This window comes from Papilio xuthus, unplaced genomic scaffold (genome assembly GCF_000836235.2).
Source record: "Papilio xuthus unplaced genomic scaffold, Pxut_1.1 DF827542.1, whole genome shotgun sequence".
Lineage (NCBI taxonomy): Eukaryota > Metazoa > Arthropoda > Insecta > Lepidoptera > Papilionidae > Papilio > Papilio xuthus.
Genome location: NW_013531107.1, coordinates 3,979,069 through 4,051,157, shown reverse-complemented (window position 1 = coordinate 4,051,157; position 72,089 = coordinate 3,979,069). Strand labels below are relative to the sequence as shown.

The 72,089-nt window shown below is 32.4% G+C and overlaps 1 protein-coding gene across 2 annotated transcripts; it reads right to left on the bottom strand.

Moving 5' to 3' along the window:
• Nucleotides 1–48,058: 48,058 nt before the first annotated feature.
• On the bottom strand, nt 48,059–66,306 carry LOC106118882 (uncharacterized). Of its 2 annotated transcripts, none has more exons than XM_013313647.1 (9): nt 66,252–66,306; nt 62,579–62,796; nt 54,731–54,951; nt 53,531–53,669; nt 52,939–53,088; nt 51,484–51,627; nt 50,390–50,482; nt 49,270–49,431; nt 48,059–48,734 (listed from the first exon to the last, which is right to left on the bottom strand). In XM_013313647.1, the coding sequence occupies exons 2-9, from the start codon at nt 62,649–62,651 to the stop codon at nt 48,217–48,219; spliced, it is 1,500 nt and encodes a 499-aa protein (XP_013169101.1). In that variant the 5' UTR covers nt 62,652–62,796; nt 66,252–66,306; the 3' UTR covers nt 48,059–48,216. The 2 variants fall into 2 exon arrangements, with proteins under 2 accessions (XP_013169101.1, XP_013169100.1); XM_013313646.1 differs by having other exon boundaries at nt 66,122–66,303.
• Nucleotides 66,307–72,089: the final 5,783 nt, after the last annotated feature.

The following is a 72,089-nucleotide window of genomic DNA, read 5'->3' as shown; positions in this document are numbered from 1 at the left end:
TGGTTGTTTGTTAGAAGGTATCTACGGAACGGCTTAACGGATCTTGACGAAATTTTGGCATAGATGTAGAACATCATCGGAAAGAACACAAAAAGCGATTTTTTAATTTTTTTTTAATTCCGCACGGGCCCAGAAGCGGGTGACAGCTACCTATAACTCTGAAAGCGATAAATGTTTCAGTATGAAACACAAAGTATATTTAGTGCACTAAACATAATTTGTTGTGCTTAATGATTTTTCTTTTTAAATCCCGTAATTCTCGTAAATAAGTGTTTATTACTTCAATTAATTATCTTAAAACAATTGATAAGTATAATATTAAAATCAGAATAGATTCAAAGAGAGCAGATTCAAACAACGGAACGTTAATTTATTAGCAAAAAAAAATTCACACAAAAATTCTCTATCCCTTTTAGTCTCTTTGATTAAAACAGAGACAACAATATGTGTCAATAACAATGTCACGGCAGTCGAATTTCATGCTTATTTGACCTATTTATTTAGTCAAGCGACAAATAGAGATTAATCTGTGGCGTATTTTGATCCTGATTGCGACATACAGATACAGCAATCCCTATTCGTTGCGACAAGCTTATCAAATATCCAACGTGACAGGACATTTATACAGGACATAAACAAAGAAGCGATATCGTTAGTTAGAATAGAGTAAATTAAGTTTTGTTTATTGTAATTATTACAATCTTTCAAGAAAACAATAAAGACAATACATATAAGTAGCGCGAGAGTTTTTTTTTTTTTAAATTGGTAAAAATGTTTTTGCAAATATGGTCCAGACACATTAACACTCAATCGGCTAAACAAGACACATGCATTTGTTTTATAACTCGAAACTTTCGTTGTTTTATTAACATATAGATAAAGTTTCTTATATACAGTATGTTATGCAGTTGCAATCGGTATCGGTATCACGATACCGTTCTGTAAAAACAATTGCTCCCTCTATCCTTATCTGATCCGTTGGATCAGGATGGGATTTGGAGTAAGCGCTACGACTTAGGGTCCTTCAAGAAGCGAGCTTAACACTATCTCAAAGGCCGGCAACGCATCTGCGGTTCCTCTGGTATTGGCGTCGTTGAACACCTCGGTGTTCCCGCTGCTCGTTTGCCCCTTTCTGTTATAAAAAAAAATGGAGTAAGGATAGATGACGGCCTGGAATAGGGCATGATTACTAATTAAGTTTTTTGTAACGCTACGCGAATGGAGATGACTCCGTATTGACATTACATCTCTCATCAGAGAGACATCTTTTTTATATAAAAATGTGGCAAACGAGCGAGCGGCCACCTGAAATCGCTGAAATAGCGAAGTGACCGTTGCCCATAGACATACACAATTGCATATGCGTTGCCTACTTTAAATCGACGGAGGAGAGAATGCACAGAAAGAAAATATCTTCCCTTTCCATGTATCCTTTCATCCGGAAAGTCCACTTCCACTTCCCATCCTTTCTTTAAGAGAAAAAGGGTGGGAAGGGAAAGAGGACTAAATTAGGCCTCCAGGACGCACACTCATCAGACGAAACGCGGAATTGCTTCCACTTGACGCCTGTCTTCTGTGTGGTCGTGGTATTTCACCGGGCGAGCCGGGCCGATTCGTGCGAAGATGTTAAAGCGGGCTCTACCACTGTTAAACATCTACCAAAGACGAGTGAAATAAAAAATACTTGTTATTAAAACTAATGTTTGTATATACGGATAATGAAACGGAGCGACTGATAAGCTTAATAAGATATCAGTAGTAAGAAGTGACCATCCCTTGGGTAACCTAACCAGGTCAAGACGTACGATAATTATTAGATTAATAGGTATTGTTAAAGATCTGACCCTCGCTGTTATTTTTTAAAATTCATGATAGCAAATTTAAATGCGTCTTTTTATTTATTATAAATATAAATAATGATTTTACTATTGTTACATAAATAAATAGGTACTCGGATTTTCATCCGCAGTAAAACACTGCTCGTGACGTCTGTGACGTTGCACAAAAAGAGTAGCGCATATTTTTTGTTAGATTACCGCGCGGCATTTGTGATGTGTGAATTTTTATATACAGTGGCATAGAACTAGTTCACTTGGTTTAAATAAACAGTTTTTCATATTAATTAAAAAGGCAAAATAATAAATAAATTATCTTCGCATTAAGACTGTATTTTGAGCCGACTGAATAAATTTCAGGACATCCTGTATGTAACTTTTTTAAAGATCTGTCAAAATAACACGAAAAAGGTAAAAATATGTGAATTTAGCATGTAGTAACGTAGTTAAACTAAATAATACATTTTACAATGTACAAATTCAATATGTTTTTTTTAATGAAAATCTTGACAAAGTGATAATGTGAGGGGCAAGAAGGAACAAAGACAGGACAGTACTCCTTTATTCGCTCCTGTCATGTGCGGCGCCATGTCTACGTCCGAAGTGAAAGGTTTGTAATATGATATGTTTATATCAGTAGTTAATAAGATATAATGGTCAAGATAATATCACATAATTAACGTCCTTATATATCTAAAATGAATAATAAATATGTCCTATAAAAACTTATTGGATTGTTTGTGAACCTTTCTTAATGTAGTCCGTAAAGATTTATAGAGCCGAAACCGGACAGACCTCACTTAGGTTTCTTAAGGAATTCGTATGCACTATAAGCGAATGGTCTATATTTCTTACATATACTGCAATTTTATTAAGATAAAGATAAGTACCGGCGGCTCAGTGGTTAAAGCACTTGACTTGCAGGTTCTGGGTCCGAATAAAGCCATGTACCAATGTGTTTTTCGATTTACATATGGACATTAATCCGACGTTTTTATATCTCCGAAGAAATTCACTAATATGTGTGAAGTCAATCAATCCGAACTAGGCCAGTCTAGTTGACTATGGCCTAGTCACTAACTTAGTGTAGGCTCCAAGCTCCTCAGTGGGGACCTGAGCTGTTGGTAATGATTATAGATATAGATAATATTACTTATTTATGTATTTGCAACGTTACTTAACTCTATAAAATGCAAGTATAATAGAGAATTGTGCAATAGTTCGTAATACTTGGATTAAAACAAAGAACAAACTTTCGGCTTTGTATTGGAAATCAAACACAAAATGGCTAACAGGAAATTGAATCAGAACTCCTTTAAAGTTGGCACGACTCCGAGTATATTCCATTCAAGTAATCTTACTAATATTATAAATGCGAATGTATGGATGTTTGTTTAAACGTATCTCCCTTTATGGATCTCGCATAAATTTGGCATAAATGTAGAACATAGGTTGGAAGAACATATAGGTTTTTTATACCGTGTGGATGAAGTCACGGGCGACAGTTAGTCAAAAATAATTGAAAACGTTGTTCTTCATAATAAAACTTCATCTTCAATTGAAACTAAAGGACTTAACCGTACAAAGCACAGATTTAATCAATTAATTAAACGCGTGATTCCGAATTAATTAATTCTTCGTATTAATTAAGTCGTTATTAATTATCACTGATTATCCTGTTAATTAAAATAGTTAACCTAAAGTATAATAGATTTAGAGAAATATCATAGAGAAAAACAAGCATACAATGAGATTTGCAGGGACTTTTCAGAATATAGTCATCTCTATTTTTTCAATGGGAAAGAAAGAAATAGATATGTTTTTGTACAGATATTGAAAAACTCACAGTTAATGTCTGGTTAATTTAATACACGATTTCCAATATGGTATACATACTAGAAAACCTCTCGAGTATATACTAAGCCAGCTCTATCCTTTTTCACCTTTTTTTTGACAAAAAATAATACGATTATTGTAAACAGAGTCGATGAACTGGATTAATTTATCAAAGCTTATGTCCTCGATAGAACGGAATACTTGTAACTCAATAAATTGTCAAACGTGACACCCTTTGAATAGCTTGAACAATACTAAGGAAATTTAACACCATTTTCCGATTACAAGTGTGTGCATTTCAATTCCTATTATTATTTTACACTACAATCAAACAATATCTGAACAGTTGATAGAGGCGCTACTATCGCGTTACTGTCGGAATATAAGTAAAACCTACTTAGATGTAGAAAATAACAAAAATTATATGGCAGCTACAGTACAAACAGGATCTTGTGTCATTTTTTGACGTTCTTAGAGGGGCATTAGTGAGCTGTAATAATTTAGTTTGACTTATGTTCACCGGTTCAGAGCCTTGTCGGTCTAGATTTCCGTGACTGCATATATCTTGTTGTAATATGTAAATTATATTTAAAAAGGATTCTCTATAATAGAGAAATTTTTGTTTTATTTTTTTTTTAGACACGTCACTTTTCTTTACTTCCAAAAAAATATGTTCAAAATCTGTTCAGCAACACATGAGTTTTAAAATACACATTACTTTGGTTTTTGATTTAGAAAAAAAAGATAAATAATAAATATTTTATCATGATTGTTTCCATGAAAATTATTTAAACTTTCTTAGCTGAATAACTTTGTTACAAAGTTAATAAAACACGAACCACGTACACTTAATCTGTTTTAACTTAGTTTCGTCTTAGCGACAATTTTTCTATATCCGTGATACGTGATCGGGATTTTATCATAATAATAATTTTCTCTTATTTTTACATAATAAGTAAATATACTTAACGCATACTTTTAAACATATTCATAGACAGAAGATTACAAATCAAATTGTATGTTAAAAAATATAACACACGTACAGTATCGTTTGATAGGCCGTATGGTGACATGCTTTTGACATTTAAAACCACTTAAGATATTTGAAGGAATATCCGCTCTATAAATCGTAATCCACACGTAACTTGATAATCTCAGAACGTGCCTTAACATGTTGAGGTAAATAAGTTCAGTTTTAAATTATTTTCAGAGTTAATACAATAAAACTTTGTCTCATGAGATTTTGTTTTAACGACTTCTAACAATTAAAAAAATATAATAAAACAAAAGTCATTTACGTTATCTCAACAATGTTTAATACTACGCAGATAAACTGTATTAGAGGTTAACTTTTGTTAAACAACTAATCTAAGTTCTCGATTCGATGAACTGAAAGGAATCTCATTCGTTGGGAACCCTTTTGTATGGCGCTCGCAAAATTCATTAATTCATTTGTCGTACTACGAGCCTAGAGATACAAAAACGTTATAGAAAGCTTGTTGATAAAGTCCAATATTAAGTCAATGTTTTTGTTCAATGACATGGAAGTCTTCTAGAGTAAGGAAATAGCAGTTACTAAAGCTCAAGCACATTTGCAGTGGAAGGTGTGTAATTTAAATTGTACCTAAACTGCTAACCCATCATCTTTAGACTACATCTTCTTCATCATCATCATCATCATCAGCTCACTATACGTCCCCACCGAGGGGCTCGGAGCCTACCCTAAGTTAAGGGTGATTAGGCCATAGTCAACCACGCTGGCCAAGTGAGGGTTGGTTGACTTCACACATATCTTTGAATTTCTTCTCAGATATGTGCAGATTGCATCACGATGTCTTACTTCACCGTAAGAACGTCGAATAAATGTACATATGTAAATCGGGAATCGAAAAACACATTGATACATGGCGGGATTCGAACCCAGGACCTGCAGATTGCAAGTCAAGTGCTTGACCACTGAGCCACCGACGCCTCTACTTCATACCTCGCCTCTACTTCGCCTCTACATCTTCTTACTTATATTATAAATGTGAATGTTTAGATATATGGATGGCTGTTTCTTTGAAGGTATCCCCAGAACGGCTGCATACGTGTTCCTGTTTGGCATAGATGCAGAACTAAGTCTGGAAAAACACATAGACACCTAAGATTTCTTTTAATCCTGCGCGGACATACTCGCGGTTTACAGTTAGTTACTTATAATAGATTGGGATAGTATAGCGATATAATTCACCTAGTCATGATTAAATATACTACATACTTAGAACAAAAGAGGAAACTTTCTACATTAAGTAAATCGAATAGATTTTAGGAAGGCGTTCCTCTTTTAGTAAGTGTTACGTCTCACATATTTTCTTATCTTCAACATTTTGTAGCTCTGATAATTGGTACTAGAGATGACTTTTACGAAAACTATATTGATTATATCAATAAAAGTTACACTTTTTCCCAATTAAATTATACCAAATGACATTAAATGTAGCAGTTTGTTTCTTAGGAAACGTAGAGTTATGGTGCCCATCAAATTTGAGGCTTATTGATAGTTCATTACGACCTTTATTCGCGGTAAAAATAATGCTTATAATTAGTTTAATTTTCTACTCTTAACAAATAACTTTGTAAGGTTTATTAATGGCATAATTTTGACTATACAAATAATATAAAAGCGCGTTTACATTGCGTATTTTCCGTATCACAATGGGTATTCACCTGAGTCGAGGCACTGAATAAAACGTTGGCGCTAAATGAAAGCCATCCCTTACAGTTCATTGAGCAGAACGCTTAGAATGCGGACGGAATAGGTTAATGGAGGGTCAGCCCAATTGCGGTCACTTGCTACAAATGCCTTTCATTTGTAATATAAACGACATGAGTACACACGTACTGTCGTAATAGTCTCGCAAAATATACACGTAACAAGTCTAAATTAATTAAACCTATAGAAAGGAAAACGTAAACTGTTCGTTAATGACGTTGGTCGTAAAGAGAAGAGTTACAACGTTATTATTACATACGGTAATATTTAACTGAAACTATCTTACAATTGCGAGCATATTAAAATAATAATTTACTAAATAATGCACATCATCAGCTCACTATAACTCCCCACTGAGGGGCTCGGACCTTACCCTCAATTAGGGATAACCAGGCTACGTTGCAGTGCAGGTTCACTTCACAGATATCTTTGAATTTCTTCGCAGATATGTGGAGGTTGCATCACGATGTTTTCCTTAATGACGTCGGATAAATGTTCATATGTAAATCGAAAAAAACTTATTGGTAGTGGGATTCGAACGCGGGACATGCAAGTTACAAGTCAATTGCTTAACCCCTGAGCCACTGGCGCTTTTCAAAGACTAAGCAGTGTATTTTATAATTTTTTTTAATGTATATTTTTATTTAACTCCTTAAATGTAAGTATATTAACATGAACCTAACCGTTATAATAATAAATATTTCGTCGTTACTTTGTGAATTTTCACAATTAATTAAGCGTTCTAACCAAATGTGTTGCCGTGAAACTTACTAAAAGATTTTAGAGTCTATTAAATTAAGCACTCATTTTACTGAGAGAGTATTCTAATTAAAATTTTATGACATTTTGTAACTTTATAATTATATACTTCTCCTGTTAGCAAATTAAATGGTTAATTTGTATGTTAAAGTTATTTAAATAATTAAAACTCACATAGTAAATGATTAAAATACTGATATGAAGAATGCACTTCGTTGTTTAGAATAAGACTATCCAAGTACGTAATAAGGTAATTTTTTTATATTATAAGGTGGTATGGTGGCGATTATCTGAATTCGCCGAAATAGCGAAACGACCACTATCCGTAGACATCCATAGGCACTTGCAGGTGAGCGTTATTACATAGGTTGGAAGTCTTATTTTTGCTGATGTTGTTAGTAACCCAATTCAATGAAGTTAAAGCTGGTTAAAATTTATTTTGCTAATATTATTTTATAGTTTTTAGCATAGCGTAGTTATAAAAATAAGTAATAAAACTTTTCGTTTATAAAAGAAAAGTAATTTAAATCCCAGGTTATGTGTATTTTTTTAAGTTCTTTATATGTATCATCATCAACCTGCCCTTATCCCTATCGAGGGTCGGCACAGCTTGTACTACTCCTCCATACATCTCTATCAGCCGTCATATCCGAGTCTAGCCCCTTCTTACGCATATCCTCTTTCACACAGTAATTCCATACTTTTTTTGGTCTTCCTCTACCCTTGTAGCCATCCACATTCAATCTCATTACTTTTTTGCTTATATCATAAGTTCTTTATATGTATATATGTGTATATTTTATATTGAGTTCGAGTAACGTAGTATAAACTTAGAAACTCAACTCCGAAATGCCGGGTTTACGATCTGTTACTCTTGGTATTTTATTCAATGTAAAATGCTCAGGAATGTCGAACCCTTGCTGACTGATATCGTTGGAACATCTTTTTTCTTCAAAGTTTGGGGTAACAAAGGGACGGACAGATAGGTTGATGTAGATTTCTATGCCTATAGATTCTGTCGGATTCTCAGAAAACATTATGTATGAAGTTGATTTATAGTTTACATTCTTTTAAAAGATTCTTTGGGAAATCTCGGATCAAACTTTTTAGATGCAAACAAAAAAAGCTTGTATATTTATAAACTGACTGCCATTATAAATTGGTCTGTATTTCTTTTACACTTCCTCAGCCGTTTCTAAGTAAGCGTACATTTGTTACTTTATAGTAAAACTACATTTTGATTTACCCCTGCCAAAGTACGTGTAAGATATATTGCTATTTATTTTTGGCAGGAAATGTGATATTATTTTTTTGTCAAGTTATGTCAATGGGAACAGAATTTAGACATGTTTGATATCTGGTAACATTTATGCAGTTTCTCTGTGACCTCTCAGGCGAGATGGATTCGGGATACAAACGGGTATTGAGTAACAGACTAAGCCAATGTTGTTAAGTACTCTTGAATCAAATATCAACAATGCCGTTTTCAAAGGATAATTGATAAATTTTTCATTTATAAAAAGTGACATTTTATTTGTAAGATAGTTTACAAGTATGTTAATATAGATATAGTATAAACTTTACAATGATTGGACATTTAAAATAAACGAGTACAATATCATTTCAGACGGAGCTGGAGATTCTCATTAGACCATCTAATACACTTGAATAGTTTCTCTTAAGTTATTTTATCTCGTCAAATGATGTAGTTCAAGGAACGTTTAATAATTTTGTTGGAAGAATACTAGTTTTAAATATTAGTTTTCAAACAAGTAAGGATTTTATTTATTCCATTACTCAATTCTCAATGAACGTTTGAAGTATTTTTAAGAATGAATAATTAAATAACCACATAGGATCACTGACCTTATACTAGACCAGGGTCCTGCCTTCTAGTTATAGTTACTAATCAATCAATCACAATGGCTGGCAATCCACAACCGTGCGGTTTGCGCGAAACTTCCTGCCTCGCACAGCAGCGTTGTAGAATGGTCTGTCCTCGGCGGTATTTCGAAACCGCTACGACTTAGGGTCCTTCAAGAAGCGAGCTTATCACTATCTCAAAGGCCGGCAACGCATCTGCGGTTCCCCTGGTATTGCTGATGTCCATGGGCGTCGTTGAACACCTCGGTGTTCCCGCTGATCGTTTGCCCCCTTTTGTTATAAAAATATATTACATTTTAATGATACCTTGATCTAATTTCTGAAAGATCTGGCCTTTGAAGCAAATATTTACAGATAATTTGTATACGTTTCAAATATTTCTCCTTTGTTGTATAATAATTTGTACCATCGAGACCTTTGACCTTTTGTCAATTATGGCCTTAAGCGAAATAAAGGAATACGATTCCAATACAAACAGAGCGTTTTCAAAAGTTTATCTTCGTATTATATTTTACTTTGGTCGTGGATTACGTTCAATAGCTTTCGCTTGTATTGTATTTTGATGTCAACAACACAAAAATTTACTAAGCTTTAAATTTAATTCAATAAAAACAATATTTTTAAAGGGAACAAATTAATATGTAACGACACATTAGCAAATAATATTTTACACAACTCTTTTGTCAGTGGAAACCGACACTTAAAAACTGTTATTTTTCGTAATTACCAGATAAAGAGATATACCGTAACCTTTTGCAGATACAGATCATATTTAAGAAATAAAAAACAATGAAAATCAATATTGATTTGTAAAAAATATAAATGTGTGCGTGCGCACACACACTAAGACAATTCCTTGTTTCCCCAATTCTATTCATAAAAGCCACCCTGAAATTCCCTATTTTTCTTTATAAGAGATGGGGCAAATGCGCTGCGAATGCACCGAGATAATCAGCAACACCCATCGACATCTGCAACACCAGAAAAGCTGCAGGCGCTCTATGCACAATATATTATGGATAGTTAATAGCTACGGCAAATTTGAATTACTTGTTAATTTGTTTCTTATGTATATCGAATGTGTAGTTAACATTTTTGTTAATATTTTAAAGTATTATATTATGATAATAAAAATATTTTGAAGTTGTTTCATTCTCGTAACGTTTCGTTGCATATTATTCGGGCAAGAAGCCAATAAACGGTTCAAATCATGCCGTGGCCATCACGTCGACAATGTAAATAGAAATTTCTTATCGTAAACGTTTTCTACAGTTCAATTGACCATAGCAATAAGGAGGAAGAATTATTTTATAGTTAAAATAAACGCTAATAAATTATATCATTCGGAGCACTATCATCTTGTCACAAAGGTTAGTAACCCTTACCAGTACAAATATTGGCATTATTAAATAATTGTAAATAAATTAACACACAACACGCTGTGTAGCCCAGAGTTGTAGACAGAGTGGATTATGGGTGTATGATGTATTGCAGCCGTAAATAAAATAAAAATCATTTAAACTCAAAATATAACAGAAATTATTACACTTTTTCATAATACAATATAGGTCCACCTCGGGAACGCACACCTTAAATCTTAAAATGAATTACTTACCGCATAAGTGTTCCCGAGGCAATTTTGACTAGGCTCTTACCATCTGTTGCGGTCAAACATGGCTTAAGGTGGATTTTTCAAACACAACTACGTAACAAATTAAGTTAATTAAGAAATTAACGCGGAATAAAAAAAACAGAATAAATAGACATATTTATTATTTGAGACTATGTCCTATACCCGTGCCTTTCAATAAGATATGACGTTGTAGATTTATCGAGTATATATAGGAATCAAATAAATCCCATGGAAACCGTTTACCTTTGACTATTCGCTCTGTGAAGTGAAATAAAAAAAAACAGTATTCAATAACGGCAACACTTGCGAGGATTTCATACTTCAAACGTCACCTGTCAAAGACAACCACAGACTACGTTTGACAGTTCACCAATAATTTATACATCTAATAAGAAATAGTAAGGTAATACTTTTCAAACACAATTTGCTGATTTAATTGCTTATATTTTTATACATTATATGATAATTTTTTACTTAGTTGCATTAAAAAGTAGCAAATTTGTTATGAATTTGTTAACTGGCAATACCGATATACTGGCACAAAACAGCTGGTTGTCCATAAAAATAAATAATAGCAATGTTTGATTACAGACTAGCTGTAAAATATTGTCGCTTTAAAAGGCGTTAAATGTGGTTTTATGGTAATGGAGGCCTAATGGTGCAAGTAATTTTCATTGCCGTTATGACCAGCGTAGCGCGTTTAAAATATTGTTCATAGATGTTTTATAACATGGCTGAAAAATTGGTTTTCATATTTGCACTTCAAATTAAAAAAAAAATAGAAAAATGTTCAATCAATAAAAAGTTAAAAAAACTTGTATTGATTAACAATTATAAGAAACGTCAATAAAATATGAAAATTATATTTATAAAATAAAAGAGTAATTTTTCATTTTGTTAAAATATAACAAGCGTAAAACGCCGTAGAAAGCTAAAATACATTTTATTATCGCCATGTTTCAAAGGAAATTCTAACAAAAGGACTTGTTTAGTGAAGCTGATAGAATTAAGTCCTTGAGTTTATAAATCAACTTAATTGCTATCAAAGAAAACTTTTAGATTATCAAATTAATCCCAATTTATTCTTTAATATTGTTATATTTTATTGAGGCAGTTTAAATTTATATTGTTCTGATGAGAGAAAAGATACTTCGAAGTATAAAGAAGAGTTATCATCATCATCAGCTCACTATACGTCCCCACCGAGGTTAGGTGTGACTAGGTCATAGTCAACCACGCTGGCCAAGTGCGGGTTGGTTGACTTCACACATATCTTTGAATTTCTTCTCAGATATGTGCAGGTTGCATCACGATGTATTCCTACACTGTAAGTACGTCGGATAAATGTACATATGTAAATCGGAAATCGAAAAACACATTGGTACATGGCGGGATTCGAACCCAGGACCTGCAGATTGCAAGTCAAGTGCTTCACCCTTGAGACACCGACGTTCTCATACTCTTTTTTAAGAACGAATTTATGCTAATTTTTCAGTACAATACCAGTATTGTTGTTTTATCATATGCAATGAAACTGAAACAGATGGAGAGCTAAATCAAGAGTACACGAATGAGGTCAGGTCATGACCGTTTGACGAAGACGACAAACTTTTAAAGAACCTGTTTTTTTAATGAATGTGTAGGTCTTTAATGAGAAACTAACAAAGATTTTTTGAATTGCGCCATCTTAATTATTATAAGTACAATAAACAATACAACCGTGATGCAACCTGCACATATCTGTGAAGAAATTCAAAGATATGTGTGAAGTCAACCAACCCGCACTTGGCCAGCGTGGTTGACTATGGCCTAATCACCCTTAACTTAGAGTAGGCTCCGATCCTCTCGGTGGGGACGTATATTAAGCTGATGATGAAACATAATACGTTGCTGGCTATAACGGTCTATAAGATCAATAAATTGACTAATAGAGGAAAATTCGACTTCTCTCTAAATTGATCAAAGATCTAGTCAAGTTTAAATGTCTTTTGATGACATAGATTGTTGTATCTAAGTTGCGATTTATGAAGAAAGCCTACAACCAGTATACATCTTTAGCCTACAGAACAAATAGGTACCAACTTTATACCAACTTCTTTAAGTTGGTATAAAGCTCATATAAAGTTGCTATTAGTAGGTCAAGGAGAATTGTGGAGATAGTGTTATTTAAAAGGAAAAAGGAAATGTTAAAAAATAGTTGAGTATGTAGAAACATATCCAAGTAGAAAGGATAAGGCAATACAAATTTTATCGGCGCTTCGGATCATTTTCGGGTGAGCTTTACGCGACTGCTATTTCCGGGAAAAAGTTTATCTTACTAACAATACAATTTTGTTTCCTTTGACCCCGGACATACATGTTTTTATACTATTGATGAGATCGCCAACCTTTTTTTTTTCCAGAGAGGAATGCTTTATGCATACTCCGCGCTCCGGGAGGGACGCGGTAGTTATATGGGATTCTTCTCCATATCGGAGGCATACCCACTAAACCTCTCTGTTCCTCCAGCGCATCAGGACGGGGCCACGGGCACGCTTTCGCTCTCCTACGCGGCCCGATGAGATCGCCAACCTACACAGACCAGTGAGACAAGACCAGAGAGGAAAATAATAGATTTTTTTATAAATACAATGGTTGTTCCAAAAATAAAGTAACTAACTGTCTGCGATAGTAGAATTAGAATACTTGTTTAATTATCCTTAACGTCTTTGAGTTAAGAATTTCAAAATAAATCAAGATGTTGGAATTTTCATTCCATGCCACGATTATAAAAGACTTCAATAACATCGTAATTAACTGAGTAAAATTTTCCTTTAATTAAAATCTTTTGCATCGCTTTTCTGAATATTTAATCAATACTCAGGCTATGCAAAATGTGCTCACACCAACTTGTTGTTGTGCTAATTCTGCCAAAGTACTTTAGGAAACAAACTTAAGTTTGAATTATTACTATGCGATATTAAATGGAAGGTGTAGCTTATATTTTCTAGGATTCGCTTCATCTACAACCAAAATAATTGGACGTTCAGAAAACAACAGTTTTTTAAACGAATCAATTTAATTTGCGCTTTTTCTTTGAATCAAATCAAAAGATTATATAAATATATAAAATTCTCGTGTCACGATGTTAGTTACTCCTTCGAATCGGCTTGACTGATTTTTATGAAATTTTACATATTCAGTAGGTCTGAGAATCGGCTACTATCTATTTTTAAATCCCGTACGGATATAGTCACGCGCGACAGCTAGTGTAATAATAAAAATTAAACCTCATCTTTATTGAGATTTCGCTTGAATACATGACAATATAATATTTGTAGAAATTTGATTATTATTTTTAAACGAATTTGTTTCACTAAATAGATATACTTCTTGGGGCAATTTTACCAAGTTTTAAACAAGAAAGTTTATTTCAAATCCTATGTTCCCACTTCTCATTTATATAATTTAGTAAACATTCATATAATATAATTTAGATATAAAATCGCAATTATTAAAATAAATCTTCACAGCATTGGGGTAATAACTTTACATTGCATGACTAAGAATAAGCAAATAGTTTTTTTCATTGAAAGTTTGAGTGAGGAAGGATTTTTGTGACACTTTTCTTTAGCAGAGATAAAAAGTGCGGTCGGAGTACGCATTCGCTCCGACAACAACAAATTGCTATCATTTCTTATGCAAACTTTATCTATGATCAACAAAAAAATATACAAATTGTAAAAGAAAACGTATACAATGAAGTCTCCGCATTCACAGAGGCCACCGGGAATGTGCCGCGGATACCGAAATCCTAATGTTTTAGCGCGAATACGGAGATTTGCCTGAGAATTAATCACGAATAAGGAAAGACTTGAAAGTTATTGGCTTGTTAGCTCTGATTTGATTACAAAAATGATGTTTATATTCAACTAGCTGGCGCCCGCGACTCCGTACGCGCGGGATTAAAAATAGATGTTGGCTGATTCTCAAACCTACACAATATGCTCACAAAATTTCATGAGAATCGGTCAAGCCGTTTCGGAGGAGTATGGGAACGATTTTTGTATATTTTGTCATCACAAGGTTTTTCAATGATAATATTCCATCACAATACTTGCTTTGTATTTCCTATTAATTGATTTGTTGCTCGTAATTGCTGGAAACATATCCATTAATATAAATTCGCGCAACTTCTTGCCTCGCACAGCCTCGTTGTGGAACGGTCTGTCCTCGGCGGTATTTCCAAACCAATACGACTTAGGGTCCTTCAAGAAGCGAGCTTATCACAATCTCAAAGGCCGGCAACGCATCTGCGGTTCCTCTGGTATTGCTGATGTCCATGGGCGTCGTTGAACACCTCGGTGTTCCCGCTGCTCGTTTGCCCCATTCTGTTATAAAAAAAATTACCATAAATCAATAAAATTTACATTTGAATGTAAATTAATATTATTAAATTAAATTGATTTATTACAACGTGTTTTGGATTCATAATGTCAAATGAATACAACGAAATAATTCAATTAAAATTTTAAATTAAATATATCACATCATAATACTTCATTAAGTATGGAAATAAACGTAATAATAATTCAACATTAACTCTCTTCACAAATAAAAATATACAATATTCCAAATATATATCTGCGGTTCCTCTGGTATTGCTGATGTCCATGGGCGTCGTTGAACACCTCGGTGTTCCCGCTGCTCGTTTGACCCTTCTGTTAAAAAAAAATCAAAAAATTTGCGTAAAAGAACTTTGTACCAAATTTTAATAAACTTCTAATATTATCTTTCAATTTGGAATTCACTTTCCATTTATAGAACAGAGTCAAGTTAAAATAAAATACGAAAGTAGTAGAAAAGTTACAAATAGATTTATTTTCGCTGAGAGGGATATGCTTTTGAAACTCGGGAGTAACGTAATATGTCAAAGCTCTTAAGCAGCTTTGCTACGGAGTTCTGAAATGTTCACACTATAACTTTAACTGTTTGTATTGACTGGCAAATAGATACTCTAATACTTTAATACATAAACAGGATTGTATTCACATTTTTTTTACATTATAAAGAAATAAACGAGCAAGTGGTCATCTAAATTCGCTGAAATGGCAACGCGACCGCTGCGTATAGACGTCTATAATTGCAGAAGCGTTGCCTATCTTTAATCGACCCAGGAGGGGATGTACAGAAAGAGATTATTTCCTTTTCTTATGCGTCACCTCTTCATTTCCATATTAGAAGAGTGACATGAGTAAGAGGACCAAAATTAAGCCTACGGAACGCATTTTTAATTCGTATATCTTTTTACTATTTTTTTTACATAAATTTAAATAAATTATTAACTTTTTGAAGTAAAATACATCACTCATGTAAAAATCGGATAAAATAATGAATGAGAGCAAACTCTATATTTTATCATTTTGAATATAGTGTTCTATGTTGGAAAAGTGCCCAAATTTAGGAAATTAGCTAACATGCAGCATATGCTTGAAAAGTCAGCCGTGCTGAACCTGCAAATTACCCATTCATCTTAATTGTAGAGAGTAAGGAGGCTATACTTTATTGTAGTTATTAATACACTCGATCGCCATAAAAACTGAAAGAAGAAATCGTATAAAAATCATCTTTAAATTATCTGTTTTAATTTATATTTAAAGATATAATTATACATAACACATATTTAAATACATATATTTTATTCATAAAGGGAAATCAAATAGGATGATAAAATACGACATGGCTGAAGTCTCTATTTTTGTTTCTATTTAATTTATTTCATATCTGGAGAAAAATGTTTGAGACCAAGTGTTTTCTCGCTACTCCCGGGAGACTCATATTCGGTTTGAAAACGAGAATATTATAATATTAATAATATTCCGCAATGCTTTTAACTTTCGTATCGTAGTACGTAAGTACTTCTTAAATATATTTTTTATTTTATTTTTTAATTTAACTACGGATATTGTTATTTAATTAAAAATCATTATTTTTTATTAACTTAATTTACTGTCGCCCGCGACTCTGTCTGCGTAATTTAAAAAAATAACTTAATTAGTAGCCTAAGTGTTATTTCAGACTATCTTCTACATCTGTACCAAATTTCATCATGATCGATTGAGCCGTTCCGGAGATGCCTTCAAACATCCATCTAAACATTCCAATTTATAATATTAGTAAGATTATGAAGTGAATTTTATTAACTATTATATGGTTTTTGTATAATATTTCTCAATTAAGATAATAATTTAATTATTAAACTTCTAAAATAATAAAACAATTTAGAATGAAACTCGACTGTAGACTGCGTATCTGTTATATTAGACCTTCAACAAAATATTGCTCTCATAACACTTTATGGAGCTATGAAATCAAGAAAACGGATAGCGAACTCTATTTAATTTACACTCAAGCGAGACAGTGAATAGTTGAAACGATAAAAGCAAATTTACTGACACTTTGTCTAAACATTTCTAATACTGCAAAAATTCTATATTGAAGCTAGTTTTTAGGAGGACATAAACATATGCTAGTAAGTCTACGCAGTCCTAAGAAATATAAAACCAATGTATTTAAATAGCACGATTAATTCTCCTTAATTTCTAATTTATTTAATCTATCTAGGAATCTTAATATGTCCTTTATTGACTAAACTTATTGAATTTAATTAACGAGCCCGAATGTAGTAGGAAGAGTATTCAAAAGTAAAAGTAAAAGAAGATAATCTTACTAATATTATAAAAGCGAATATTTAGATGGTTGGATGTTTGTTTGAAGGTATCACCAGAACGGCTGCACGAATATATTAGAAATTTGGCAAGAATATAGTCTGGAAGAACACATAAGCTACTAATTAAGTTTTTTCTTAAGTTCCTCGTTGATGCGGTAAACAGCTAGTAACATTGTACTTTCTTTCTTGATATTATGCAACTGAAAATCTTAATGATTTGCTTACATCCTCAGATATAAAGCAATGACAACGACCACACAGAAGACAGGAGTGAAGTGGAAGCAATTCCATTTTCTTATAAGGAAAGGATGGGAAGTGGAAGTGGACTTTCCGGATGAGGGGATGCATGGAAAGGGAAAATATTTTCTTTCTGTGCATCCTCTCTTCCATCGATTAAAGGTAGGCAACGCATATACAATTGCGTATGTTTATGGGCAACTGTCACTTCGCTATTTCAGCGATTTCAGGTGGCCGCTCGCTCGCTTGCCACCTTCTGATAGAAAAAAATGTGTATTAAATTCATATTAAATTGACGAAAAATACTGAGGATTTAACTCAGAGACTCAATGCTCAATTTGTCTTTACATTTCCCGTGACATATTCGACATATTTTTTACGATCTTTTGCCTTATTGAAGTTGGACGAAGGACAAAAATTGGTTCACATATTCTCGTAAGATCATATGGGCTCTCATTAGTTCCAGTCTAGAGCTCAAACGACCCGCCCGACTTTGACTAATGAAGTATCGGCGGGATACCAAATAATATATGGAATAAAGTATAGACAGAATGTTCAATAATGCCTTTTGGAATAATTCCCAAATGATTATATATGATTTGTAATTAAATGTTATTAATTATTCTTATGTAAAGTAAGTTTTATTTACCACCCTCAAGCGTTGTGTAATAACTAATTAAGCCGTCTCTTAGTTTAGATAAGTAGAACAGTAAGTTTGGAATATGTAATTTGTACATCCATTTGTCTATGTGTACATATTAATCTTATTTTCTTTTTATCATAAAACTTAAAGAAAAATCTGTTTAACTTTTTCTATTCATAAAGTAATGTTTAGTATATTAATATAAGCTTAATAAAATTATTCTCACCGTAATAAGGTCTAATTTCCCGACGGAGTCTACGCGGTTGGCGTAGTTTATTATTTATGAAATTTTAAATCCCCTAAAATAAATATTAAATTACTTGGATTATGACTATTCTTTTTATAGGAGTAATTTTCAACGTGAAACATAAACGCGTTTTTAATACAGTTTAAAAAAAAATAGTATTGAATTTGAATAACAGTAGAGTAGGAAAGTAGATTTTGATGATTGAATTTAAAACTACAAAATGAACAACATCTTCTTTGTATTCACAACAGTCTATAGAACTCTACTTAAAATGTAATTAAATTTATAATAGCCTATTGTAATAAATTAATATATAATACAAAATATTTTTTTCCTAAGGATAACTACACCTTAAATAATATTTTTTTTATTTAAAAAAATAACGGAAATACGTATTTCGCTATAAAGTATCGAAAGGATGTATAAATGGCTTCACGTTCCACGTAGAAATTAAGACAAATTTCCCTGGAGGCATTAGCTCGTGCACTAGTGTCATGGTTTTTTGCAAAAAAAATACACGTAGTTTCGAAAACTGAAATTAGGCGAGACGTGCTGATTTTTTTTTCTACTTAACTACACGTCATATAGGCCACAAACAATATTAGCTGTATGATATGTTTTTTTTGTTTTAATCAATAAAAGAAAAAAAGATAACAATTACAAGGCATCTCGTGTACATGGCCAGTTATTGGCATTGCATGAAGTCTGTGGTATTACCAAAGAGGTTGAATATAATAAACATTGAATTAAATTTATGTGTAAACAATATGGATGCTAACAAAGTCGTTTACTGTAGCAAAAATAAATGTATTTAAAATTACATTTTGTTAAATACGAATCAATTTAAATTTAATTTCACACAATCAAACTTAAACTTGACTTCAAAATTTAAATCCTCTATAAAGTTTACATACTTGAAGGAGCCCTTTGTGCTATACGTAAGCTCCCATAAATCCATGAGTTCCAACAACAAACTTCGAAGACATCGTATATTGGGTAACTAGACAATTCCAAATTTACTCGATTTACAAAGTCTTCTACTATTAATTTATTAGTAAAATAGCTGTCGAATTAAAAAACAACTTGATAACTTAGCCTATCTGTTCTTCCCGACTATGTTCTACATCTGTGCCGTTCCAGTGATACCTTTAAACAAACATCCATCCATCCAAATTTTCGCATTTATAAGATTATAACAATGAGGTTAAATTATATTAATAATTTTTCTATTAATTACATAAATATTTACGTGTCAAAATAATTTACGTGACACGGTGAATTAATATTAATAATTGATATATTAAATATTAATAATAATAATATCCATTTAATTCTAAACTGATGAAAAGATAATTCTTTAAATTCCACGTTAAATGTGCCAGTTTTATATCGCGAAATGTTTCCCATTTGCAATGAAACATTTCGACGAATTTGAGAAAAGGTAAAGGATCATTTTCTCTTAATGGTCCGCGCTACGTGCGTGGATGAAACGTATACGCGTAAAGGCAATTTCAAAAAACAATTTGAAAACATGTTTTACAACAAATGCTAACTATTACGAATATCTTCTTAAGTCGTGACTATTTAAACTACTAGCTACTATATATAATATATATATATATAAAAGAAATTCGTGTTAGTTACACTATTTACAACTCAAGAACGGCTTTGCCGATATGACTGAAAATTGGCGAGGAGATAGCTTAGAGCCAGGAGACGGATATAAGATACTATTTATTCTTTTTTTTCGAATTTATGCCCTGAAGAGCTGCTTTTTATTTAACTTACTAATATCATAAATGAGAATGTTTAGATGGATGTGATGTGGATGGATGGATGGGTGGGCTACACTAATTAAGTTTTTTATATATCCACGCGAACGGAGTCGCGGGCGACAGCTATTTTTTAGATAATTAAATATGTATCTGACCAGAAAAATAATCTGCAATATAGTTAATACAATTATAAAATTTATATGATAGGATCCTGATCACCTTATCGTCTTGTGGCTTTCCTCATCATAATATAAATCTTTAAATTTTTTGTCTGTCCGTCTATCCGCAAGGTTGTGTTTGGTCTGGTTAATTTGCGGAACTACTGGACCGAATATAAAGGGAAGATCAACAGTTATCACAGGCTACTTTTTTAAAATTCTGCGCTGACGAAGACACAATCGCTAATAGTTAAGTTCCTTTAGTTCTTTTTAGCATAAACTTAAGAACACATTACGACACTATAAACTAATCGATAATCAAGTTTAATAGCCTCGTAATAAACGATAACATTTGTTACAACTTACTTTGTGTACAAGTAAGTAAGTTACATTAAACTTTCACAATCAAGTTAAGCGTAATTTAAATTTATTTACCCTCATAGAAATAGTTATAAAAGGAGTTGTGTAGATTATATCATTTAAAACACATGACCCTTGTGTTTTCAACTAAACAATCTTGATACATCAGAAGGTGGAAATTAAGTTTCAACCGCACCTGCTCAAGATTTCTCAGTCGCTGCGTCCTTTGATCGTTCAGACCTTTAATTTACATAATACATAATTTATAACTCGCAGGACACGGAAATGTCATTCATTATAGAAATGTACATCTATTAATAATCTAACTATTATGGAAGCATATCTTATTAATATATTTTAGGTAAACAATCTCTATCATACTGTTTTGTCTATATTGCATTGAATAGGCTTGGAAATTAGTGAAATGATTTGAAAACTTCTTTCACTGTCGTAGCTACACTATTCCCAGGTGACGGCCATATTCATTGCTATTTTTTTTTATTCCGCGCGGATGTATTCGCAGCCAACTGCTGATTACACGCATTTTTAACCATGTTCAGAAAAACATTCTGTGATATTAGGGATAATAGTGACCTTGAATCCAATTTTACGGATAGATGGATCGATGGATGGATGATTGTAAGAAGATATCTATCTACAGGCTATGGCTATATCTATATGGCTATATTGATCTCAGTGAAATTTGGCATAGATATAGAACGTTATCTGGAATAACAAATAGGCTACTAATTAACTTTTTTTAATCCGCGCGAACAAAGTCGCGGGAAATTCCTAGTTAATTTATAAAAATAATATAAGTCTAAGTCTTGTACCTTATTGGCTATATTAGAAAACAAATGGAAGTAAGTTAAAAATAAAATACTCGGGTCGTCGTAGTAAAGCTAACGAAAAGGGTAATTACGTAGCCCGCGGCTACTTCACTCAAACACTTGGGAACTCAATTTAACAGATGCTGCATTTCAGTTTCAGATCATTTTGATAAAGTTAACCAATGCATTAAAATGGCTTTCTATTGTTTGAACCCTCACCGTGTAGAAGGGTCATTAATTTGATATTGTTTGACCCACCCTTGTTTCAATAAGGAAGGTATTAGATGGGAAGTGAATTTGGCGAGGTTGGTACAAGAAGGGGGAATATTATTTTTCTGTACACCATCTTTTCTCTATCAAAGCAACGCAAGAGATACCAAGTAGACACTTTCTCGTCTGCCACCTTTTTAGTATGTTCAAATATACAATACATATAAGATTTTTGGATCTCACCTTAGTTCAGTTCATCAAGAACAACGTTTATTAATATATTAGCTGTTGTCCGCGACTTTATCCGCGAGGAATTAAAAGAACTCAGTAACCTATGTGTTCTTCCAAACTGTGTTCTATGCCAAATTTGAACGATATCCATGTAGTTCTGGAGATGCCTTATAAGAAACATCCGAACATTTGCATTTATAATATTAGTAAGACGTATGTAAAGAAGCGTGACCCATATAATAAAACCAGATTTAAATTACTGTAATGCGAGATATCATCTCGGTATTTAAATAACGAAGTGGCGCATCGCTCCGACTGCGAGTTTTGAATGATCGCCAGCAGTTGCCTTTGCTATTAATATTTCAAAAACTAAAAAATAACTGGTAGACTGCAAACGTGAGGAATGGTTTTTAAAATAATTGAAAGAAAACATAAATGAAATATTTCATAAAACTTACGATTTAAATGGACTTATTTTTTATTTTAATGGTAACAGATAAAATCAAAATGTCGGCACGCAGTGGCCAGTATTTTTTAGTGGCCAGTATTATCTGTAGTATATGTACTTAGAAGATTTTAATTTTTACATTCGATATTTAAAAATTGAGACGGATAAAAAAAATATTTCTCGAAATGAACCTCGGTTCATTGCTGCATCTATTGCATATTTAACTTTCTATTCTCTAAGTTTTTATGCATTATTATTCCGCACTGCGTATCTTTAATAAAATATTTTGCCAACAAACCGGCTCGCGAAATCTATCGCTCTTTGAATTTCTCTTTGTATTCAATACATAAAATATTCCCAGCTATATTCCTTGGATTATGATTAATGACTTCGTCGTAACGTCTTTATTTTTATTTTGTAAAAACAAACGCCAATACAAATAAATTTTCACGACACTATATTGCTTTGATGGGGTGGATAGAATTATTGATTTTAGCGTTTAGTAATATTAATAATTATAAATGTGAATGTTTGAGTGGATGCATTTTAGAAGTTAGGATCTCGATGAAATTTGGTACAGATTTAGAACACTGGACTGGTCTGGAAGAACACATAGGCTACTTATTGATTTGTTTTAATTGCACGGATTGAGCCGTGTGGTTTCTCCTATGTTTACAACGATTACAAAGGCACTTGTAATCCTTCATATTTTTGTTTACTTTGTAAGATGTCCAGTTTTTCATTCATCGCTTTTAGCATGAAAAGACAAGGTACAAACTATAATATAATAATTATAAGCCTATACGATAAATCTAAGATTTATTCTTTCTTATTTTTCGTCATAAACAAAAGCAAATAAGCGAGCCCAACTGGGGATTTATTTGCATATTCTTTTGTATACGATAAGCAAGAATGTTTCAAATTGCTTCCCCTTTGCCATTGTGATTTGTAAGGCTCGTTGGCGAATCGTAACAATAGAGCTAACACCGATTTCAGCGTTCATTTGAATTTTGTCTTACGAAAATTTGTTTGACGACTTACAACTTAACCAATAAAGAAGTTTGTTTTAGTTTCGTTTCCGTTTTATTTAAATAGATATAAATTCTTCTTTAAGGTGCTAATATTATAAATACGAATGTTTAGATGGATGGATGGATGGATGATTGTTTGAAGGTATCCTCAGATTGTCTTCATGGTCTCGCTGAAATATGCCATACATGCAGATCATAGCCTGGAAGGACATATAGGCTACAAATTAAGTTTTTTTTAAATTTCCCGCGGACGGAGTCGTGGGCGACAGTCAGTTATAAAATGTTGTTTATTTCGATAAAAAAGTCATTGAAAATGATAAGTAGCATTATTTTTGATGTGTTGTGTTGTACAAACTTTGATTTTATCTTTATACATTTACATTTTTTTAGTCATTATTACTTATAATCCTTTGGCTCGAATGGCGCGCTTTCGTTACCAAGTCAAGTGTCAGATTGAATCAGTGTGAGGGGACACAAACGTTGATACTTACTTAAAAGGCTAGTGTTGCGCCGATACACCGGCACACTGTCGGATTTTTATCTTAACAATATTAATTTATTTACTGCAAAATTAAAACGTATAGGAATAACACGGCGTCAAATGATCAAACGTCACTCTCATATACTTCCTGGAATTTTGTTAGAACGTTGATTAAACAACGCTGGCGTAGAGCAAACTATAAAAACAAATATTCCAGTAAATTCGTACTTATTTTCGTTAAAATTTATATTTTGATATCACTGAAAAAGGATCTTATTATTGACCTTAATAATATTCTTACTGCGTGATTGAAAATCTTACATATAAAATTCTCCTGTCCCAGTGTTTGTTACCGTAGTCCTCCGAAACGACTTGACCGATTTTTATGAAATGTTATCTATTTTTAAATCACGCGTGGACGGTGTCATGGGCGACAGCTAGTAATATATAAAATAATTTCGAAGCAAGGAGATATTAGCGATGTTTAATTGAAACGGGCGACGGTCACTTCGCTATTTCAGCGATTTCGGGTGGCCGCTCGCTCGTGTGCCACCTTATGATATAAAAAAAAATGTATATTTCTCGTTAAGAATTCCTGTTTTCTTTTTAAATTTATATATTCTAGTTAAATGTGTTAGTATATAAACCGTGCAAACCCGTTCTAGTGGCTGGTAAAAATAAATTAACCCCTACTTAATGTAACGTGGAACGATATATCTCGTACCGTTCCATGGCAACTCCCAAATGATTCATAAAGAATTAATGAGAGCGCATTATGTTATCACGTGTTTAATTAATTATAGATTATAACACTCTGTTCTATAATATATTATGTACATATTTTATTTACGGACTTAAATAAATGTTAAGGAACTTATCAATTGTAGAATAACGTAGTTCAAATTAAAATAAACCTTAAAAGCATTTAGAATGAACTACCTGCTTGTCGATTCATTTTATTTACGTTTTATTAAAATTCTTTATATTTATGTTGACATGAAATAATAGTTTATTTTGATTCTATAAGATATTATAGCGAAAAATAAATTATCGTAATTGAAATAAATCGATGTTACTTAAGGGGGAAGTTGCCAGTAACAGCTAGTTTCATAATAAAATCAAAGCAACGATGTGGCGACGTGGAAACTTGGAGCTGATTAACTAACGCCGTAACTAAATTACGTCCCTCTTGATGTTTGTGAAATCGGAAACGCGTAGACAAGAGCGCGTGCCTAGTTAACTATCAAACTTAATTTTCACAGCAGGCATGACATTCATATTGAGACATGTTGTTTCTGTTTTTTAATGACTTCAAAAATGAAGAGGTTCGTCGATAACTCCGTCCGTAGTGGTCCGATTTTCATAATTAGTATTTTATTTAAAAGGTGTTTCGTATCATTTGGTCCATTTAATTAAAAACTATCCAGTAGTTTTTGAGTAATTCTCAATAAACCGCGCCAAAAACACAGAGAAAAATGGGACAATTTTGCTTTATGGCGTACGCAGGCTAAACTATACGACTTACATAAAAATGATGTAGCAACGAATTGTAGCCATTTAAATTTGCTAAATAAAAGTCTGCAATGGCATATATCTATCTATTAAAGTTTTTTCACAATGACCATATTTTTCTGAAGATACAACATTTATGTCAAAAAGAGTGAGTGGGATGTCATTGATAATATAATTACTTTTATAGATAAGCAATGAGAATAGACGACCACTCGGAGTATCAAATATTTATTTTGTAGATTTTAAAAGTAACTAAATATTAAATGACGGCAACCGCTGCGTATCCGTTGGGAAATTACGCTACACCGTGGAAATAATTTTATTAAGGTAATGTTCCATGGTAATCCATTAAAAATGTGCCATGAGCAAAAAAAATATAGTATTTTATATATATATGTATAAAAGAAATTCGTGTTAGTTACACTATAACTCAAGAACTTTACCGATATGGCTGAAAATTGGTGAGGAGGTAGCTTAGAGCCAGGAGACGGACATAGGATATTTATTCATTTTTTTTGAATTTATGCCTTGAAGAGCTTCTTTTTACTTCACTTATTAATATTATAAATGCGAATGTTTAGATGGATGTGATGTGGATGGATGGATGGGTGTTTGAAATGTACATATGTAAATCGGAAATCGAAAAACACATTGGTACATGGCGGGATTCGAAGCCAGGACCTGCAGATTGCAAGTCAAGTGCTTGACCACTGAGCCACCGACGTCTTAGATTTAGAATCATCATCATCATCATCAGCTCACTATACGTCCCCACCGAGGGGCTCGGAGCCTACCCTAAGTAAAGGGTGATTAGGCCATAGTCAACCACGCTGGCCAAGTGCGGGTTGACTTCACACATATCTTTGAATTACTTCTCAGATATGTGCAGGTTGCATCACGATGTTTTCCTTCACCGTAAGAACGTCGGATAAATGTACATATATAAATCGGAAATCGAAAAACACATTGGTACATGGCGGGATTCGAACCCAGGACCTGCAGATTGCAAGTCAAGTGCTTGACCACTGAGCCACCGACGCTCCGATTTAGAATAGATAGTGAGAATCCATATGGAAAAGTCCCAAAATGAATATTCATTTTAGTTTAATTTTCAACGAATTTCGGTAGCAGCTTGCTCGTTTGACTGCTTCTAATTTAAAAAAAAAAATCATTTTATAACATTTCTTTGAAACCATAGGAATATATCTTTACTTCTAAATACAAATAATCTTTATATCCTTAAAGGTCTTTGTGTTTTTCGTTATAATTTATTTCCTTTCACTAAGAAAATTTATTTAATTCAAAGTATTTTCACGTAATCCTCTGAAGGCTTCTGCTACTAGCGGGTAGGGAAAAATATTAAAATCTTAATACTCTTATAAAGCTTTCATCGTTGTGGTCACAATTTTGTGTAGATAATTTTCTCGCATTAAGTTTTCTCGTTGTATGTGATTCTTGGAACTAAATATTATACGTATTATACACCTGTAGATATAAAAAGACCTACATTATTGATGTTAATTTACTTGATATTTGTAATGTTTTAATTGCGTAATTTTATTGATTAAAAAAATAATTAATTATATTTAAAATAAAAATTAAAAATTCATTTATTAATTTAAAAAAATATTTATTAAATTTATAAAATTAATTAATTAAATTTAATTAAAATAAAATATTAAGCAACATTTTTTTATAAATCTATTAACTTTTAACGATGAATTTGAATAAATTTTAAAATAAGATATCTATTTTTTTATTTTATATGGCACCAATTGTCGGTTTAAAAGAGGCATATCGTTAAAATGTTAGCCCTTCGATAAAAAAGGTTTAATGATAACGGCTGCGTAATGGTGCGAGTAATTTTCTCCAGAGACGATAGAGACGCGTTAAAAATAATGTCCGCTGTATTAATATGTTTATTAAAAGTGAGGTTATAGTTATTATCAACACCGCAGCTTTGTTAATTCATTTTTATTATACGCTTAGAGTTAAGGGAGTTAATTTTTATAACCATCGTTAAGTTTATAATAAAACTGTCGCCATCGAATCCGTTCGCGCGCCATTAAAAAAAACTTTTAGCTTATGTGTCCTTCCAGACTGTGTTACATCTATGCCAAATTTCAGCAAGATTCGTGTAGCCGTTCCCACATACCTACAAACATCCATTTAAACATTCGGATTTATAATATTAGTAAATCTATAATAAAGAAAGCAGTAAAATTGTATTTCGAATGTCTGTTTAATATTAGGGGAAAAAAAGTGGAAAATTTACGTGTCTTTGTTATGATCTGAAGGTTTTATTGGGTAAAAAAGTAATAGAATTTCTCGGCGAATCCATTTCTTTCATTAAATGCCAAATAAGAAAAATGTTTACTGAAATAGGGACAACTTGAGGAGATCGACGTAGCTTGTGACAAAGTATGACATTATTTATTTTTCCTGTCTTCATAGTTTGACGATTGAGAAATAATAAGACTTCCGATTTAGTTTACTTATATAATATAATAGTTTAGCTTTCTCATCATCAACCTGCCCTTGTGTCTAAGGAGGGTCAGCACATGTGCTGTTCTTACATACATCTCTAACAGCCGTTACATTTGAATTCACACCCTTCTTACTCATATCCATCTTAAGTTTATTTTTTTTATTTTTTAATATATTACTTTCTGCTAGTCATTATTTTATTATTAAAAGTATTTTGTATGTGCCCGTTAAGCACTTAACTTTCGATCCGCCAATGTTTGATATCGAACAATGTTCGATCTTCTACAAGAATAAGAAGTTGACAAATTATTTTAAAACCTCTCTTTAGATCTCCGAATACATAAAACAACTTACTTTTACTTAATAAATATTAATAGTTGTTATTTAATAGTTCTCTTAATTCTGTACCAGTTAGTGACATTGACGAATTGTTTTCTTTGTATTGTTTCTAATCAAAGTATGTTTAAAACTTTTCTGAAGGTTAATTAACTTTGTATTTGTTTCATTGTGTTTACTATACAACAGAAATACAAGGAAATATTAATAAAAAACATTTCTATTTACTTTAATAGTTGTTATTTTTATAAATTCTGAACTCGGTTCAATTTTTAATCGTTGGCGAAAATTTTTTTGCAAACGAGTTGTCGTCCGCGACTCCGTCTTTGCAGGATAAAAAAAACTTAATAAGAAGCCTATGTGTTCTTACAGACTGTGTTCTACATCTATGCCAAATAATAGCGTGATCTGTTAAGCTGTTCTAGAGATACCTTATATACATCTATCGATCCATCTATTAACTTTTGGCTTTAAATTAGTAAGATTTCATTTAAACAGCATTTACATTTTACAAACATTTAATAAAATCTAAATATTTCTTTGTAAATTCCGTTGACATTAATTTTGCCAACAATTTCAATAAAAAAGTAGAAATGTCCACGCGTCAAATAACGTGAAAAATTAATTCTATTGAAGGCATTCCTCGTAATACGAAGCACCTGAAAGGTATTTTTAATAACGCGTCGAAAACTGTTTAATCTCAATATAAACAACGTTAGCTAAACAACGTAATTTGTAACTTTTACGTTGTTTCACATTGTAGTAATAATTTGATTTTGGCTTTTATATAACAATATGCGAGGAAAATAGTAGGATTATAAGAAGAAAATGCCTATTCTACAGTGTCATAATAAGCATTAAAAGCATAAAAACGTAATATAATAATCTAATCATCAGCTCACTATACGTCCCCACTGAGGAAGCCTACCCTAAGTTAGGGGTGACTAGGCCGCGGACGAGAGCGAAAGCGTGCCCGTGGTCCCGTCCCGATGCGTTGGAGGAACAGAGTGGTTTAGTGGGTATGCCTCCGCTATGGAGGAGAATCCCACATAACTACCGCATCCCCCCGGGGCGCGGAGTATGCATAAAGCATTCCTCTCTGGAAAAAAGGGGTGACTAGGCTATAGTCAAGTTTTTTGAAAATATGTGCAAATTACATCACGATGTTTTTCCTTCACCGTACAGGAACAGGGATAAATGTACATATGTGAATCGAAAATCGAAAAATATTTGTACAAGACGGGATTCGAACCCAGGACCTGCAGATTACAAGTCAAGTGCTTAACCTCTGAGCCACCGACGCATTAATAATCAACATCAATAATGTAATAGTTTTTTGTATTGAGGTTTTTTGAAATACCTATAAAATAATGCATAGAGTTAGAAATAGGACACTAAAATCTGATTCTTTTGACTGTGTTTTTGAACATAGATCTTATTACTAATATTTTTTAAAATGAAAAATTACGATGTTATACTTTGACATTTTATATTCGCTTGTTTTTTCATGCACGCTACAGATTAAAAATATTTCAACATCATTTTCATAGATCATCAAATTCGTTACTGAAACTGTTGAAACACTTCAGTTAAAAGGTTCTTAAATTCATATAAAAATATAACTTGATTTTTACGTAAAACATAAAAAGTTTTAAATAGTATGATATATTTTAATCTTCACATTTAACTATCTTAAATGTGTGAAGTCAACCAACCCGTACTTAGCCAGCGTGGTTGACTATGGCCTAATCACTCTTAACTTAGGGTAGGCTCCGAGCCCCTCGGTTGTGACGTATAGTGAGCTGATGATGATGACATATGTGAATATTTGGATGGATCAATGTTTGTTAAAAGGTGTCTCCAGAATGGCTGCATATATCTCGCTGAAATTTGGTATAGATGTAGAACATAGCCTGGAAGATCACATAGACTAATAAAGCTTTTTTAATTCCACGCAAAAGGAGTTACAGGCGACAGCAAGTAATTTATATAAGTAAAGAATATTTTGATCAGATTGTCTTGAAAAGGTTTGTGACTGTTATTTTTGTTCGAATTTAATCATCACGTGGAATAAATTGCATAAGAATGTGTTTTTTGTATTATATTTTATATACATTTCCATTTACACTTAACGGTCGTGAGTTTCGTGCAGCTGGGTCGCAAGGGGCTATTATATCTCAACAAATCCCTAACAATAAGAGTCTCTGAAGTGCGATACTCGACAGTGCCCACTGCCCGCAGTTCATTGCTAGAACAAACTAAATTGGAGTTGTTAACTTATTTAAACTTATCTTCTTGTTTGATATAGTTATATTAGTATTATAAAATGAAAATAAAAAAAAATCGACAAACTTAGTAAGTCGATTATATTTCTGCATGTTCTTATTTATATCTTACAAGCTAATCCCCGCGACTTAAACCGCGCGAAATAAAAAAAAAAGAATCTTGTGTGTTCTTCCAGACTATGTTCTATATGTACACCAAAACATCCATCTATCCATCTAAACATTCGCATTTATAATACTAGTAAGATTATTTCGACTAAGCGTTGAAAGAACTTATACTAACCCGATTGTACCTTAAGTCAAGTACCTAACTTTGTACAAGGAATTTGAGGTTATTTATAAAGTTGAGTTGGTTAAACCTTTTTCCATCGTTGCCAGAATTAAAACAAGATATTTAATAGCGTTCTGAAACAGAGAGATTAATTTGCGTAGCGATATTAACAGCGATTTAATATAAATCTAATTTATTCGAGATTGGTGTTGATTACCTATTTTTAGAAAGACTTTATTTAGCTTTACTCTACAGTTATAACATTAAGGATTCATTTCAATATTTAAGTATTTATTATCGTTTATTATACTAGCTTTTGTTACAGACTACTTTTTGAAATATTAATGTTTCGCTATTATTGAACTTTGAAAAAGATGTTGCTGAAGGAAACCACAATTGTGACTGACATTCTTTATTTGTATTTGAAATATATGTTGATATTTGACATTCTAAAATAAAAAAAATGTAAATCAAAAAAGGACAGTACCACATCAAATACGCTATCAGTATATTTATTTAGTACAAAATATAGGAAAATCATTTACCTAATTATAAATTAAAATATAATATTCTTCGTATGAACTAATGGCTATAAACATCAGATGGAAGTATCAGTATCTATACTGATTTTAAGGTTTTTTAATTTACACAAGTACTTTGTTAAGATTGATTTAATATATAAAATTTTACAAGCATGTTTTTGTGACTGGCTCTATGTTTATTGATCTTTATAATTTAACCTAAAATGTTATTTCTTTCGACATGTTTGCAGCAGGTAAGTGTGGGGAACAAATAACACAAACAATACAAGGCAGGTGTTAGATCCCCGGCCGCCAGGGACCCGTGAGCTCTGATTGAACAAATCGCATTGTACCCGCGCACAAACTAGAATACATATTTGGTATTATCCTCGTGCTTGCTTATTCATAACTAGCTGTCGCCTGCGACTCCATCTGCGAGATATTAAAAAATCAGTAGCTCAAGTGTTCTTCCAGACTATGTTCTACATCTATAATGAATTTCAGCTAGATCCATACAGCTGTTCTCAAGATATCCATCCATTCATCTAAACATTCGTATTAATAATATTAGTAAGATAGATGGTGCTCGCGACGACTTCTCCGTAATATAGAAAAGCGTTAGTCTAGTCACAGAAGCTTGAATGTGTATAAAACAAAAAAATCTATATAGGTACAAAGAGAACTAAATATTTTTTTGAAGTAAAAAATAGGGTTTAAATTTTTCCAGACTATGTTTTATTTCTGTACCATATCTTATTCAAATTATGTAATTAAGTGTCCATCCATCCATCCATCTAAACTTTTGTATTTATAATATTCAGTAAGATTCGTATATTTTATTTTTACTTTATAATTCTAAAGGCGACTTAAGCAATACCAGTAAGCAAGAATTTCAGTGAAAAAGAATTTAATATTTTCCTTTCGTGTAAAAATATTGCATATTTTCAACAGATCGGCTTTCACGCTGTGTAAAATGTGCTACAAAATTAATTAAGACATTTTTAATTAACGTCGACTGAAAAATACTTCTGACACTAATAAAAACATGTTTTTTACAAGTGACCTTCCCACCCTTTTTCTCATAAGGAAAGGATGGGAAGTGGAAGTGGACTTTCCGGATGAGAGAATGCATGAAAGGGGAAAATATTATCTTTCTGTGCATCCTCTCCTCCGTCGATTAAAGGTAGGCAACGCATATGCAATTGCGTATGTCTATGGGCAACGGTCACTTCGCTATTCAGCGATTTCAGGTGGACGCTCGCTCGTTTGCCACCTTATGATATAAAAAAAGTGATTTTTTTTCATTCTGATACATATTTATTTATCAATGCCAGTCATCTTTTCAGTCAGAAAAAACATAGCGACTACATTTCGACTGTAAGGATTTGCTCCGCCATCTTAAATCGCAACAGCTTTTCTCATGTTGATCTATACGGGTCTAGACAAAGCGCATTCGCTCCTAAGCGATTCCACAACGAACTTCAAAAATATATAGCATTGACAATAACATTCGATAAGTCACGTGATTATCGCGCTTCAGTTCCATAGATTTTTGAAATTCGTTATGGAATAGCTTCGTAGCGAATGCCCGTGGTCTAGCCCCTTTGACAAACAAGTTGCGAGTGACTGGTTTTGGTGACTAAAGAACAAAATATTGTGATGCGTGCCTGAGAACTTATGTGATATTATATTGTATCGCTTAACGACTAAAATTGCTAGGTTTCAAAGATTTACGTCGCCTTGAAAACTTAAAAAAACGGTTTAAGTAATAGTCATAGTATCTATAAAACGGTTACACCTTAAAATTGTAATTGCTTATTAAATATATAGCGAAATCAAATATTTACATTACAAATAAAAAGATCCATAATACGAGTTAAAGAGAGCAACGTTAATTTTCTTAAAAGCTTTACTTTTGTATCCCTTGAGGCTTTGTCGTAGAAAATCGGAAACGTCTACATAATGGTTCTGAAATTACGAATAAATATATTGAAATTTGACATTTAAATATAGTACATTTTATAATATAAGAGAACACACATATTTTTAAAAATCAAAATAGACTTAGGGATGATGTATACAAGTTTGTAGCAACTCCCTACAGAATTTCTCAGCTGTTGTACAATTCGGTTCGTGTATGGCTAAATTTACCTGCTGAACATTCAACACGAATCGTTCAAAGCTATCAACGGCGATTGCTGGAAGACGTGTATGTCGGCTTTATATGCCATTGTAGGTTGTACTTAATTTTCATCTTTATGCTGTATAAATATACCATAAGTTATGCATTCAAGCATTTGGATTTGGGGGTACGACAGTGCTCCTGTCAAGTCAAGTAAAAAAAGCGATACGGCCATACTATCTTTTTCTACAAGCAGTTCGGGCCATTACTTTTATTCGGTATTTTTTTAATAGCTGACTATTTAATAGTATTTTTAAGATCTAGAAGTTTTACTTTTTTGAATAAAAACAAATATTTTATCTTAGTAAAAGCTAGCCGAGACTTGGCGCTCGCAGTTTGCAGTTGCACCGCCCTTGAACACAACTAGGTCAGTCAGGTAACTGCTAATTGGGACACTGTTATTTTCACCTTATTATCAATTTTGTACATCGTCCGCATGCAGAGAAAGACTGAATTTGAATTTTCTATTTGTTTAATTAACGTTATTCGTACGTAGAGATTCAAATATAAATATAGAGCGGACATTAGGAGCAGTTTCCTTCAAATATTTTAAGCATAATCCTCAGTCATCGATTAGTCAAACTATATCTTTTTGAGCAAGCAGTTTGTAATGTCCTGTCTATCGCTATATGTTAAATGTCTTTGTACTAGTATAAACAAAGTAATAAGAATCCCTTTAGTTGTTTTTATATGAAATTTAATCACACATACAATATATTTTATAATAAAATATTTTATTTTAAATGCTCGTAAGTCCGCAGACACGTTTCCGATCTTTACCGCGGTGGTAATGGCTTTCAATAGGGTTGAATGAGTATATGAATATTTTAGCTTTTCGATTCCCCTCTTTGCCGTTTGCGAAGCAAATAAGAACATTTTCTTGTATCGTTCACTTGGCATTTTATTGACGATCTGACCCTTTAAGATATTTCATGACGACAATTGTAATCTTAAGCTTTCATCGATAGGATTAGTGTAAATAAAAATATTTAATATATTAAATTATTCTTGATATAGGTACTTATTGTTAGAACAAAATGAATAAAATCCGTTGATTTATTCCGTGAAGGTTGAGAAGAACAAAGCTAAGATATAAAAGTGATGAGGTTTAGAATTAAAAAAAAATAAGAAAAACAACCACTCACCAATTTCACAGTATAAAAATATCAGTAATTCAAAGGTTGTTATATTAACGTAAGTTCCTACAGCCGAAGTGCACGTTAAAACATATTGTTATCTCCGTTTTTAGAATTAAAATGAAAGGGACGGCTATCTTCCTTTGCACCAGAGTTTCGGCAGTGAATGTTATGTTACGTGCGCTCATTATTTTTTCTTAACTGTTCTATTCATACTACTTTAAAGACTGAAGCAGTTATTATGATAAGTACAGCTTTTTTTTTTAATTTTCATTGACACCGTACTCGTATGGTGACATGACAAGTTATTTCCTTGATACATTGTTTTCTATCATTAGTCATGTCTACCTTCATTTCTCAGACTAAACTCAGGTAGAGATTCTTCCTTTAATTGTAATGTTTCATTTAAAATTATTTTAATATGTTTTTTATATGTTATAATGACGGCAGGAGCTCGCGCGGCCGCTCACCGACAAGATAAGACAACCAGGTGAAGGATCAGTCATCCGATTTCTAAGCATTTGTAAAGACTCGCTGGACCGCAGTCGATGTCTTGAGTGACCGATTCTAGAGAGATAATTTAATTTGTTTTACTCCTTTTGTACTTTAAATTAAACTTTGACATAGAAATTGCTATTTCCACTTAACTCTGAATTATAGTAAAACGTTATTATTGTACAATAAAGGGCACAGTTCTATTGTCTCAATCAAAATGGGAGCACGCACTTGTTTAACTTACTTGAATGTGTAATTTAACGAATTAATATAATGAAGGCTAAAGACAAAAGCTTTAGTTTGAGTAAAATCAACTGACTTTGAAATTCTAAACACATTTACATTTCAATAAAAAAACATCGAATATTTTTATCTTCAATATTTTTTTTTACTTTAAAAACCTTCTCTAATATCCTTGGAATATCTTACCAAAGTTGTATCAAAATCTGTCCAGTGGTTTATGAAGGCAGAGCGAACAAACATACTTTCACTTACTTACACATTACAATATGCAGTTGACGTGCAAAAATAGAATTCAACACTTGAATGAATATTATTAGGTCGTTTATTATATCAATAATGTTCATTAAGCTTTATAATAACATAAGAAAATCGTATTTATATGAATATAGAAACAACAAAGAGAGCAAATTGTGTTCTTCATCAAACTGTGTCACCCGAGGCGCCTTTTCTTGGCGTCGACGCCATTAACGGTCTTGGAACTTGATCTCTTGTTTATACCGAAATACTAATATAAAGATATCTATTATTATTATTGTGAAGGATTTAAATAGATTACCAAATACCTAATAATTAGATAATTATAATTATTATTATACAATATTAAATATCTTAAAAAACATATGTTCTAAGAATTACAATGGTACAAAATAAGTACAGATTTCTTCTGCCTAAATTTATAATAATTGATGATGATTTCTTATGATCGTTATCATAAGGTACATATGTTTAGTGAAGAAGGTAATTGGAGTTTTCGTTCCACAAATATGATATAACGAAAATTATTTAGCTCATACTAAAAGCTTTGTTGACTTAACAAGCTTTTAAATATAAAATGTAGAGCTTTTTATCTTTGGTCGTGTTTTTAAAATGTAGTACACTAAAGATTTAATATATGCTTTACGTAATAACACTCATTTAAACTACGCTAGTAAATGAGTTTTCAGTTATATCCATCCACTAAGTTACTTACAGTCGAAGTTTCTCGGCAAGCGTTCATCAAGATCGCAATGCATTCAAACACTTACACGCTTAAGGATTTTAAGCATCAACAATTTCTAGTACATTTGCTAGTTATTTGATTTATTTTACATAAAAAAAAACAATACGAGTTATAAACACATTTATATGAATAAACATATTTTTTGTGTTTGTTTCCAATTATTAATTACCGTGGGTTTCCAAGGACAAAATTTTCTCACTGTTTTATTAAAAGATATTGTCAGGGATGTAGATTGTATACAGAGATTTTGGACTTAGAATCCCACGGTTAAACGACAAGATTTATGGACACTTTGGTACAATGTGCTGAAGATTACAGGGAAGAAATTCAAGTCCATTATCTTCAAATTAAACATATCTAAAGGTCCTAAAAGCAATCTAAGAATTAAATCTATTGTTAAAAAAGCGATCGATCTATTTTTATGCTAGTTCCCATAATTTAAATCAAAGTTATTAAAATCATATTAATTTCAATTTAATTTCTTATTAAGTATTTATTATAGGCTTTAAGAGAGAAGTAAAGTCATCCTCAACAAGGATGGATGACATGAAATTTATTGGGAGACACGTTTTGATACTTATCACAAGGACACGTAAGCTTCGAAACGTTCCAGTTCAATGGCGTTTGTTTACTGTTGTATTAACTCACGGTTCAAGGGTTCAGATATATAGATTCTAAGAAATTTTTTTCATTTCGTACGAAATTAAATAAAACGAAGACACACATGGTAACCTTTAAAGGCCTACTACTAAAATCCGAACGATAAAATTAACTCTTTTATTTAAAATAAGTTGTCGCCCGTGACTCCGTCCGCTCGAAATAAAAAATGAGTGTCTTCAGACTATGTACTACATCGGTGCTAAATTTCATCAAAATCCGTTGAGCCGTTCCGGAGATACCATCTAACAAACGTCTATCCATCAATCCATTCATCCAAACATTCGCATTTATAATATTAGTAAGATTAGTAAATAATTTGAATATTTAACAATATCAGTTCATTGTTCTGTAGCTACAACGTAGCAAAAAAACGTAAAGAATAACTGTTTCTTTTCGTAAGAAAATGTAAGACTAAATGCTTTCATAACGAGTGTAATTAAAATCCTAATTCTTGCTTTTGATTTAAATAGAAAGAAAAATGTTTTCTTACAGTCCTTTTTCGTACAAAGAAAGGATGGGACGGGGAAGTGAATTTGCATCCTCCATAGATAATAAAATATCCTTTTTCTGTTCTTCTCTTCTCTTTCTCTGTTGGTTAAAAGTAGGCAATGCATCTGCAAATACGGATGCCTATAGCTAGCGGTGACTTCGCTAGTTTTGCGAACTCCAGTGGCCCCTTTCTTTAAAAGTTAAAAAATAGGCACGAGGAATGTATATTCAATAGTATAAATAAACATCTCAAATCGAATAGAAATATCAAATCAAGTCAGTAATTTGGATTTAAAAGGTCAAGGTCGAGATGGATCACAATATCTCAGTTTACTTGGAAAAATAATATGCCCCGCACGCACGAGTAAGCTTCGTACTTACTTCATTCTTAGCAATATTTTCCTGTTTATATGAGCATCAGCGCTCAAAGATAAAAGTACGTGATCAGGTTTCGTTCCTTGTGACATTTTACTGATTTTCTGCCTAATATTGAAACATTCCCAGAAATCGAACAACAACTAAAGAGTCCAAAGTCATTATATGTTGGTAATGATAGATGTGAAAGTATACATATTTTTTACTTTATATAAAAAACAAATAAGCACCATATTTGAATTCTTTATATCACTATTATTGTTACGAATAAAAAAAAGAAATAGACGAAATAATTAAAGACAAATTGTAATGTTCAAAGATTGTAAAACTTCTCATATAATTATATAAAATATTTAACAATGGTTATGTTCGGTATAGTTGCGTTATACTGACGTCATATTAATGAAAATTTAAAGTTGTCGGTTTATACCAAAATAAGGTAGGTCGGCTCACTTTTATTCTCCCGCACAAGCGGGTAGTTTCGGAATCCCCCACCGCTACGGGTGGCCGCGGGGCCTGCGAGGGGCTACGGTGAAGAGAGTGAGTCGACACCAGTGAGAAGTCGTCGGAACTAATATCGGTTTATCCGTACCGGGTCGCTAAGTTCACGGTTCCGCGTTCGGTCTGATCGCGACGCGTCAATAGCGCACTTATGGGAAGCGGTGCATCGGGTGCATCAGGAGTGCAGTATTGCTGGCGCCTTTAGACACCGACAGAGTGACTAGGCACCTGCAGGCGGTGAACAGACATCGAGGGGGTAAGTGCCATTTCCATACACACTTTACAATATTACGCCAACCCTCGCAACGCGTAATTCAGGAGGATTGTGCCGCGGCACCCGAACCGTCGTGTTCGGCACAATTCGATGGTAGCAGAGCGTGGTTGCTAAGTTGTAAGCTCATAACGTAGTTGTCCTCTCTCCAGCACTACAACTGCAATCCCTTTAGATGAAAATAGAACTCTAGTTGGCTTAAATTGTACGACGAACTTCACATGAAGTGAGACAGCAGTTTGCTGTGTTTACTATTGTTTGAATATTTAATTCAATTAATAACTACTCGTAACTATCAGGCTTCCGCTGTGGCTCTACAGTATTTGAGGAACGTTGTCTATTCCAACAATCATTTCATATTACTTTAAAAGTAATGACATTTATATTTTGCGGTTCAGTCTTGAAAATTTTATCGTGGGTTTTGATTGGTGAAACACGTGCATAGAATCATATTTTCACATCTCTTGTTCTTTTTAAAAATATATCATAACTAGCTATCGCCCGCGAATTCATGCGCGCGGAATAAAAAACCTGAATTAGTATCATATGTCTTCTTTTAGACTATGTTCTATGTCTATGCCAAATCAAAGAGATCCGTTCAACCGTTCTGGAGATACATTCATCTATCAATCTATACTGTTGTATTTATAATATTAGTAAGATAATACATAATATTTAAATGTGCCATATTTTCGATCTTTTGATGGTTACGAAGAAAATTTCATAACTTAAATAGCATGAAATGTTTTTTTATAAGATTTTGAATGATTTAAGGAAAAAAGTAAAATGTAAACATTTATTAAGTACATCCTAAAGTGTAATATACAATGGTAATAACAAAAGTAATATTGCACAGCACTGACAACTAAATTAATCCTGCTTTTCATATTTAACAGATATTTGTTACTGCAATGGGATTACAGTGTTACGTTGAGTTACTGCTGTTATTGCGCAAAATGGATTATAAATAGGATTAAGTGTAATTGATAATTTAAAAGGTACTTTATTTATAAAGCTTTTCTATTATACATATGTATTTATATTAATTTACGCATTTATTGTGTATAAATAAATCGGTAGAATTTAACTAGATGAATGAAATCTTACTAATATTATAAATGCGAATGTTTTGATAGATGGATGTTTGTTTGAAGGTATCTCCGGAACGGCTCAACGGAACTCGCTGAAATTTAGCATAGATATAGAACTAACCTGGAATAACACATAGGCTACTTATTACTGTTTTTTTTAGTTCCGCTCTAACAGAGTCGCGGGTGACGGCTAGCATGCTAATAAAAAATATTACGGTTATGCTGTTTCGAAATCGGATTTTGGCATTTAACTTAAGTGCTTAAATTCATGCGTATTGCCGAAATCAAACTAATCAAATGGAGTCGTAGTACAAACACAAGTTAACCAAACTTGAGCTGTTTACACACAACGTCTATTAGTATGTAAAACATTATTAGACCGCGCAAACATCACTAACGAGTCTTTGTTACTATAACAGACGTCGCTTTACGATAATTTGCCTCAAAGCCTTCAAACTATCGATTTGCAATATAATCTACGTTAATAGATGTTTTATAATAGTACGTTTCAAAAAGGAATCTGCTAGTCAAATATATAGATGCGTACACAAATAAATTCCAGCTTGATACCTTTACGCGTTCCCAAAAAGAGTCTTGACAGACAGACGGACGGACAACAAAGTGATCCTATAAGGGTTCCGTTTTTTTTTAATTTTAGGTACGGAACCCTAAAAATACAAAAATGTGTTTTTAAACTTATAAAATTATTTTTACGCATTTTTTATATGTGGACTTTGAGATTAACTTATTTAAAGTAGCTTTAGTAAGTACACATGTGTTATCTTTTACCCTGTCATTAATATAACGGGAAGAGAATGAGTCATTAATCAACGTTTTGTAAATTTAACGCCATTAGATATTGCCTAAGATTAAATAAACAGCTATAATTGTATTCCGATCGGTAATACGCTATTTGAATACGATAAAAACCCGTTCATTTGCTCGTGGTTTTACGATAAAACGTTTTACGATCGTTTGCGTGATTACAGCAGGAGGTTAACGATACCCTGGGGATCAGGAAATGATTCGGATGGAATGTTTGTTTGTTATACCACGTCTAATCCTGTTGAATACGCCGACTGAAACAAATTTAAGAGACAAAAAAAATAAAATAATGAACGAAAAGCTTGACCGATTCGCTTTTGTAACACGAAACTGGTTTTATGTTTGTATTTTTTATTATCTTACTAATATTATAAATGCGAATGTTTGGATGGATGTAGAATGTAGTCTAGAACGACGCATAGGTTACTTATTAAGTATTTTTAATTCCGCGCGGATAGCGTCGCGGACGACAGCGAGTGGTTTCTAACGTAATTTTAATGCAAAAGTGAAGACTGCAAGGAAGAAGACTTTAACAGAATCAGAATATTAAAGAAACCACGGATATATATAATCAAATAAATATATATAATATATTCACAATAAATATGCTATACATATTCGAATCCATTGTTAGAATTATATTAAGACACGGTACACACTGTGTATACTTTGAAGTGTATTTGTATGAAGTATCTCTTGATTCATCCGTAAAATTGTTAATATTACATACGTCAGTATTGCTGTTTCTGTCGGAGTTTATACGTACCTTTAGCTTAACTTACTAGATAAGTTGAACAACCATAAATTATAGAAATCTTTGAGATATTTAAGATTATTGTCTATGGTATTGTATTCTATCTATAACTCGACAACGAATGAAGAAGAGGGTGATTATTATTTTTAATTCAACGCTTCTGTGTTCGACGAAAATAAATTCTCCAACCAATTGAACAGAATTCGAAAGTAGTTTAATGCGACCATTAAATGCGTTCCGACAGTTCTAAATGGCTATGAAAAAATACAATAACGCGCACTAGAATAGAAAACAGGAACACCTGGCTATAAAGCATACCGGCTAAAAATAAGGTAACTATTTATTCTGTGATCAAATTAAGAACTGATTCTTAATCGATAAGAATTGCATTTGATGTAGTTTGCTATTTTACTGTAAAGTTTAATTTGTTTTTAATATTTCGTTCGCGCGAAATATAAAACAAATTTATAGTCTATGTGATCTTCCAGATTCTGTTCTATATGTTTGTCAAATTTCATCGAGATCCGTAGAGCCGTTCTGGAAATATCTTCAAATATCCATCCATCTATTCATCTAAACATTCTCGTTTATAATATTAGTAAGTCTTGCTTTCAAAATATATTAATTTCCTACTTTTCTAGAATTTATTTGACGCTTCGATTGAATCTATCAACTGACGATATCTACAGTTAATGAAATTGGAGTATCTGTATGTTATATCGATGTAATGTACACATTTGCCTTACTTATAAGTAAAAGCTAATTTTTAAAATTTTTGTGTCTATTTGCAAGGCCGCATTTCTTCAGGGCAATTTCCGAAACGGCTGGGCATTTTTACGAAACTTTTACTTATTAGAAATTCATGTATACGGGAGTAATTTTGAGATTTTTTTATTGCACGCTGACAGAGTCACGTCCAGCAACAGCGTTCGATATAAAATAAATAAATATAAAATTTCTTAAAATAAATATTGTAGAGTATGTATTGTATACAGTAGAGTAGGATAGTTATAAAAGCAAGTGTATTGTTGGAAGGCTTCCCAAAAAATAATAACATAATACCAAAAAACTGAAATGCTGATTGTTTAAAACCACATATAGTAAATTACAATTGTGGTAAATAACGACTAAAGCTCAGCTATAGCGTTTAATTTATTAAAATTTACATATTTAATTTAAAAACTTTCAAACCACAGCAGGACATGGTTAGCTTTTTAATCTTTACAACATGTTTTTTTTTTCTTCTTTTTTTGTAAACACGAACGTACCGCAAATGTAGTTTCGTTGTTTATTTAAACTGACACGAGATGGATCCAGTGTCAGTGTAACCGAGACGTCGGAAGTAATTAAAATTTAAACCTGGAAATAAAAAACGTCGCAGCCGGCGACCAAGGACAGTCTTTTAAAACACTTTTTAATTAATGGTATTGCTCATATATTTTGAATCTGTGCAAACTATGTTTATAATCATTGTTAATATTATAATTATTGATACATTAGACCATTAAACTTGAAGCGATAAATGTATCAGTCTTACCGTGGGTTCCTGAGGCCAGAATTTCTGTATAAACATATTATATCTGACAATTTAAGAATGACAGGGACGACGACAGAGATTTTGGCCTCACATATCCACGGTTACTGTCTTTTGGACGTCTAGAAGTAATTTGTAATTTATATTTTGTCCTTTATTCTTAATATATTGACGCCGTCGTACCCATTCCTTAATTCCCACAATTTTAGTAGCTATTATTGACTAAAGAATATACGAAATACCGATTGCATTAAGCAAAAAGTCAACTTCGTCTAAATGTAAATGGAAATAGCCAGAACCCGCTTGGTAACCGACTGCGAACGTTTCGCCTGCATTGAGAAGTTATTCTAACACATTTTACTGTAATACTGAAATAGCGAGCAGAATTCGAACGATGTCGAGAATGTAAGTTTAATGATATTGAATGCTATTTTAAACTTCTCTAGAACATATATTATGTAGCTCAATTTAGTAAGCTGATATTTTGATTGTGACCTTGTAATTTATTAAAATAGCTGTCGCCCCCGACACAGTCCGAGAGGAATTAAAAAGAAAACATAATCAGTTGCATATGTGTTCTTCCAGACTATGTTATCTGTGCCAAATTTGATCGAGATCCGTTATGCTGTTCTGGAGATACCTTCAAACAAACATCCATTTAAAAATTCGCATTTATAATATCTCAACAGATCTCGTTGAAATTTCGCATAGATGTAGAATATGGTAAATTAAAAAAAAAACTATAAGAAGAATATATAAGATACTTTTTAATTAATTCCGCGCGGACGGAGTCGTGGGCGACAGCTAGTGATATATAAAATAATTTCGAAGCAAGGAGACATTAGCGATATTTAACAGAAATGTATATTTCTCTTTAAGAATTCCTGTTCTCTTTTTAAATTTATATATTCTAGTTAAATGTGTTAGTATAAGGTGTTTAAAGCAAATGATTATAAACCTTAGTTTAAACTTTAAGTGAAAGTAACTTATGGTAGTTATAATATATTCAAAGTCGTTAACTTTTTTATCACTAAAAAAATGTATGTCGCATAAAAATACGATACTAGGCCATGAACACATAAAACAAGAAGAAACCACGTGAAGAAAATGTAACAAAAACAAAGCGATGTGGTCCTTGAAACAGAAACAATGCGCTTATCTATTTCTTGTTGCTTTGCAGGCAGCTTTGCAGTGCATGTTTATTTCTCTTTAACACTTCTTTTTACTTAAAATATTAGCATTTTTAAAAATTTACTATACTAATATTTCTTGTACCATTTTAACTAGGCTTGTGCTAGGATATGGTATAGTCGAATGGCGTGATTCGAACCTCCGACCACCTGATCGGAAACCGTACCCTTAACCAGTAGGCTATTGGCAGGTCAATACTAGAATGTTTATTTTTAAATTGTTGTAATACTTTATAATGTCTAATCTAAAAACCAGACTATACAGTATGTTGTCCTACTGACTTAAACCTCATATAATTATACGAATACAAAATATAGAATGTTTTAATTATTGCAAAATTTCAGATAAATAAATAAGGTACGGGAACACTCCTTGAGATCGCTGACAATATCAAAGGGTTGCTGGCATTCTTCGGAGTAAATCCAGATCCTGCTCACACGCAAAGTAAATAACTCCAGTCGTGCAGTTGCAGAAATCGACTTTTAAAACTAACAAATTTGCTGGAAAATAACTTTTGAATAAAATGTTACTTTCCTACTAATAAATTTATGATTGTAGGTATAGCGTGTAAATTTTTTCAAAATATCCGACGATTTTGCTCCGCATGCCTGATTTCAATCCTTTTATTATGGTCCCCTGAGGATTTGGACGAGTTTTGCAATCGTTCTCATTATACGTTCAATATGCGACTGGAATGAATTGTCCTCATGTGAATGTCAAATATACATTGTTCCACCATCAATGCTGCAATATTCAATTATAAATTCAAACATGAATTTAATTAATTGATTAAAACTGTATAATTAAATTGTAGTTATAATAGGTTTACATGTTGAAATATGAACTTAAAATTTGTGAATCATGGGTGTCGTTGATCACCTCGTTGTTCCCGCCGCTCGTTTGCACCCTTCTCTTATATAAAAGAAATAATAAATAAATACTTAATTTTAAAATCTTTATTGCATGCAATTAAAACTTTAAATATCAAGTATTTTTGCAAATATATACTGTTGCTCCCGACTCCGTCTTCGCGGAAATGAAAAAATAACTTACTCCGTATTCTTCCAGACTATGTTCTACATCTGTATCGCTTTCTAGATCCGTTGAGTCCTTCCGGAGATACCTTTTAACAAACATCCATACATCCATCTAAATTCTCGCATTTATAATATAAGTAAGACAAACATACTATTTCCAGTATCTTGTGTAGTTATTCCAGTACTCATATCTGCATAATTTATGTTAGAAAGCCAAGTAGGTGTGCCAAATTACATGAATTATTCCTTTATACTGTTCTATTTAATGAACTCTAACATTAGCATACATTAAGCGATATATTTCAATTCAAACTAATATTCAACCTTTATTGTGAATATATATTATTTACTAGCTGTTGCCCGCGAATCCGCCCGCGCAGAATTAAAAAAACTTAAGGAGCCTATGTGTTCTTCTAGATTATGTTCTACATCTGTGCCAAATTTCGTTCCGGTCGAAAGCCGTTCCGGAGATACATTCAAACAAACATCCATCCATCTTCTTATTAAGATAAAGATACTAGTAGCTGGCTTCAGTTTTTTCGTCCAAGTGAGGGCTTTGAAGAGAAGAGTGAATAGGTAAATAAGCTAGCGAGTACCATCTTTCGACCACATCATCACCTGACATCAGATGGGAACGTGGTCAACCGCTAGCTTATTCAATATAGCTTTTGCCCGTGTCGTTATCTTCGTGGGATTAAAGAAATATTAGCCTATGCGTTATTCTAAGTCGTACTCTAACTTAGTTTTCAGAACGAGACAGATTCGTTCAACTGTTCTTGATTTAATTTATAATAATCATCCATACTGATATTAATAGTCGAATATCAGTAAAATTTTACAATATTTTATTTTCTAGGTAATAATTATTTTCTACTTTTTGGAAAAAAGTTATACTGGTAAACCTGGATAATGAGAGTCCAAACGACAACGTTATTTTTCTTGCTTACCTACATAAGCGAGGTTCGTTGGTACATTCAAATATTTCGCACTTATCTCCTTAGTGCTGTTTAATAAACATAAACAGTCACTTAGTACGCTATCCTCACTTAAACTCACAGTAAAAAACTCTTATTAACTACGACTGAGTCCGTCAGTTGTCTATTAATTTGAAATAATAAAAGTAGATAAAACTCAGTTACCCCATACTACCCTTTAGTATAACATAAACAAGAAGAGGTTAAAGATATCATTTTGAATGTCTGCGGGTCTGAGAACGTCCCTAATACAGATAAAATTTAACGTCCCACTCGACATTTGAAGCGCGTGCCATTCAGTGGATTATAACTTTGAAGAGCCAGTACTACCATCAAAATTCTCTTAAAGTAGCCTTTTAAGATTACAGCTTTGAGTTTTATTTTATAAATAAGAAGTGTAACATTAAAATATATGACATATAATAGATTAGTTATTACTGTATTGTAAGCATAAATGTAGTGTTGTTTATCTCGACTGTACACGTCATAAGCCGGAGAGAGGGGGGTCAATCGATGTCAGACCTTTGGACCGGCAACACGTGTCGGTACGTGAACGAGCTAAACATAACGCATGCGACAATTACCTTTAGACATTATTAATTAGAATCCTTTGGCGCGAATAGCGCACATCTATTACCAAGTCCTGTGTCATAATGATTTGTGAGGGAACATAAACGTCGACATTTTAGCAAGGCCAGAGCTACGTCTGTACACCGGCACAGTGTCGGATTGTCTTCGTAGCAGCATAAGGAGATTTATTATGCAAAAGTACATTGCAATTTTGGCATTAAGTGACCAAAATATGAATATAAATTTACTATTCGTAGTAATTATTCACGATAATACGCTTCCCTCCAATCTGCAACACGTAGCCTAAGGGCGATTGTACTGCGAGACCCGAGCTCGTCATTAAAAACAGTGTTTTAGAAATATAACGGTTAACAACCGAATATGCATATTCAGAACTTATATTAAAGAAAAAATATACAATATACTTATGGTAATTTTGAACAGATAATTCTTTTAAGAGTCAATTTTAAATTTAAAAAATTTTGTCACCAGCCTATTTTAGTACAAAGCTTTTGTCGTCAATTTACAAGAGGTGGTACGTTACCTTTTGTTCATTAAACTTAGGGCTGTCAAAATTAAAACAAATAACTTCATTATAAGTTTTACTTTAATTGATATTTATGACATAAAAATATTCAATTGAAGACATCAGTTTTTGATAGAAAAAAATTACATATTGTCACAGACTCGTAATAGTTAGAAACAATTAAAAAATAAATATTCTAATAAATATATCGTTGTTTTTTTTAACGAATCAAAAGAAACTACTATTATTAGTTCATACATAGAAACATAGAATCGAATTTTGAACTTAATTTACTTATTTACCATTGTTATATACGATTTAGGAAATTAAATATAAACAACTAGATAAATGCACATAACGGTCTTATCATTAAATACTAAGACTATTATATAAAAAGTATTTTTAGTTTAATTAATAATCAAATAAATATTAAAATTCTCTCTCTATTTAATTTTCAATTTTTAGAACAGAGAGTTTGTATTTAAAATAATAATCATCCCACTTATTTTCGATACTCAGGGTAGTTTAAGTGTTAGTTAGGTAGGATCAAAGTTTGAGATATTTACTGTGAGAAATCTGCACTTAAGGGTTGCTTAAGCAATCGTTGCATATCTCTGAGTACGGCAGTTATGTGTTTATTTAATATATTTAATGCTTAAGTTACTGAAATTATTAAAAGAGAAAATATTATAAATTTTAAAATTATTTACATTAAAAAATATGGAGATGTAACTAGAAAACAACATGTTTAAATAGATTGTACTATAATAGAATAGTTCCAATTAATATCACAGTTTCTGTATTAAAATTAGGACATATAGTGTTTCACTACACCAACTAGAAACAGTAAGTCCTCGTTATGTCCGCACATTCGTTAACATCTTGATGTCACCCAAAATAATACTGCGCATTGGAATATCGATACATACTTCTCGTGTTAGGGTCAGTTTCCGCTTGGATTTGAACTCTAGGTAACGTTTTCACTGCAACACCACGACCTAAAGTACCATGGTGTACTGGTCTTAAAGGCATTTCTATAGGATACTCTGCTACTTGTCCGTAAATATTACTGCTGACATGTGGATACGTGTTAGGTACTGGTCTACCGACATATCTATTTATTTTAGGACTGATAGCCATACTAGCAAGTTGCATTTCTTGTTTGAGACCTGTATCAATATTGTCAACTGGACCTGATAGGCTAGTTATATTTATGTCATTGTCAACTTCAGATATACTATCATTGAAGCCATTAGGTATTTCCGTGGTAGCAGACACATCAGGACCCTTCGGTTGTTCCTGATTACTTCTATTTGTTAGACATCTAACTGTAGCAGCAACAATCCCAATTAAAAGTACCGCAGCTATTCCAGCGATGATGTAGACGTAGATAATATCGAACTGATCTGTACAAAAATATTAAACAATTAATTATTTCACAGAAATCTTCATATTAAATCATTCAAACTTTCGTGAGACATTATAAACTTATATATAAACGGCTAAAACACTCGACGAAACGGCAAACGGACAAAACTTCGACGGCGGCACCGACTATTTTAGTGTAGGGCTCGAAACTAGTCGGTGCCGCCACCGGACGAATAAACGTGAGTGTTATAGTCGTTTTTATATAAGTTTAGAAATGTTATAAATAAAGTAAAATGTCACATAAAGTAAACTAATCCTTAGAAATAAAGAAAAGCTACATGCAAATATATGCAACGCAACGTTAGCAAATAACATTTTATTTGTATGTGGCCTGTATCGTAATCTGTCATGCATTAGACCAATTATATAGCAATGAATTGCATTATTCAGTCACTTAGGCATTAGGTATTATTGAACATTAAATAGGACACAATGAATAACTTTGATGTTATTTTACAAACTCATTTACGTATCATTTAATTAAAAGATTTGAATTATTAAAATATTCCTTACCGTTGTTTTCAAGGTGATGTCTAGGTGATGATGGTGATGACTCTTGATGATTGTTACTTGTGACATTGTTGGGTGTAAGAGATGGCTTCTGTGATGGGATAGCGGCCACTGCCGGCGCTGGAGGCACAGCCGGTTCACCCCACCAACGATCACTGGACTCATCTAACGATGAAAAATTGATATAAAGCCACCTTTGCTATAATTTCGACAAATGAACAAACCAATGGTTTCTGAGATCAAAATCCCTGTTGAAAACATAATATTATCCCTGTTTTATCAAAGGTGAAAGAGAGGAATGACCATATGCTTTAGAGATTGTGGAGTCAGAAACCCACGGTAAGAGTTGGAAGTAAAAACGAATGACGATATCATAAATAAGTATGCTTTCTTAAATGTATTCATAAATAATAAGGGTTAGGGAGATATAAGGAAATTTTAGAAATAAATTGCAATCTTTGTCAAATAAAATATGACGTAAAATATAAAATATATTTGTTGAACAATCGGTTTGGAAATGAAACTAATTAGAATGGTATCATTGTAAAAAATATTGCACGTCAAAGTGCGCGCACTGTGCATCATGGAAGTGCAGAGCAAATTGGGTCATGCGCAGTCAACTTTGCTCAGCACTCTGTTTCAGTTGACACAGATTTATGAACGCGTGTAACTAATAATTCCCCACTTTACTTTGCCCATTATATCTGTAAAGCCTTGTTTCAATACTCTATGGATTGAGTAGAACCCTTATGAAGTTTTAATTAAATAAATTCTACTATATTGATTGATGGAAGTGTGAATACTCTGAAGCTAAGAGTACAAAGACTGTTATTAATTTCCACTTCATCGCATCATATTTATAAGTAAGATTTTGATTACGACTAACTCTTATCCTTAATTTAAAGTACATTTTTTTATTATGACATCTATAAATGATACTATATTCATAAAGTTGTCGACTGAGGTATTAATTTTTTTATATATATATTTAAATCTTATGTTCATAAGATTCGTTTAGTGACAACTATAACTGTTCGGTTTACTTTGATATATTCTATAAGCAAATAAGTAGTATAATATATTACTATCAATGCTAACTTAAGTTCAACTAAGTATAACTTACCAATATCTTCATTTTCTGTGTCGGATATATCATAAGCCACTTCGTCTTCTTCCGGTGCACTTTCATATCGTTCCTTGAGGACGGTGCGAGGTACTGCAAAGTAAAATGCCTTTAGTTTTTCTATTAAATTTTTAGAGTTATTTCCTTCATATCTGTATTAAAAATACATGGAAATTGTCAATAATGGACATTATATAGTGTAAAATATTGGTGTTTTTAGGGTTCCGTACCTGATAGGAAAAAAACGGAACCCTTATTGGATCGCTTTGTTTCTTATTAAGAATAAGAATATAAACTAAGACAATTATTAGAAAGCGTATAACAGGACATCTAAAAAGATTTGCTTCATCATATTTTAATATAAGTAACATCAGTCCTTAAGCTACATTTTATTAGGACAGTCTATCAAACCAACTTTAACCTAAGTCTATTTTGACGCAATGAAAATATTAAAATTATATAAAACTCTGTAGTAAACTTGTTTTGCAGTTCTCGTAGTATTAAATTGCATTTTATTTCAGCGTCGCGGTATAATAAGTTTCATTTTTATACTACACTTTAGATAGGAATTTGGGATGGTCTCTTAATCGTTCTGTTTCATGGTCGCTTTATTGCGGTCGCCAGTCAGACGGGGAATAACTCCATGTTTCATGTCCTTGAATAGTCAATAAACCATTCGAATCATGTAAATCTCTTGAGGATCTTTTTCTATTAGTTTTGTGTCAAAATATCATGAAATTTATGCAATAAAATGTATTGTAACAAAAAAACGAACATTTAATCGATTCAAATTTATATATAAGATATTTAACATACTAATATTTGAATGGATGTAACAAACTCAAGATATCTCAAAAACTGATGTCGCTGAAATTTGGCATAGATATAGAGTACAGTCTGAAAGAACACATAGGCTACTAATTAAGTTTTTTTAATTCCGTACGGATTCATGGGCAACAGCTAGTTGTAAGATAAATAAACATATTAGTAAGGCAAATGAGTTCCTAATAATCACGAGACACTTATTTAAACTTTATTATATTTATATATTTTTATCTGCTCAAGAAATAAATTCACTAATGTGTATTACTTACCACATGTGTATACAACTTTGAGATAAGTCCTGCTGCCGGCACGACAAGGTTTACCGAACATTTTACTGTCCGCCGCTAAAACGCATCGCCTCTTCCCGTGACATTCTCGCATTGATGTCTCCGTAGCGTAAGGCTCCAAGCAAGCTAACATCAAATATAATATGAAATTAACATAACGGTAAACCAAATTAAATAAAGAGTTTTAAACAAAAGAACTACGATGTTGAAAATACGGGTTTTTACTTGACTCCTAATATATCTTATAGCAAATTAACAAGGTAGAGCAATAGTAATCGAAAACAGTGACCTATTTTTTAGATTGCGATGAAAATTTTTTTTGTAGATCGTTTCATGCAAAGTGATTTAAATAATTGGTTGAATATAAATTCTTTGAACCTTTTCAATTATAATAATTGTACCGATCTCAACAAGATATTGTCTTCGAACGTTAGTTTAATGTCGATATAAAATCTATATATCATATAGTAAATAGAATATTCTTTTTTATTCTAGAACATGCCGTACCACTGTCATTCACTTTCGTGCCATAAATTTGCTTTGTCACTTATTCTTAATTCACCCTTTCAATATTCTCGAACCACCGAAGCGCATATTTCTCAATTTTAGTCACAATGTCCTTTTTTAAGCCACCCTTTTTCCTTACAACGCTATTTCCAATCCCATCATAGGCTTACAGCTTTCAAATATATTGTTAAAATTCGTATACCTTATTCCAACTATTATATTTTTTTATCGTGGATTTTTGACACCAAAATCTATGTATAAAACTTTGTTTTCTTTGACAGAACAGAAATAACAATATGTTTTAATCTGAGATTTAGGTCTCGGAACCCCACGGTAAGAACATCTTTTTAAGTTTGAACAAACTTGAATTCATTCCAATTTACAAATATTTGTTTTATAAATGTTTATTCTCATAACTACCGCTTGCAAAAGTTTTAATGATTTAACCGTAAGTGGCTCAGAACTTTGCCAAGGTTACTGGCAATTTAAAATGAAATCCGCTCATAAAATGTGTATCAGTATAAAATATATGTTTTTTTTTTTCATTTTAACGAATAAAACCGCATTTCGTTTTCGACTTTATTATTGTTTATTATACATATCGTACAAAATTTTATTACTAACTTGGGTAAGCAGAGATGACGAGATAGAGGATTTCCATATCTTTTATCACAAATTAAAATAATATTTCAGATAAAAGACACGACATTACATCTTACTAATGGTAAATCCGAATGTTTAAATGGATGGATGGATGTTTGTCACAAGGTACCACCAGAACAACTGCACGGATCTCGAATTTAGCATAGATATAGAACATAGTCCAGAAGAACACATGCTACTTATAAAGTATTTTTTTTTAAACCCGTGCGGACGGAGGGCGACAGCTAGTATACCATAAAGTATAAAATATCAAGTTTCAACACTCACTTTCTTCCTTCATTCCTCTCGGTTGCGGACATTGTATAGAATCGTACTCCGTCCTGCCGTACTGAGCGGAGTATATAGCAACCCGGGAATGCGGATTACAGCTCAAATGTAACACATCGTTCTCACAGCCAACTTTACTTCGAAATTCATCTGTTGGTCAAATAATACATTAGCTTAACCTATTCCCTGCATTCTATCAGAGCGTCGTTGGCTCAGGGGACAAGCACTTAACTTGCAATTTGCAGGTCCTGGGTTCCGAATCCCGCCATTTACCAATGTGTTTTTCGATTTCCGATTTACATATGTACATTTATTCGGCAAACCTGCACATATCTGAATAATTCAGAGATATGGATGAAGTCAACCAACCCGCACTTGGTCAGCGTAGTTGACTGTTGCCTAATCACCCTTAACTTAGGCTAGGTAGCGTGGTGGGGACGTATTGTGAGCTGATGATAATGATGATGATTCCCTGCATTCTATAACTAATATAATTCACAGACTCGATAATGAGAGAAAGGAACTTTTAGTATTAATCAAACTCATTTGCAAGCAAAGGTTTATGTTGTTCTAAATATGAGAACCTACTTACATGGACGGCATTTGTAAGCGACTTCGACGAACCTTCTAGAACCCGGGCACGGGTCTACTCCAAATGTTTTCGGGCTTGTGTGGAACTTGCACTGTCGTTTCTTTTGACACGCCTCAACTACAGTCTGCAATAGTGAATACTAACACACTTAAGTTAGTATGTCTATTCTTTTTCTATAAAGGAGTACAGTTTTATGCAATATTTTGTTACATAATCTTAGTCAACAAACTTTATTTTTGGAACTCATAGTGCAGACAAATAATCTGTCATTTCCTTGTGATGCATGCATTTATATAGGCTTACTTGTTACGATGAGGGTCCTAAATTCACATTTATTTCTATATCAAACGGAGAACCGCAAAATTAAAATGTCGATGTTTGATTATGGAAAAATACTCATGAAACCTTTTAGTACCAATATCCTCTTTACCCTAATTGCAAAGACGTGTTTAATTTTAAATATTCATTAATCGAATTCACCAGGGTAAATAATTACGAGCTACTAACACAGTATCCTTCAAAAGGAATGAGTAATGAGGATATTATTTCTCTGCTCGACAGATGGATTGTCACATTAAAGTATTTACTAAGTAATATTTAATCTAGGTCACTTTCCTCCGAACCTTAACTGAATGAAACCTGAACTGAAATTATATTTTGGTCGCTAAAACTTATTAATTAATGGTTGAAAGAAGATGGATTGTTAAAAATTTGTAATTTTAACACACATTTTACTAAACAACATTTTTATTCCCATCGTCGTTTTATGGTAACGTGGCTTAAACGGTTGAACTGATTTTGAAAAATTAAGTGACATTCTATTCTTTTTTCTTCAGAGTATCGTAGATGTAATTACACTGTCATTTGGCCTTGATATCTCTCAATTAAAAACTGTTCATGTAGAGCAGTCTTTCGCAAAGTGGACGATAACGCCCCCTTGTGGGCGCTGCAGGTCTCAAGTTGCGGGTTATAGTAAAAGATTCGTTTAGAATTGTCCGTTAATATACATATATAGGTCATAATAATTATTTAATTTAATTTGAAGTTTTAGTAGTTTTTAAATATGTGAGAATATGGGGGCGCTAAAAAAATACTTATTCTCAAAGTGGGCAGTAGACAAAATAAGTTTGGGAACCAATGATATAGAGGCATCAAATACACCCATCTATTAGAGGTTCGTGGTAACCGAAACTATATTACCTGTAAGGCACTAGGCCAGGTGCAAGGCGCATCTCCCCCAACCACTTCTACAGCAACTGGCTGATACTCCGCCAGTTCTGGTGAGCACGAGGTCTGTGACGCGGAGGAACCGTATTGAGCTACTTGTATGCTTATCGTTGTCCCACGTGGACAGATGAGAGTCACCATGTCCTCGTCACACGCGGCCTTTTGATGTGTTCTTAATGTGCCCAGAAGTAATTCTGTGAAACAAATGAACGCTGTTATATCTTACTAATATTATAAATGCCAATGTTCTGATGGATGGTTGGATGTTTATTATAAGATCTTCAGAACAGCTGCATGGATCTCGCTGAAATAAGAAAATATAGGCTACTAATTCGGTTTTTTTTTTTAATTCCGCACGAACAGGGTCGATGAAATGACATGAATCTGAACTCTTTTCTGTAGATGGGTCAATTTATCTGATTAAAAGAGATATACAGGGTGATCAAGCATTATCTGAAATTCCTTTGTCTTGGTTTTACCTTAAAAAAATTACACTTGCAGTTCATCTTTATTATTTTGGTTGGCTATGAGTATATTATAATTTTGAGGTTTTAAAATAAAAAAAGGATCTTGACAGACAGGCGGACGGCTAACAAAGTCATCTTATAAGGTTTTTTTTTCCTATGAGGCACGGAACCCTAAAAATTATTGATTTCTAACATCAGATAAATATCTTGAGTTGATAAAAAAGGAATATTAAAAACCAATCCTAAAGTTCTAAAAAGATTAAATACTTTTCAATTTACACTTTCAGAACTTTTAAAACAAAAAAAAGAACAAGAATAGAGACATAGACAGGGGTGATAATTATAGAGGTTAGGTTAGGAAAGTTTTACGTTGCGATGTGAAATAAAACGTATTATTTTACTTTAAATGATATAACAACATTTAATTATACTTATTATTTCGTCTTGATGGTGATTCAAAGTTATCGACGCTAAAGCTCTGTATCAAAATATGTAATGAGCTTCTTGAACTCACTTAAAGCTAAAAGCTTTCGACTACCCTCGAAATATAAATTATTTTAGAATCAAAATTATCATCTTACACCTGCGTCAACTTAAATCATACTTAAGAATAGAAGCGAATATTATTATGTTTCACTTGTTAATATAAATTACATTTTTGATAGAAAAAAAAACAAGGAATATATGTAAGTGTATAATAAAAAACATTGCTATTTTAATTTGAAAGTAATATTATATTTATAAAAATACAACTTTAAATAGTAATCCAAATCTTTTTAAAATGTAAAGTGAAATTCCAGCATTTTTTTGTTGCCGCAGCTGTAACATTTTATTCCAAAAACGGTTACCCGTAATCTTTTTTTTTTTGTAAAAAGAAGTTCGAGTCGACATCGCAAAGCCCAACTTGAAATCGGATAAAAAGTAATTAGAAATCATAAAAAATGTAAGGTTTAGCGAGTTGTGACATTAAGGGTACATTTCTGTAATTATACTTATCAAAAGGTCAACTACTAACGCTAACAAGCTCAATGACTAAGCATACCTAATTTGGTAGTTAGGTTACTAAGTAAAATATACAGACTCAAATACAGTAACCCTCATTTCAGTTCCACTATATTTACTTTAACAAACTCCGAGTTATTCTACGAAACTAAAAGACCTCGTGACCCGTATCTTCTAGTTTTATTAAATATGCAAGGCCTTATAACAAATTGAATAATCATTTTCTGACACATATGGAGATACACCAGACTTGTACACTCATACACATACTGACAAACGTGTAAAATATGTATTTACTTGCTTTTTTTAAAAAAAATAGTAGCCTATGTGTTTTTCCAGACTATGTTCTACATGCTTGCCGAATTTCATCGAGACACGTTCAGCCTTTCTGGGGATATTTTCAAACAAACATACATCCATCTATCCACTTAAACATTCGCATTTACAATATTAGCAACATGGTTATTGTAATCGAATATTTTATATTTGAAATTGAGAAAAATAATAAAATGTATAGATTTTGCCCTCATATTTATAGTAATTCATAAATTTATAACAAAACTAGCTGTCGCCCGCGACTCCGTCCGCGCGGGATTAAAAATAGATGTTGGCCGATTCTCAGACCTACTCAATATGCTCACAAAATTTCATGGTAATCGGTCAACCTGTTTCAGAGGAGTATGGGAACGAAACTTGTGACACGAGAATTTATATATAAAAAGGATAAATATGTACGCCAAATAACTATCCGAGTTTTGTTCAAATAATCGCCACTAAATAACGAACAAACGAGCTTACAAATCAAAAACCAGATCAGCTACAAATCTGTTAATCTTTACACATGTTGTTTTATAACTAATTAATCGGTTCGATGTAAATAAAAGCTTAACCGACAATAATAAAATCATTTTATTACCTGAAATATACATCATGTACGGGGCCACACACTCGTTGCCCATATGTTGGATAATAAAAGCACGCGAGATAAAAATATTTACAACGGGCAACTGTTCAACATACCCTCGTGTAATGCTTAAGAGTCAGTCACTTAAACAACGGGTCATTAAGGGGATGCTTTCTATTTATAGAAGCATCCTCGTATTTCATACTTGACGAGAGGCATAATATGCCGCACGTGGCGAACCATACTTACTTTTAGGTACAAAACTTTTAAATATCGTTCAGTCACTTTTTTTAATGATGAATGATGACATAAATAGTTTTTAATTTAATTAATTAACATGTAACTTATATTTAAGACTCTTTTTGTTAAAGGTAATTTGTTCTATTAAGATGGTGTACAAAAAATAAGTTTGCTCTCAACTTGAATTTAGAAGCAACATTTTAACATGAAATTAAATCTATTAAAAAACACAACTTCTATTTCGGTGACAAAGAATAATGGTGTGCTAACGATGTCTTCACTTTGTTCAAATTAAATTATTTTGAGCGAAGCTTGCTCTTAAATAGCATGCACGTTAACCACAGAGAAACAGATGCCAAAGCTGTGGTCCAAGTTTAATTTGAATATTAAATGTAATGAAATTTTGGTTAACTCAAAATTTTATAAAAATAAAGACAACAATTTTACTATCAGTTTCGTCTCCCTTAGTGTTTTCACTATTCATACATTGATACCAAAATATATTTTTAATAAAGAAAATTATTTTTAAAATTACTGAAAAACTCGGACAAATGGTATAAAAGATGACCATGCAAATGATTTAGTAGCGAGTTGAAACCAAAAATTACGCATGATGATTTATTGTTCAAAAACATTTCGTTAACCGTAGATTTCCACTGCCACAACTTTCATACAAAACTAGCTGTAGGCTCTCACTCTATCTGCGCGTAATTAAAAATAGTAGCCTATGTGTCCTTGCCGACTGTGTTTTACATCCATTCTAAATTTCAGTAAGATACGTGCATTCGTTCTGGAGATATCTTCAAACAAACATCCATCCAATCATCTAAACATACGTATTTATAATATTAGTAATATAAACGTTATATATTTATACTATGTAGAGACTTCATACTCAAAATCTATGTATAGACATAAATATGTAACCGCTTGTTGTGACTCTTATCACAAAATAGAATCAACAAATGTAGCATTATTTTATTTCATAGCATTTGGCATTATTAGATATATACGTTCAATATAATATTTCATTCTTTCAACGGAGCTCCTTTCATAATATATTCGAGACCAAAGATTATTTAATATAACCGAATCGTTTCAAACGAGGATATTAGTCGAAGAATCTTCAAAGATAAAACTATTTTTAGTATTGTCTTGGACACAATTTGGAACAAAGTATTTTTAGTTGTAATTCAATCTTTAAAAAATCCACTGAACGTCACATAAATATCAAAAAACCACAAATCAAGTTGGTAAGAAAATTGAGTTACCCAAAATAAATTTTTAAGGATCAAAGACCTAACAGCTTCATTTGATATAAAATAGAAGAAAAAAATGTTTGGATAAGCGAACAATAAGATCTTTTGAAGCCAACTTATATGGAACTAAATTATTTATGTTCCCAGGAATCACTCAAAGAGATCGTTTTACGGCCGTCAAGAGGAAAAAAGACTTGACAGCTACGCGAGGGATGGGCCCACATTAATGTCCGAGAGTATAAGACCCATACGTCCCATCAAAACATTTTTACGACCGCAACATACATAGTCAATAGTAAGATCAGTGTTCGTCGAGTGATTTAAAACTATTCCCTAACATGGAAATGTATACAATGTTGAATCCTTACAGCATTTGTACCACATTGTATGTCTCTCGAAATTGTATTATTATTTTACTTAACTGTGCTTATAAGTTTAGATGAGTGGGTGGATGTTTGTAAATAGGTATCTTCAGAATAGCTTAACTTCTTCTAATGTCTCTCCATTTGTGGAGGTTGGCCGTCAGCTCAGCGAAACCCTTTTCTGTCCTGTGCCAAGCGAAAAAGTTGTTCAACGCTGGCAATAGTAGTCCATTCCCGGATGTTTCTCACCCACGACTTTCTCCTTCTTCCAACTAGCCTTCTGCCTGCGATTTTGCCCATCATTGTGTTGAAAAAGTTCATATTTTTCGCATCGCACTACATTAACCGCTTAACGAATAAAGTTTGGCACAGACGTAGAGCATAGTCTGGAAGAACGCATAGGCTTCTTATTAAATTATTTTTTAATCTCATGTGGACAAAGTCGCGGGCGACAGCTAGTTTTAAAATTATGAAGAATTTCATATAAAAAGGGTGGTAGTTATAGCACGTTGGAGAGAGTATCAAGAATCATTGACTTGAAGTGCTCCGGCATTGTTTCTGAACGAGATCAGATATGGAGGGAACTTTTGTCTAACCACAAACATTGAAGTTTTATTGCTCGAGTTTACGAACTTACATACAAAAGATCTTGACAATACTCGTAAAAATAATAAACTTTTCTTTAAATATAAATTTATAAAATTTAATCCTTTTTGTTTTGATATTTGTCTGCATATTGGTATATTTTTATTGCCATAAGTTAAATAAGAAAGCGTCGGTGGCTCAGGAGTCCAGCTAGACTCACAAACTGCAGGTCCTAGGTTCGAATCCCCCCCTGTACCAATGTGTTTTTCGATTTCCGATTTACATATGTACATTTACCCGACATTCTCACGGTGAAGGAAAACATCGTGATGCAACCTGCACATATCTGAGAAGAAATTTGGCTTTTGGCCTTACTCATAAAGTGTGGTTCATTTATCTCTATCGGACATTTTATCCATTCTACATCTCTCACACAGACTCTCCCAAATTATAGTGTATTCTAAGGCTTGGACTACAGTAAATCTATTATAGGAATAGTGTTCCGTACACACTGTACTGTGACTAAGCGAGACCGTAAAAATCTCCTAAAAGCGATTGTGTACGTGACACTTTTGAAAGGGGTTCGTGACAAAAGGAATTGATAAAGTAAAATAGCAGCTTTGTGGATTCGTTTGAAGACTAAATATTTCTTTTTAGCAGTGGAATTTGTTGGAAAAGATTTTTTTTGTTGTTGAGTTTTATAATTTAAAAGGCTACGAAGAATAGACGACAATTGCCCTCTTTTCATTATTGTTTCTGTTTTGTTGAATTTTTTTTATGAATTTTTGATGAAATTTTTTGACGCGAATAAAACAAAATGACAGTTCATTATTAATTTTTACGTCAATTTTAATAATTGTAACTCTCCGATTCTTTAAATTTTTCTCTTTTGTAATTAATAAAAAAAACATCAGTAACGTTTTAAAATATATTTTAAACTGACGAATTGACCTCCTTCTGTAAAATGATGAACGTGATATCGGAAGCCGCAAAACGGAACTGTATTGAATGTTCACTAATGTATTCCGATAAGTAGATACGTAATATCCTCACTTATTGTATTTCATAGTAAAATTGACTCTGACGTATTATCCATAAAACATTCGACATAAGTTCAATCAGGGACATTTTGAGAAGCGTAATTTTAAAATCATCAAATGAAACATCTATATGATTGGAGATATAAAAGCTACACAAATTTCGATGTTGCAAAAATAGCAATATCCACATCTCACTAACATTATACATGGAATGTTTGGATGGATGGATGGATATGTATAGCCTGAAAGAACACATATGCTATTAACTACGTTTTTTTAATACCTCGCAGACGGAGTCGCGGACGACATCTAGTAATAAATAAACTCATAACACGCAAACTGCTTCTTAATTTCTCACTTCACTCAAAGCATATATTTCCAAAAAATATATAATTAAGTTACTTACGCGAATTTATATTTTTACTAAAATGTCATAGCTTCCATTGCCCCTGTACGAGGTCTGTGATCATATATAATTCAGAGATATTACGTGGCTCAAAATGAGTACACGGGCTGCCATAATTACATTTCTTCCTTTAATGAAGTACATAAATTATTACAAGGGAACAGGAGTAGCGGATTAACATCACATGGTACAATTGCTCAAGAGCGGCTACACTTAAAATTATGTTACTTTTTTCCGCACGTTTTCACTACCATATTATTATTTTTGTAATAAAAGAGCCTAAGGTATCTTTGTACTGATGATACCGCAATGAAAACTGACGGTTAAATTCATCTGTATGAAGTATAAAAACTATAACTCTACCTAAGTGATTTATAGTTGTACATTATGGCCGATTTCCCTTCGTTCGTTGTGTCATGTGGTGTCACAAGATTGATATAATATACAGCAAAGCTCAATAATTAAAACGTCAGTTAGTTTCTTTAGAGGTGGAAGGAAGGGAAGTTATGGTTACCAAAAAATTTTAGATACCAAAATTGACCTGTGAATTAGAACTCACAAAGTGCCATCTTGAGTCAGTCTCAATAACTATATTCAAATAAGATTTAGATTCTAGAATAATTTCGGTTACTAACGTTACAACTGTCAGATAATCTATTAAGGTAAACTGGCATTTAATAATACCTGTTCGTAACAATGATATCAACTCCCCAATAAACAGGTGAAAAACGATTGTATATCTGGCCAGTTGAAATGTTGACCGAAAATCTTGTACGTGACACGCAGCGTGGATAATCCGCGCGATACGAACCGCATCCGCTAAAATAATGGACTGAATTTATACAACCGACCGCACAATTATGTGTATCATTTCATTGTGACAATAAATGTTAATATTGTTTTAATTTGCGATAAGTTTTATTTGTCTTAGGAAGCAAACGTATACAAATGCAATCGGGAACGAGCACTCAATGAAAACGTACATTTTTTTAAACCATTAATTCACAAATTCATGATTTTGAACGATTGAATGAATTTGATTTGAACATTTTCTGAATCATTAATTTGTGAATTAATGATTCAAAAAAATGTTTCCAGCAAGAGATGAATTACGACGGTTTCTAGAGAAAAATCTTAGTAAGTACGACATTTTAAATACAATTGCTAATTAGTTAGAATACTAAAAATAACTAATATTTTTTATTCTTCAGAAATGGATAAAAATTTAAATAGAAATAGACCATCTAAATGCAAAGTAAAACTTTGATCGTAAAATTTGAAATTTGCTTCGGGTTTTTTTGCAAATTACAATCAGTATGATAATGACTGAAGTTTGTATCGCATTATTAGCCGTTATTAACAAACTTAATTTTGGAATCTGTGGTTTATACTAACAAGTAATTAATTGAAAACAATGCTATCATTTTACCGAAAAATCGTACCAATTTCTTTTGCCTACTATTAAATTTGTAGTAAAACTAAACATAGAATTTCTATGTGTGTAGAACATAAGAATACGAGAAGAGATAAAAATATACAAAATTTATTAAACTTACCCAAGTTATCGGCTTTGTGTAACGGAATAACTGCAACCCATAACACAAATAAAAATCCAGTTCTTCGTTCCATTTCAACTTTGTACGGACGTTACTAACACATTCTAACACTTTTCCAATATCTCGAACTCACAACCACTTTAAAACTGAAGCAATTCGTCAAGTGTTCAGCATTTTACAAAATAAAACTTGATATTTGTCTTGATTCTTTCCAGTCACTAATAAAAATAAAGTTGAAATATATTTTAGGAAAAAAACATGAGATTTATCAATGACTTAAATTACGCTTTACTTCTACAACTAGACATCAATTAATTAATGCTGTTAAACTTTGATTATTTCTTTAGTGTGTTACCGTGGGTTTCTGAGTCCAAAATCTCCGTTTAGATCATATTGCTGTCTCTGTTTTATCAACGATAACGATAGGGATATCCAATTTTCATTAATTTAGTCAGTCAATGACAAAGTTGAATCATTATTTGGGTTAATAATTCTGATTCGCTTCATTTCATTAACAGACCAATACAAATAATAATCAAATAGAATAATCGTAATAAATAAACATCAATGGTTATATTTCATTAGATTTATTATGCCGTAAGCATTCTGTTTAAGCAAATCAGTAAGGCGTTCAAGCATAATAGCCCTAATTTTGTAGGAAATTGTAATGGAAAATACGACTCCCTTTTTATTACTGGGAAAAGAGAAAAATGACGCCGATTTCGTCAAGGAAATGCTGATTTTTGTTTTTCCCCGAATTAGAAATATTGAGATCGAGGGTAAAGCGTTGCGTAAATTTAACGAACGAAAGTAAATGGATCGTAACATCATTAGGTTTTGTCATTATGGCAGGCCTTCCTGACGTTTTTGCGTGATAGGATAAATAAAATACCTGTCACCTCTGGCACTGGATTTATTCAGTTGTTTTGCAACCGTTAAATAAACATTTTTTAAAGATAAAATCTCAAAGAGCTAATTTTCAACTTATCATTTTTTTATATTTATATATAAAATTGGAGTGTCTGCATATATATACGGTACGGTACGGTAAACCAAAACAATTTTTGTCTATCTGTCTGTTTGTTTGTTCCGGCTAATCTATGAAATGACTGGACCGATTTTGACGGGACTTTTGTTGGCAGGTAGCTGATGTAATAAGGAGTAACTTAGGCTACGTTTAATCTGCAAAATATATTTTATTTTAGAAAAATAAAGTAAAGGTTATATGTCCAAGTACTGTCCAGTACCGCGCGCTCAAAGATAATATATCACGCGGACGAAATCGCGGGCATAGCTAGTTCAGAATAAAAAAATATTTCATTGTTACAAATCTCTTAATGATAAAGCACAATTCACAAGAATAAGTTGATATCAAAGTTTTGAAAGCTCGTCAATGACCTAAATGAGAAAGTTGCGTGAGAAAGAATTCAAAAATTACGTGTTATTAGAGAATTTTACTTTTGTTCTTTGATTCTTTTGAATTGTATTTTTATTTAAAAAATTCTGATTTTAGAATAACTTTTTATGATCGTAAAATATTGGAATTGGAAAAAAGTTAAGGTAATTTTATTCTGCCAATAAACATAATCGATAACTTGGATGTAAGTCAATATTCTTAATGCAAAATGTACAATATTGAGCCAAGTCAGGTTCGGACTAAATCCTAACACCTGCCTAAATATCAGTCTAAGATTCAAGAGTAATTACTTATTTAAAAGCTTGCCGTCTGAACAATGTTCAGTTGATTTAAATTGTTCACTTACATTATTATATTTCAAAGTATTTTGTAACTCAAATTTTGACAGCTGTCATTTTAATGTCAAAAACTTCACCACAGTCAATATTAAATGAAACATTGTGAAGAAATATAAGCTATATTAAAAGTTATAAAGTAACCACATAAAATAGGGTGAATGTATTTAACAAATATGTTGAATATACATTTCTGTAAATATCAAAAGACATTTTTATAGTAGAAATAAAATAAAGAATACAAAATATGAAATCACGTTTTCGGGCTTCGCTATTTTCATATAAGCTAGACTTATCTGAAAATATACAAGTGAACGAACCTATTATGTTAATGTGATTCCTAGAATCTGCAGTAACCACATAGTAATAGCAATTTATCTTAATTAATTTTTATCTAATATCAGACTCGGAGCTTGTAGAGTTCTTTGAACAGTAACGTTTGTAATAAGTTTACTGATGACGATATTACGTATTACTTTGTGTCTCCACTGTCAAAACAAATGTATAAAGCATAGTGCCATCTCTATTTTTTTAAACAAAAATGAGTGGGATAAAAAAATTATTTGTACAGGAATAAGACAATGGAAACCCACGATATTTATGCCTACATCTCCGTCAGTACTAATCTAACTCCCCAGTGTTTAAAGTCCTTGCATAAATCCCGCAATATATCCTTTGGAACACTAACGCCATCTTCGACTTTTTACCACTGAACACTAAGTCTAGTATAACACGCCCACGTGTGAAATGCATTGTTTCTTTGCCACTGACTTTTATTCTACTCATGACAATGATTAAAATGTTTGTAGAAAAATGTTTTATATGTTCAATAAGTAAACGATTTTTCTATTTAAATAATTTTGTCCCTATTCCCTTCCATAGTCCTCTTACAGTGTAACCAGACGAAGGAATTGTGTTATTATTAAAATTTGTTATTATTAGTGATCTATTTCAAAGATACATTTATCCGACATAGCCTTGGCCTAATTACACGGACCAATTGGTACGTCTATAAATTATCTGAATATATCATAAAAGAAAATGTCAATTCATTTAAAATTTTACCGTGAAATGCAATACAATACAATATTTATTGGTAATGTTTAAATTACAGATCAAAGATCGATTTACAAAAAAATTTTTTTTCATTGAAAAATTTTTTTTCGTTGAAAATTTTTTTCGTATGTATACATACCGTAATGATATTTCAAATGCTTTTGTCATTAATATACTAATGTAAAAGACACATTATACATACATTTTTTTTGTTTTATTATGTACCTAAAACATAAGCGTATTATTTATGTTACTTCCTATCTAGACAATAATTGCTATTTAGATATCTGTGTCAGTATTTAATATGTCTGAGACGGAAATTTCCTCGAAACCCCGGAAAGAATACCGGATACCGTGTAGACGATAACAAATATAATGATAAAATTTTATTAAAATTATTTATGAAAATCCAGATTTTAAAAACGTCCTTTAGTTTCTTACACAAATATTTGCATTTATTTTTAATCATTAAAATAAAACATTATAATTATTAAAAGCCTTTTGACAGCCAGTTAAATAATGTTATGACAAAAAGTATTTATTTTATTAACTGAATAACAACTGTCTAAATAAGTTTCCTATTTATTATAATAGTATTTAAATTAAGTATAGTTATTCATAAATATTAGTTAAATTTATAAATTTAAATATATTAGCTATAAACTTAAATATCAGAGAGATTGAGAATCTGAGTAAAAATGAATAAAATGAGTTTACATTAAAATATGACTTTACCGAAAACAAAAGTAAACACCGAAAAAAAAAATATTCACAATTTAAAAAAATAATGGAAACTAAAAGATCAATTCACAACACAAGCACAATTATTGTCACATACACTTAAAATATTTATATTTAATAGTACCAAGATCGTAAGTATGAATGATTTCGCTTACACGTAATCACGACCAATCGTGTCGGAGGCGCGCGGACGACTGTGCTTGTAGCTGGCTGTAGAGTTCAGATACGTTTCAGTGGCCTCTCAACAGATTTGTCGAGTCCGCCCAAACTGCGCATCTAGATTACCTTGCATTACAGACATTGCAATTTGCTGTTCCATAATCGTATTCAATAAAAATTTAAATGTAACTTAACTTAAGTTACATTAAAAATTTTATTCTCTCTTTTTTATCTCAATTCAAAGCTCTAAAAGTATTTCTTTTAAATTTAAAGCAATCGTTCATTCACTATACACGAATTAGTTTGCTGTAGCGATTAAAATGCTGCTTCTGCTTGAAACTATTCGTGTATGTCAGCTCTACCAGTCACGTTGAATAGACGGTTCCCATTAAAAGTCTCAAATAAAATAATTTAATTATCTTAAATTGCTATTACTCGTGTGAGTGACAAATTATGTGTTTAATACTTGATACTACAGTAGACACAAAGCTATATACTTAATTACTTTTAATTAAAAAAATAATTAATGTTAAAAAATTCGTTATAAATTATTTATTAACTATTTTAATAATAATTTAAATATACCGTACATTCCTTTTCAATGATTAAGTACGGATAAAACGAAGCTATTTTCGAAGCTTCGGAATTCATTTAGATTTACCAGTTGCGGGAGGTTAGTCGCTCAAACCCGTTTAACCACATAGAGCTTTCGCAGCAAGAACATTTAACTTGATAATTTCCTCTTTGAACGATGGAGTTTTTTTTATTTAAATCTACTATTGCATAAAAACTACTGTATTAAACCTGATTTTTTTATTATTATAAAGTTAATTCGTATATTTTAGATTCACAATTTTATAAATACACAAATCTAATACTGGAGACATAGTAAGTTCTTTGTTTTGTTTTTTCTTCTATAGCATGTTGCATATTTCCATATCTATAATAGAAATTGATTAGCTTTATTTTTCTGCCAAAACACCAATACAATACATGTAATATTCGAAATCAAGTATCACAAACACTGAACTCTATAAATGGATAGGTCGTTGCATTAAAATGACAATTTTTGCACCGTTCCTACATAAATGAGCATGAACTTCCTGACAGTTTATTTTATCTCTATTACTAGTTCTAATCCTCACCAACTCGACCGCAACCATCAGCGCCAAAATGGCGATCAAATTGGCACAAATATCGCGGTTTATAGCCTGTCCATATATAAAGCTCAGTGATCCCCAAGAAGTGTTGAAACCTTTAAATTTAACACAACGTGAAATGGAAATCTTACTTTCTTACTAATGTTATAAATGCGAATGTTTGAATGGATGTATGGATGGATGGGTGTTTGTTTGAAGGTATCTTCGGAACGAATCAACGGATAGCACTAAAATTTGGCATAGATGTAGAACATAGTCTAAAAGAACACATAGGCTACTTTTTAAGTTTTCTTTTTCATTCCGGGCGGACAGAGTCATATGCCGCAGCTAGTATATACATAACTTGTACGACGCTTATATTTTTATTCATTTGTCGACAGCTACGCATGCACTTACATTACTCGTGCAAATTAAATTTTCATTCGATGTGGACATTACAAACGGAAATTAATTTTGTTCATTCGATCAGACAATGGCTTATTTTGAAAAATACAAAGCTTGATTAAACAAAGGATCGGTTGGTTTGCTGCACATTAAATGATTGTATGAATTGATACAGTGCTTTTACGAAATGTTTTAATTAGTAACATCAATTAGCTATATCGTGTTTTTGACTAAACACGATATAGTTAATTGATCGTCGGCGGAGAGCGTCGATGGCTCAGATGTCAAGCACTCGACTTGCAATCTGCAGGTCGTGGGTTCGAATCCCGACATGTACCAATGTGTTTTTCGATTTCCGATTTACATATGTACATTTATCCAACGTTCTTACGGTGAAGGAAAACATCATGATGTAACCTGCACATATCTGAGAAGAAATTCAGTGATATGTGTGAAGTCAACCAACCCGCACTTGGCCAGCGTGGTTGACTACGGCCTAATCACCTTTAACTTAGGGTAGGCTCCGAGCCCCTCGGTGGGGACGTATTGTGAGCTGATGATGATGATGATGATATCGTGTTGTTGACTAAAAGAATTGATACGACCTTTTATCAGACAGTAGGTATATTGCAGTTTAATTATTTAATGTCTAATTGTTTCTACTAAGGACTAACATGAGAAATAACCAATAATATAGGTCGTTTAAACTTACGCGTCCATTGGCCCGCACTGTACGCACCGCACGCACGTTCCGCAACGGATTTTAGTTTGTATGATTTTCGTAGCGCTACGTCCATTATCCGCGCCCCCCGTATCGAAAGGCGGCATTTATTAACAAGCAATCCGTTGACCGTGCGTGTGTTGCTTTTGGCGCAGTCCAATAGACGCGTACCTTTAGAAGACGAAAACCTATTGTGACTCGGTGGGCATAAGTCGAACTAAATTATGATAGCGCACTAGCTTCCCCTTTCGACGTTAAAAATGTCACAAAATCCTCTTTGTAGTGAAACTGTCTTGTTAATTATTTTTTTTTTCATTTTAATTATCTAAGTAGGTTTTATTTATATTTTGATACAACCATCCGCGATAGCAGCGCCTCTCACTGGTTCACATATCTTTGACTGTAGAATAACAACGAAAGTTAATTTTTATATGCAATTTATATTAATATACATTGTAATATAATAGAATTCCTTATTATTTCGTTAATTATTACAATAGCACGCGTTAAGCATTGTTAAAAATGTCTTGACTTCCACGTTATATTAATAACCATTAGGTTGCCATGGTGAGCCTCGTCAGTCGAGAGAGTGTTTTATTACAGTCAAAGTAGCTTCGCTTCGTCTCACTTCTTAATTATTTCTTTTCATTTCGTGAACTTTAAAAAAAAATACCGTCGACTCGAAGCATCAGATTTTGATCTAAATTTAGTTTCCCTTTATTTTTTTCTCGTCACCTAACCTCTATAATTATCACCCCTGTCTATGTCTCTATTCTTGTTCGTTTTTTTTTGTTTTAAAAGTTCCGAAAGTGTAAATTGAAAAGTATTTAATCATTTTGGTACTTTAGGATTGGTTTTTAATATTACTTTTTTATCGACTTAAGATATTTATCTGATGTCAAACATCAGATAAATATCTTGATGATCGATGATTTTTAGGGTTCCGTACCTCATAGGAAAAATACGGAACCCTTATAGGATCACTTTGTTGTCCGTCCCTCTGTCTGTCAAGACCTTTTTTCTGAAAATCACGTGAAGGTGTGAAGCTGGAATTTATTAGTTTAAGTTATTTAAATAAATATAATGTATTGAGAATATATTTTTCGAAAATTATAACAAACTTTTAGACTAAGAGGCGGCAATCGTATTATTAGTATCATTTTTTTTTATATCATAAGGTGGCAGACGAGCGAGCGGCCACCTGAAATCGCTGAAATAGCGAAGTGACCGTTGCCCATAGACATATGCAATTGCATATGCGTTGCCTACCTTTAATCGACGGAGGAGAGGATGCACAGAATGAAAATATTTTCCCTTTCCATGCATCCTCTCATCCGGAAAGTCCACTTCCACTTCCCATCCTTTCCTTATAAGAAAAAGGGTGGGAAGGGAAAGAGGACTAAATTAGGCCTCCGGGACGCACACTCATCAGACGAAACGCGGAATTGCTTCCACTTCACGCCTGTCTTCTGTGTGGTCGTGGTATTTCACCGGGCGAGCCTGGCCGATTCGTGCGAAGATGTCAAAGCGGGCTCTACCACTGTTAAAATTGACTATAATTTGTTAAAACGTAAAATAAAACATAGAAATGTGTAAGTAACAACGATAAATATTTGTTTTAATCAAAATAATATATGTTGTTTAGGAAATCCTTTTATGTCGTCTGTACAAATTTTGATTATTTTCACATATTTTATATTTCTTGGCTTTTAGTAAAGCTCGCTAAAGCAAACCTTTATCCTCGCTAATTTTATTACATCCAAAGCATCTTGGTGGCGTAATATTAAGAAAAAGACAAATTGCTTTTCCTTGAGTTGTGTTCCAGAAAATTCTTTGAACTTGCAATAAACACCAACAATTTGTTACATCATGTATTAAGATGTTTTGATACTATCCTCCTTATTACGTCACGAAAGGTTTTAAGTTGTCTTAACTTGAGTTTCCACTGTCTCAAAACCTGTACAAATACATAATATTATTTCAGTTTCTATAACCAAAAAAACGCGGTTAACAATTTGTTTTGATGACAGTGTTTCGTAGTGGAAACTCATGATAATGTAAAAGGTTAATGGTTATGGTTATTCAGTTCGTATTACTTTTTGTTTTAAAATGTTAGCTGATTTCTGTTAATTTATTAATATTTCTTATACCATTCCAAATAAGGTTTAAGCTACGATATGGTTTACGACAATATTCTATTGGCAGTATTCGAACTCTCGACCACTTGATCGGAAATCTCTACCTTTAACCATTACGCTATTGGCGCTAGATTTACTCAAGTAACTCGATACATATGTATGTAAGTATATAAGGTAATACGAAGGTAACATCAGGCTATTGAAATCTGAACTCATCTGTCCAGTATATTAGATACGTATTGAATTTGAGTAATATATTCATAGAGTCATCGCAAACCCGATATTGAATTCTTTTGTATTGTTGACTACACAGATTGAATAAAATGTTCAGGAATTGCTTTCAAATATTTGGCACTACCGCAGCGTTTGGTATCATTCGTGGAAAGGAACGTTACAAATTACTTTTTCTTTATGAAAAAATATTCAATAAATACAAGCTTTTGATCTTCAATCAATGATTAGAAAAATCGGAAAATATAAATTGTAATAAACAGGAGAGAAAAGATAATAAAATTTTATACGGTTACATCATCATCAACTCACTTTACGTCCCCACTGAGGTTCGGAGCCTACCCTGAGTTAGGGGTGACTAGGCCATAGTCAACCACGCTGGCCCAGTGCGGGTTGGTTGACTTTACACATATCTTTTGAATTTCTTCTCAGATATGTGCAGGTTGCATCACGATGTTTTCCTTCACCGTAAAAACGTAGAAAAATATACATATGTACATCAAAAATCGAAAAACACATTGGTACATGGTGGGATTCGAACCCAGGACCTCTAGATTACAAGTCAAATACCTAAACTCCTGAGCCACCGACGCTCATGGTTACATATTGCTATCCTTTTATGTCTGTCTGGAATTATTTAGAACATAGATACATAACAAACTTAAATATAAAATTTTACTTACCTGTAATTTCAAACGTATAATAAAGTGGAAATTTTTTCCTATCCTGCTCTAATGTGACGCAATTTATCAACCACTTTAATTATAAATTAGAAGCTTGCGTATAATGGACGTCAAAGAATATCTTACAATTTGTCCGCAATAAATTAAATAAAACGATGAAATTGATTAACGCATAAAACGTCTATCCACTTAAGTTGATTAAAAATAAAATTGCTGTCTAATTTAATTCCCCGATAATGTACCGGATCCGAGACGACTTCGGCCGCACCTCGCAGAAATTCCTAATATTGCTAAAAGAACACGAATCGTTATTTTCCCTCTGCTTTATGCCTATTATAAATTATTTTCAGACATGCAATCCAACTGAAAAGGCGGACAATTTAAAATCAATGTCTGTAATTTAGTTAATGCAACAAAGACTGCGTATCTTTTAAAGAACGATAGATACAATACTGTGACTTGCATTTGATAGAAAAATTGTATAAA

Coding starts and splice junctions, on each gene's coding strand:
- LOC106118882 (XM_013313647.1), bottom strand. CDS start 62,651: ATGGAACGAAGAACTGGATTTTTATTTGTGTTATGGGTTGCAGTTATT. Junction 54,952..62,578: donor ACACAAAGCCGATAACTTGG/GTAAGTTTAATA, acceptor TTTGTTTCACAG/AATTACTTCTGGGCACATTA. Junction 51,628..52,938: donor GAGAGGAATGAAGGAAGAAA/GTGAGTGTTGAA, acceptor ATTTGATGTTAG/CTTGCTTGGAGCCTTACGCT.